General features: G+C 32.0%; 4 protein-coding genes across 4 annotated transcripts in view; 1 reads left to right on the forward strand and 3 right to left on the reverse strand.

Moving 5' to 3' along the window:
* Window positions 1-5,531, reverse strand: part of LOC114741257 (isopentenyl phosphate kinase) — a 6,131-nt gene extending 600 nt beyond the window's left edge. The window contains exons 1-12 of the mRNA XM_028929510.1: window positions 5,432-5,531; window positions 4,839-5,063; window positions 4,091-4,188; window positions 3,612-3,654; window positions 3,113-3,174; window positions 2,924-2,980; window positions 1,641-1,676; window positions 1,494-1,571; window positions 1,105-1,171; window positions 960-1,013; window positions 158-261; window positions 1-70 (exon numbers count right to left, since the gene is read on the reverse strand). The exon at window positions 1-70 is cut by the window's left edge and continues 91 nt beyond it. Of these exons, the coding sequence (XP_028785343.1) occupies window positions 1-70; window positions 158-261; window positions 960-1,013; window positions 1,105-1,171; window positions 1,494-1,571; window positions 1,641-1,676; window positions 2,924-2,980; window positions 3,113-3,174; window positions 3,612-3,654; window positions 4,091-4,188; window positions 4,839-5,063; window positions 5,432-5,531 (994 nt within the window). The remainder of the gene's footprint in view (window positions 71-157; window positions 262-959; window positions 1,014-1,104; window positions 1,172-1,493; window positions 1,572-1,640; window positions 1,677-2,923; window positions 2,981-3,112; window positions 3,175-3,611; window positions 3,655-4,090; window positions 4,189-4,838; window positions 5,064-5,431) is intronic.
* A 6,987-nt stretch (window positions 5,532-12,518) lies between these two features.
* LOC114741262 (uncharacterized) lies at window positions 12,519-17,599 on the reverse strand. The gene is made up of 11 exons (XM_028929515.1): window positions 17,526-17,599; window positions 16,768-17,150; window positions 16,424-16,507; window positions 16,158-16,341; window positions 16,006-16,073; window positions 15,741-15,876; window positions 15,451-15,613; window positions 15,173-15,298; window positions 14,814-15,008; window positions 14,108-14,230; window positions 12,519-13,042 (listed from the first exon to the last, which is right to left on the reverse strand). The coding sequence occupies exons 2-11, from the start codon at window positions 17,084-17,086 to the stop codon at window positions 12,941-12,943; spliced, it is 1,500 nt and encodes a 499-aa protein (XP_028785348.1). The 5' UTR covers window positions 17,087-17,150; window positions 17,526-17,599; the 3' UTR covers window positions 12,519-12,940.
* A 24,033-nt stretch (window positions 17,600-41,632) lies between these two features.
* On the forward strand, window positions 41,633-48,007 carry LOC114741255 (probable protein S-acyltransferase 22). The gene is made up of 9 exons (XM_028929508.1): window positions 41,633-42,028; window positions 42,117-42,230; window positions 44,025-44,426; window positions 44,645-44,713; window positions 44,795-44,866; window positions 45,392-45,520; window positions 45,697-45,777; window positions 46,088-46,276; window positions 46,890-48,007. Exons 1-9 carry the CDS (start codon window positions 41,987-41,989, stop codon window positions 47,664-47,666), a joined length of 1,875 nt encoding a protein of 624 aa, XP_028785341.1. The 5' UTR covers window positions 41,633-41,986; the 3' UTR covers window positions 47,667-48,007.
* A 3,755-nt stretch (window positions 48,008-51,762) lies between these two features.
* LOC114741263 (uncharacterized) lies at window positions 51,763-53,210 on the reverse strand. Its single transcript, XM_028929516.1, has one exon. It carries the CDS (start codon window positions 53,127-53,129, stop codon window positions 52,146-52,148), a length of 984 nt encoding a protein of 327 aa, XP_028785349.1. The 5' UTR covers window positions 53,130-53,210; the 3' UTR covers window positions 51,763-52,145.
* Window positions 53,211-72,089: the final 18,879 nt, after the last annotated feature.

Consider the following 72,089-nt stretch of genomic DNA (forward strand, 5'->3'; position numbering starts at 1 on the left):
CGAGCCAGTCGTCTGGAATATTGCTTCTAAGATCTCCATTTAAGGCCCGCAATGAGTGGCTTGTTGCTGCCTGAGAAGAAGATAGAGATTTCAAAGATTAGGAGCCCCAGGAAAATCAGATGAACTAAAAGCAAAATATAATGTTGAACTTTATTACCTTGACTATGTAGACATCAATTCCAAGTTTTGCTATCATTGCAGCTTCTGATATCTTTGCCGCCATCCCACCGGTCGTGTCATGAGCTGCGACTGTTAGCTCAACTGCAGGCAACACGATAAAGCCCATAGAAGAAAATGTCTTACTAGCCAAATGTAAAAAACAAAAAAACTAAAGAGGATATTTTGCTGTGTAAAGTATTTGAGTTTTCCTTCTTATATTGTGTTACGAGTGAAATAAAATTATCTTGCATCTTAATGTGGAACTTCAGCTAGAAAATCATGCTACTGAGTCGTATAAAGGGCTCTGTTAATTCAGCATATGATGTAAAACATAAGCAAAGATTTGGATTTAAATTCTTAAGTTTCTGCTAGTTGGTTCTTTTCGTAAAATGATAGAAGGCAGATGAACTTGTTTGAAAAGGTCGACAATGCGCTCCTGAGGTCAGGAAAAAGGTTACACGTTTTCTTTTCCAGGAAGAATCTGATAGCAAAAGCCAAAGTAACTGCTCTAAATCTTGTCCTAAGACATGTCTTGCAGCTTTTCTAGGCCCCTCCCCCTTTTGAATGTGATGAAAATAGGGAGTATCAGAGTAGAACATCTAAAGTTTAAGAAATATCTTGGAAGTGCTCGTGCTTAAAAACAAATGTTGAAGTAATGATAATTTTAGTATATGCTATGCCCAGCCAAAAAATAAGACACCTGGTAACTGCCAGGCATATTTGACCTTCATTAGTCAAGAAGCTGCAAAGCACAGAGAAAAAAAAAGATAATAGAATCACAAAATACTAAATCCGCTTACTTGAGTTCTGTAGCTTTGGTTTCACAACAGACCAGCTTCCGTCTTCATCAACAGCTGCCATAGTTGGAAAAGCTTTTACTAATACACTTTTCACTTTACACCAACCATGAAGGAGACAAGGCCATTCAGAAGATCTAGTGCTCACCTATCTCCTTTAGGAGTACTGCATCAGGTTCTGTTGGTGGACGGTCATACACCCCATAGACATCAGTCTTTCATCATTGCTTAATGGAAAACATTTATGGAATGTCCTCTCAAATTAAAGATGTGAAATATCGAGATAGGCTTTAAATTGTTAGTGTCTCACTATACTTAAATATTTTGGGAAACCAATCTTTCCTTATCAGATGATAAATTAGCCATAGGGCTGGACAACTCAGAGTATTGAAAATGTGACGAGAGTAAAAGAGAAGGGGAAAAAAATCAGGATATGTCCTAGACCATTAGGAGTATCATCATAAAACCATTTGGTTTGGCATGCGGAGAAAGAGTATTATATCAAGAGCCATTCATAAATGTATATAAGATGGATACAAGAAAAACAACAAATTCTGGCTTTGCATGTGCTGCCAGATGACTTATGATGACATCTCCACTCAAAATAGTGCACCCCTGAAACATACTATGAAAACTTCAAATTGCATTGTTGGTTTACGGTTGCACTGAAATTTAAGTCTGTACCTGAATCTCATCAAGCACTGCATCTCCATGCAAAACCTGAACAAATCAGCAAGTGCCCCAAATCATTACCGAAAATACTGAGACAAATGAGAAAACCATTACAGAAACCGGAACCCTTAAAGAGGTGAAACGAAGAAACCAGATGTGTGTGATCTATTTTATCTCATTAACTTCAGGAAACTTTATTTTGAAAGGATGACAAGTTTTCTTCTTATCCATTGACAGTCATGTCTGACATTTCATGCTCTTCAAACATTGAAGAAGCATTTTAATGTTGCTGCTAATGTCTAAAATGGCTTTCTCCTAGAATAGAATGACAAAGAGCAGCAAGAAGCAAGAAGTGTGTTCTTTGTCATTCTTGGGTGTGTTTTTAGGGTCAGCCTCTCCAATATTTCCGATGGGTTCCGAAGACAAAAAAGGATCATCTATTCAATTATAAGTGTCTTCGTTCCACTCTTTCTTGGATAATTAAATCCTCTCTCTTTTCTCCTAGGACAACATAACTAAAACTCTTGGTGTCAATTAAACAATTGGCTCAAGTGGCTAATCAAAGGATAGCCACAGGAAATGTTGTCTTGGAGGATATTTTGGCCTTTCTCTCTTCATTTACTAGTTTTGACGTGGTAGTTAATTCTTCCTCATTTGAAACTGCTGACTTTTTTTTTTTTCTTTGTTTCCTACTTTCCTTTGACATTACCTTTATGATGAACTTTATCTTTTGTTATTAATGTCATTTGGCCTTTTATTACCAAAAAAAAAAAAAACAAGAAGAAGAAGAATGACAAAGAGAAGATAAAAAAACCAAAAATTAAAAAAAAAGAAAAATTGTCAAGTAGAAAGAGGGAGAGTTACAGGTGTAACATCCTAATCTTTATTCTTAGGATTTAAGTAACATTAGGATGAAAATCTGAATAAACAGTATACTTTTAATCTAATTTATGAAATTTCTACTAGCTCATAACCCATATCTTGGTCTTAAGAGTATTTAAATCATCTTTGATAATATTTAAATAATAAAAATCTTTTAAGTGAGAAATTATTTTACTTATCTTTATTTATCCCTACTAAACCACATTATTTTCCCTTTTAAATATGGCTTGGGATTAAGTCCTTAAAATTTAATCCCATTTTAGGTAAATTCTCCTTACTCAAATAATTTACATGGTAAATCCCAATTACCATAAAATGATCTCATCTTAATCTTACTTATAAAACTTCAGATGTTACAACAAATGCATTCAAAAGCTTTCAATTACAGTACAGATTAAAGAATCCAATCTTACTGGTACAAAACCAGAGTCTACTGTTTTAGCTACCATGGAAAAATCTGTTGAGGTCATCTGCAAGTGTTGAATTGAAACATAGACAGGAGTTAGACACTAACTGAAAAGATGGTAAAAATAGGTGACAATTTCCAATATATGTAATTGATCTAACAAGACAAGGTATACTGTTTATTCAGATTTTCTAACATGTCTCTCACTGGTGAGCCATCCACATGAAAATGGAGACATTCCAATTGAAGGAATACCCTCTGCACAAAATGATTAAAAGCACGAAATGGATTAGAATTCTTCTCAAAAGCAAATACAGCAAAAAGAAAAAGGAAAATGGGAAATAAAATAGATAAGAGCAAACATTGCATGGAGAGATTATAATGAACAATCTAGTATGCTCCTATGTATACATCCCTAAAACTCAAGAATGAGGCAGGGCTTATGATGTGTTGCAATATCCTCTGTGTCAATAACTTATTATCATTCTATTTATTGATGGCATTATCATCAAAGAGTTTGAAAGACAAAAATGGCTTTTAATAACCATTTGCCTACTCAGACAAAAAGAATTATGTTGGACAAAAATGACAACTCTCTGCAGAAAAGCTTGAATAAAAGAACAAGTACACAGCATCATATTAATATAGCAAGAGTAATTGTGCAGTTTTTACTACAAGAGCCAACATATTATTACCTCTGGCCAGTGCTCTAACAATTTCAATATTTAGGGTGGTTACCTGAAAATGTGAACAAATAAAGAGATAAGCACAGAGAAAAAAGATTTAATTCATGTGTCAATGCAGAATTTGTATTGAGATCATTTGTTTATCCAAAACAAATAATCCCTACAAATTATTTCACACATTACATTTTTGTAGCATACTATTTAACAAAATATAAAGAGAACTGGGGAATTCAATAGAATCTTAGCTCGAATGATGTTAAAGGTCAATAGATTTCAATTATTTTTAGAGCTTAAAACAGGAATTTCTGTCTATGCTTCATCAGAATTTGAGTTTGTGAAAACAATGAGCTATAAGGTTGTAGCTGTATCAGGCTGCCAGTATAACATTCAAACCATCACATTTGTTACCACAAACTCCGGCCATAAAACTTTAGACATGACCTATAAATTTGCAAAATGAAGTTTGAAAAAATAAAGTGATATCTCACAGAAATCCGTGTAGCAACAAAACCACCCTTGACAAGTGGTTTATGCAATTGTCCTTTCTGGACTCCAGATTTGCTAGCTTGAAAATGCCCAAAAGAACCTGGAAGGACCAGAGCATATAATTAAGTCTCAACATCAATAAAAGGTCTACCTCACAATATCACGTACAATCTATTGCATACTTTTTGCCACTAGTTCACCTTATAGCAGCTCAGGAAGATAGAACTGCTATAACATGTATTGCAGCTCTTCATAATATTAATCATAACATTACCACTATTCTATGCAGCAATGGAGGATGCCATTCTGCAGTTGTTAAAAGTTAATGTGCTCCAAGAAGTATGAGTACTATCTACCAACCTACTTGCAAATGCACGATATTTGGTTATCATTTAAATCCATTGTCTTCACCACTACTGCGCCCCTCAAATAGCTGAATTGAACTCACTGAATTAGAGCATTCTCACTCATTACATCATAAATTTCCGTGCTTTCTAATATCCTCAATTAATTGGAGTTCATAAAGGTCAATAAATACATCAAATAGAAGTTTATGCAGTTAAGTGAAGGCCATGGAATAGTCTTATTATAGTATCTAACAAGAAAACATGAGCCTTGGTTCTAATTATGCATCTCCAACACTTAAATCCCTCGGATATGCAATATCAAATTGCGTAAAAATACAATTTCACTTTTGTTATTAATCTGCATAAAATTTTTTACTTCGTGACAAAAAGCAAGACAAGGAACCTGCTCCATGAACAACAATGAAGCGCCTACAGTCAAGAAGTGAATGGTCGCCGAACTCTTCAGGGTTACAAGAAATGTCTGGTTTTCCAGTTCTCTTGCTCCAATCCATGCCAGGAGGCTTTGCCGAAGATGCAATCATCACTTGCCTAAGCTGTTCTGATACCGTCTGAAGAGTTTCCTCATTTATCATCTCTAATTCAGTTTTGCGAGTGATAGCAGCTCCACCTTAATGACATAAATTAAAAATCACATTACTAAAAGAAAGCTTTCCAAGACCTATATGTTAAGCTCAAAGTCGAATATTTTACATTATTGACTTTCATCCCATAAAGAGCCCATCTTATACAACTATCACAAACTTGAAACTTTGCCACTATGAATTATTGATGATAGTCTTACGAGTCTTTTGAGCCAAAGAAAACAAGTACGCACGATGCATATTCTGAAATAGGAAATGCAAGTAGCATCAACATGAAGTATGGAAATCAAAGTAATAATAGCCGACGAGAGAGCGAATTCGGAAATAGATCGAATTAAGAATGATTAGAACTTTACAATGAGGAAAGAGAGGAAGAAAAAAAAATCAGACCCACCAAGTTTTACTATACAACGGATTGGTTGAGTGAAGTGAAGATTGGCTTTGCTTGCGGCATCGTGCTGCTCAGTTTGCTTCTCACTCTCATATCCCTCCATTCTGTTGAAGGCTTGTCCACGACACAATCTACTCCGAAGTTGACCAAACAGGCAGATTGTGCTGACGAGGGCGGTTCAAAAAAAGTCAGAAGAACGGAATCAAAAAAGCTTCTTTTTTTTTTTTGGCTCGACCGGAATCAAAAATCAGTGCCATTAATTTTTGGGAAAATTGCACCAGGACCCAAAAAAGGAAAATACAGCAAAAAAAAATCCTTGAAAACTTAATTGTTTAGAGTCCCAATGGGACCTGATTACAATAATGAAAAAGGTGAATAGACCCTTGTACCACTAGTAAGGCAGACAAAAAAAATGAAGAGAAAAAAGAAAAACTGATTTCCTATATCTTTGAGCTCCTAAGCATAAGAAAGAAGAGATTGACAACAAAAGAATCAAAATCCAAGCGCTTTCTGTCTTTATTGTCTCGGTCGATTTCGAAGTTCAAAACTTTCTCCTCTCCTCTCAAAGAAGATTTTGGTTAACATATTGGATTTGGGTATGGGTATGTAGCAAATCATTCTACCATTTAACTAACATATTGGATTTGGGTATGGGTATGTAGCAAATCGTTCTACCATTTAACTAGCGCATTTAAGTAATGCAAAGCTTGTCATTTTTGATTTGGTGTGGTTTAGTGATTGAAGTTGGAATTTTATTATGGGTGGGTACGATGATGATGGGTACTCTGTTTTTGAGTATATTATGAGTGGGTTGATAGTGGATTTGCTCTATCTGGGTATGGTTCAGTAGGAATGGATGAAAAAGATAAATGTTGGTATGAGTAGAAACATTTGTTATGAAATAGAAGGATGTATTGTCAATGTAACCAGCGATAGTTGTGAATATTGCTGCTTGACTTGTTAATAATAACTATCATGCAAGTTTTCAATTACCAACAAGAGAGAATATTGGATTCAAAATAAGAAGGTTTATTATTGTGGGAGATGCAGTGAGGTTGGACATACTTCCAAGACATGCAAGAATCCAAATTCTAATTGAGAACATGTTATGGAAACCTATTTCTATAATTAAATGTGAAGAGAATTTTCTGTAAACAAATGGTACATGTAATATCATAGTTTTGTTCCTAATATTTAAATAACATTAGAAGGAGTTTAATACTTAATAAATAAATTTTATTCTCTAATTATTTAAGAAAAGAGAATTTCTGAAAATAAGATTTATAAAGTACACATATAAGAAAATGGGAAAACTAATATGTAGGTCCTTATAATTATACTCAATTTTGAATCAAGTCCCTAAACTTTCTTTCTTTTTTATTGGATCCTTTAAGTTTCCACCGTTAGATCCATTACTCCCTAAAACCTAAAACTGTTAATTAAAACTAGTACTGTTAAAAGTTTCGTTAAAAGTCTAAATCATCTTCTTCTTCAATCTCCTTTCACCGTAATTCTGTAACCCCCAAGCTCTCTCTCTCCTTTTTTCCTTCCCTAATATCATCTCCTTCCCCTACCATTAAATCTGGTGGATGCTATCTAGAAATTATCCACAAGGCCTTTTAATCAAATATCCCAGAAAATATACCTAATTCACACCCAAGTCATTTTGGATGACACTGATTGAATCAATAAGATATCTTGAGAAACCAGTGCATGAACCAAATTATTCCTGTGTTTCGGCGTAGAGTGCTACTTTGAGATCATATCCATATAAGAACTTTTAATCACTATAGCAACCCAAGTCAAATTTTGTTTAGTTATTGACATCGTCCTCAACAAATGAGAAAGAAATGCATATAACTCATCCATTTCTCCTTCCCCAAAATGTCTCATCGGAGTGGAGCCTGCATTATTATATCTCTTCTTGCATTGGTGAAACGAGAAGTGAGCGTGATAGGCGGTAAGGTGGGCGAACTTTATGTGCTATTACATTTTCCAAACCAATGTCATCATAATACGATCTTGGCGGCTATTGACTCTGGTGAGATCCTCCATTGTCGCCGTCAGGAGGATCACCAGTCTAAGTCTCCAGAAATCCTCCAAACCGTCGTTCACTTCATTATCGATCATGGTTACCTCCATCTTAGAAGTAGAGTTGCTGCACCAGTCATGGAATCCGACATGGCCAGGCCCATATGTGAAGGCTTCCTGGTTGCGATGGGTATAATGGTTCAAATAATAATAGCAGCTGTGTTAATTTTAACTTTCAACGGTGGAAATTTTAACTTGACAGTTTCAAGTTTAGGGAGTAACACATATAACAGTGGAAATTTAAAGGATCTAATAAAAAAGGAAAAAAAACTCAAGGACTTGATTCAAAACTGAGTATAATTACAAGGACCTCCGAATTAGTTTTCTCTAAGAAAATTTACTAAATAATAATAGTAAAACGGGTAAAAAAAGAAAGAAAATGCAAGAAAATAGAAAAAATGGGTTCAAACTGTAATATCGTCTCATTTTAATTTAGGGTCTTTAACTAGAATTTATCCCAAAATTTTATTTTAACCGTTGAGGTGGGGTGGAGAGGCGTCCTCTTTCCTTTTCACCTTCTAGAGCGCCGCTCTCTCCTTTTGTTCCGGTAGAGTTTTAATATTTACAGATTATTTTGGTAAGTCAAATGACTTTTTTAGTAGATTATTTCTATTCATTTAGTTTTTTTTATTGATTGACCTAATATTTTTAAATGAATTATTTTAGTTAAAAATATATATATTTGTGGAAAGTATGATATTTCTGCTATGGAACTTTTCATTTAAATTATTTACTTAAGTGTATTTGATATATATTGAATTTCTAATAGTTTATTTTTTAAATTTAAACTTGAAATAGGATTTTTGAATTTTAAATATGATAATTTCAGGTTTTAAAAATTTGAGAAAAAATCTGCATTAAAGTAAATATTTTGAAAGGGATAAATAAAAATTTTATATTGTTAGGATATATTAATTTTGTGCTAAAAGATTTAATTATGGGTTATGAGAGGTTTAGGGTTTTAGTATAGAATTAGAAACTTTAACTTATATATACATATATATATATATATATATTCTCAAGTAATTTTTTTTTACCAGCCAAGTAATTAATTAAATAGCTTGTGTATTAATATGTAAATGTATTGACTATGTAGATTAAATTATTGGATTGTTTGTTTGAGCACGAAGTTAACCTCATGGTAGTCTTTGTTATATTAGACGAGAGATAATCACTTTTCATTTATTATTCATACTCGTAGGTTGTTTGTGATTTATTTTTAATTATATGGGATTTATAAAATATTATTAAATTATGATATGAGCTATGAAATTATGTTATTATTGAAACTATCTTGTGAGACTTTTTTAACAAAATATATATGTGTTTACGATTATGATGATATCATGTGTTATGAATTAATTGAGAATTGAAAATTCAAATTGACTTTGACGTATTAATGATTTATTATAAATATAACATTTTCAATATTGATATGTGAAGGGTGGTGGATATTGATGATAGGAACTATACCAAAGAGGATATAAGAGGGTGAATTATATACATTTGAGGATATTAGGTAATACGGCCATCAGGTGTACACTGTTGGTTCTTTGGCCCAAGTACTCATTATAGGGCCTTGACACCCCACTAGTAGACTACAAGGGGAACCTATGATCCGGTCTTGTGCTCTGTGGATTTTGGCCGGTCCATATCACTTGATCGGTTCAATCAAAGGATATAAGGTGGGTAGATATAAGGGAGATGAGAGGATTATTGATTGTACTTTATTATATGCTTTGACAATATGAAATTTATTTGAATATTATGAATTTGCAATGGTCTCACTTAATACATCACAAGCACTTACTTGTATACTTGATAAGTAGAATTGTTGGTTACTAAGACTTTTGTCTCGCCCTATTGATTTAACAATTTTCCAGGTGATAGTTCCTATTCAGGTCAGACAAGGAAGACTCCAGAAGTTTGAGCTACTACTACAAAATTGCAGCACTTCCACTTTTTTTGATTGTGTTGGATAGATGTATATTGTCATAATAGGGCCCATTCCACATATTCTGATATTTTTGAGATTGATTATTTTAACAGTGTACTTTTGATAACTGTTACTAGATTGCATGCTCATAGAAGGCCGGAGGCCTCTAAGTATTTGCATGTGATTTCTTTTGTTTGATATGAGAGGTGAATCCATAATGATTTTTGACATCAAATGACTTTTGATTTTAGAAAGTTATAAAAGGTATTATTCGGTAAAATCATGTTATAGGCTGATGGTTGAAAATGATATTCAGGGTTCATAATATCCAAAACCCTATTCATTGTGAATTTCATTTCGCAGACAATTAATTTAGAAAAGCTCTTTTAACCATGATAGACATATTTATAGATTGGTTTAACTCTTTTCAGTTATGGTTAATTTCATGTGACTTAGGATGCTTACATAACCATGATAGTATTTTTAAATAATTTATAAAGTTTCTTTTCTATCATAGTTAACTTTTCAATATTAATTAATTTAAAAAAAGGTAGTAGTTCCGTTGTTACAGTACACATCAATAGTTAGTTCGGTATTAGATGCATATAACCATGTGTTATTTTCGGATGGGTTATGAAATTAGTGTAATCACATGTATGTCAGGCTATGGAGTGATAGTTGGCTATGAAATAGCATGTTGTACTTTGATGTGTAATTAGTTGTAATCATAAGATCTTTTATCACTTGTCGATCGTGACAATATCACTTATCAATTTATCTGTTAATATAAGTTTTAAAAAAAAGTGATTTGGAATTACATAATGTCATATAATGTGCACAGTCTTGTGGACTAATAATTTATTTTTTTGGTAAATGGATTAATACTTTTTTTTTATGATACTATGTAAGTCCAAATCTTCTTTTTTCCAAAATTATATTAGTAGATAAATTGACAATTGATATTGCGACGAGTAACAAGTGATTTTTTTTTTTTGGTCAAGACGAGTAACAAGTGATTAAGTGTCTATTAACAATAAAAAGTTTAGATAATTACAACTAATTATACATTAGAATATAATATATCATTTCATAGCCAATGGTCATTCCATAGCTTGACATACATATAATTACACTAATTTCACAACCCACCTAAAAAAACATATGGGTTACAGGCATCTAATATTGAACTAATTGTTGGTATGTACTGTCTTATCTACAAAAAAATTCTTTTCACATTCATTTACAAAAAATAGGATTTCACATGTTCTCAATTGGAATTTGGGTTCTTGTACGTCTTAGCAGTATGTCAAACCTCATTGCATCTTCCATAATGATAAACCTTCTTGTTTTGGAGCCGTGATTCTCTCCTGTTGGTCCTCAAAAACATGCACGACAATTGTCATTAACAAGTCAAGTAGTAATATTGACAACTATCACTGTCTATATTGATAACTATCGCGGCCTATATTGACAATATACTTTTCTATTCTGCAGTAAGGATTTCTACCCACACCAACATTCATCTTTTTCATCTATTCCTACTGAATCATGCTCAAACAGAGTAAACCCGCTATCAAACCACCCATAATATATCCAAAAATAGAGTATCTATCATCATCTTACTCACCCATAATAAAACCTCAACTTAAATCACCAATACATATCAAATCAAAAATGCAAACTCTGCATTGCTAATTTGTTCACAGTGGACCAAAAACAAGAGCTTTACAATTACATAGCAAAACAATTTTCTACATATCCATACCCAAACTCACTCTATCGGCCAAAATCTTTTTGGAGAGGAGATGAAAGAAAGTTTTAAACCTTGAAATCGACCGAGATAATGAAGATGGAAAGCGCTTGGACTTTGGTTCTTTTGTTGTCAATCTCTTTTTTTTTTTTTTATACTTATGAGCTCCAAGATATAGGAAATCAGTTCTTTTTCTTTCTCTTTATCATTTTTTTGTTGCATTACTATGGGTACACGGGTCTATTAACGTTTTTTATTATTGCAATCAGGTCCCATTGAGACTCCTAAGCAATTACTAAGTTTTCTGGGACTCTTTCTGCATTCTCTCTTCCATAGAACTCCATTGCAATTTTCCCTTTTGTTTTCAAGCGTAGATTACACGCAGACTAGCAAATAGTGATAAGTTTAAAATTTCTATTCATTTTTATTTTTTTACAGAAAATTGGAATTTTTAAATTTTTTTAGGAAAAAGCAAAATGATATTAAAAGTATAAAAATTATTATATAGAGATTTATATTACTATTTATAAAATGTTTATTAAATATTCGTGCACTTATTATTAAAAACTCTTAAATTAAATACATAAGAAATTGCATATAAATTTTTCACTACATGGTTATATTCAAAAGAGACACACTTCTATATGTCTTACACAAAAACTAAATCCAATCACATTAGTCATTGTTTATGAGTAATATATTCTTATGGATCTTTTTTATTTGGTTTATACTTCGCACAATGTCTAAGATAAGGTGTTCTGTTCATAGTTCATAAATAGTATAACTTATAATAAAATTTATATTATATATAAACATATGGATATTTAGACATGGATATATTAATTATAATATTGATTATATGTTCATTTTTACTTGTAAAATATACATAAAATTTGTTTAGTATATATAGCCTACATATTATTTTAATTGATAATGGAGGCATTAAGATATATACACACACACATAAATATCTGCCTTGATTAACTCTTGGCTTGTCCTTGAATCTTAGAGATACTCGTTCTTGTTATATTACACCACATATGAGCAAACCTTTTCAAGTGTCCTAGAATATAATCACAATCCATATTTTGCATGAGTTGTTCTAACTTAAACATAGAAGACAAAAGTATTTAAAAAAAGTATTTTATGCAAAACAAGACAAACTCCTCAATATTTGAAAATGAAATATTATGAATCCAAGAAGAAACAAATAAGCTTTAATTTAGTAAGTAATATCATTTTCCCTCAAGAGAAGCGGCAACTTCAACTTTAAAAAGAAAAAAGAACCACAATAATAAATCAATTTATCAATAAAAGTGTGTGGTGTGTGTGTGTGTGTGTATAAAGTTCACAGCAGGGTACATTGTTCAAAAGCGTTGGATAGTGAGGCTCATTTCTCAAACTCTGTATAATACATTATGTTCACTTTCTGTAACTAAAAAAACCAAAAAGAATCATCCCTTTTCAATTAATGCTCCTTGAAATGTAGTAAAGAAATTCAATATTGCATTTCACAGAATGCTTATTATGTTTCTTCTTGTCACCTTTTTTCCCCTCCCAAATTTGCATCTCTTCTACCTCTTTCCCAAAGTGATCAGAGTCATCACACAGATTGAGCAGCCATTCTTTTTTTGACTGAACCGAGCAGCCATTCTTCACAGAGGGTGTTCCTCTCAATGCATTTTTCATTGGTTTTTTCTGCATCAACTGGCTGTTGTTCCAATCAAATTTCAAATTAAGTTACAATGGTGGGAATTTGACCTCTGTTAACAAAGTCGATCTTATTCAACCGCAAGCAGCACAAGACTTGTTCTGGTAGTTCCTCTAGCTTTTGTGCCTATCAGAGCATATGAATTCAAAGGCCATAGAAATCAATATTTACATATTTACTCCTCTAATCCTTGATATAAAAGTTATTTAACTAATTTGGTTACATTAAAGAAGCTAAATAGATTACTTAATTCTAACAAATGGACACAATCTTCCTAAAATACCTAATATAACATTAGATTATACATCAATTTATGAGTTAAATAAATTAGTTTGGGAGAAAATGATAAACACGAAAGATAAAAATGAAATAAGGTCTCACATTTAAGACCACAACTAAATTTCTAACCAACTCCTACATTTAGGACCGAAGAAGTATTATACTATCATTATCATAACATGGCAGTTTTTCCTTCAGTTCATCACGGCCAAGAGTATCCTATACCAACAAGAAAGATGAATCTCCCTTAGGGTATTGCAAAGGACTGCATTTTCATAACTAGATATGCTCTATACACAAGGGATGGGAATCAAATTTACAACTTTTTATTTAAGGGATATGAGCCTCTACTACGTCAAACTAAGTTGGTATAGTGGTGCTTTTTATTACCTTTTTATTTGGGGAGAATGACAGTAACTCCCAGTGATTTGCACCGACAATTCTTATTTGCAGCTATCTGAATGAATATTTCCAACTCATCTTCTTTCAAAATGTTTCGAGATCGAAGTCATTCTCCCTTTTATCTACTAGCATTACTAGTGTCTCTAACCCTCTGATATTATATACATAGAATCAGCTTGACCGGTCAACTTTTCATAGATTGGTTTTCCCTAAGAATTTACATTCTCAGTTAGCTTTCCAGTTGATTCAATTTGGTATTGATAGAAAAGATTGAAAAATGATTTCCAGGTAATATTCCATTGATTCATTTAGTTTAATTTTATAAATATGAGATACTAGATAACATGCTGAGGGAACAGGGAAGGATGACTAATCCTGTCTTTCTGATTATGATATATGCTAGCATTTGTATTAAATAGCATTGATTTCATCAGTATAATTGAAGGCAAAATTGCTTGATCAACTTGATATCAGAAGCGTTAAGCTTAAAGTGGTCAAAGTATGCCTTACCTGGATAGTTAAGCCCACATTAAGTATTCCATTATGTACACGATCTCGCAGTGAATCAAGCCCTTTCCTGGATATGTAGCTAAACCGATGAATGTCCAGGTCAATTTCAAAATAGTTAGGTCCCTGCAATTAATATGGATAGAATCTTACTGTATTAAATTTAAAACTAGTTGAGGTGGAATGTGAAAGAATTGTGCCGTATTAATATGAGCATGATACTATTATAGGAGAAAAGCATATATAAACAACACTTTGCTCTCCAAAAAAGGTGTTTTGTTAAACAACCCAACAGAAATGTTTTTTGGCATGCTTTCACACAAATATATTCACAACAACGAAATTATATAATGCATTTAAAGAGAGAAAGAGAAGAGATTGTGAATGTAGAAATGGAATGTGGACCCCATATAAAATTATGTTCTATTATAACACACTCTGAATATATGAACGTAGAGGATCTAATTTGAAATATATTCCAGGCGTTCAATAACTAAACCAATGAAGGGCAGGGATAGATTCGAAGGTCACCTTATTATAGCAAAACATTTGAAATGATAACCAAGTTGTATACAAAAACATCAAAATCATGATGAGTTAAAAAGTTAAATTCAAGTGAGTAGAATATGCTAAGTTTAAAAATTTCCCAATTCCAACAGTCTTTAATCTGATGATTAGTCAAGAATTTTATAACATGATGTTTATATACCTTAAAGAAAATGTGTTGAGGGCGTGAAAGCACTGGCTTGCCATTGTAGGCATTTATAAGCTTCTTCTCTGTTGAGCTCAATTGAAGGTCCTCTGGATTAACCACCTCAGCCAAAATTTTCAGTCTTTCCCTATAGGAAACCTCAGTTTCTCTCGTAAACCCCTTCACCTTCTCCATCTCACCATCCACTAGCCTCTGATACAACCAATACAGTTATCTAATTAAACAGATGCTCAAGAAGAAGCCAAATTGATATTTCAGTTTCCAAAAGCCAAGGAGCATGTGCACATCACATTTGGAAGTGTCATCTTAAAGATTTTTAAAAGTTCTATAGAGTAGCCATGGATGAGGGGACATACCTTGATACTATCCTGAAAGTGAGAAGAGATATCTTTGCTGAAATTATCAGATACTTTGAAATATAATACAAGACTCATGCCTTCACCATCTCCATCACTGAACATAGAGGCAGGGTATGTTGGCAACTGATACAAAGATAAAATAATTATAGACATTCCTTCAGGATTTTTTTTAACAGAAAAATAACATTCATAGGCGGATAGGCTTCATCAAAGGACAAGGTACAGTTTACTAGCATAAAGGTGAAAGCATATAATTTTGAGTTTGAAAATCAAACCTGTATATTAACAATAAGAAGTGACGGAACTTTCTCATGCCCTTTGATAGATGGAAGTTCAAGATGCTGAGCAATGTGATTGATCTTCTTTGGGCAAACAAACAAATCCACACCTATTGGTATATAAGCGCTACAAGTTGGAGCTGGACACTTTTGCTTATCACTGCATAATTAATTGAATATATAAACCCTAGCTTCTAAGGAAACAAAATAGTGTCAATTATACTTACTACTAGATATTGTGGTCGTAAACAATTGAGTAAAATTTGACAGAAAATTTTCTGACATGCCTAAAAAAATTCTTCCCCCGGAGCCTAAATACTGAGGGCGAGATTGTGGACCAGGATCCAGGCAATGGCTTCTCTAGAGCTGAACACTGAATTCGAAACCCTGCTCTGGGATGGTAAAGTAATCTCTCAGATGCACCTGCTCATCCACTCATTTAATATCATAACACTGACTGATCTAGATATCTATTTGGAAAATTTATCTAAAATCAGTAACTGGAAACCAAGAAACCTTTTCTTCTTCCCAAAAAATAATTTCTGTACTCACGTGATCCAGTCTTTGCATTCCCATCAACGGATTTTCTTGTGACCGAAACCATGATAACTGTTGATTGCGTTATGTGTGATGTTTGAGGACTCGCTGGGGAATGATTCATGTCATTAAAATTGACTGAAGGAATTAGAACAGGCAAGCAAGGCTTTGAGTTCTTTTCTTGGATCTTCTCTTCATTCTTATAGTTGCCCCCATCTATTTTGAGATAACTTTCATAGAACCCTTCATATGTATTACAGCCTGAGTTTCCAAAGCATGATGCACTTTCATATTGGAGTAGCTGAGTATTAGGGGTACTCCCCAAAGTATTACCCACAAAAGGAAAGCAATCTGTCGGTCACAGAATTTGAATCAGAAAGATTGTCACAAATCTTAAATCATGGACAGATAAAATAATACATAAGTGCATTACCTCCATGCACACTGATGAAGTCATCATCTGAATCAGATTCAATCATGCTGACTGAGTCAAACCATGCTTCCTCTTGGCACGATCCTGAAAGACATACAGTGCTCAGCATGATCATACAAGGTAACTCTCTCAGCCCAAGGAAATCAAAAGCCCCAATGCCATAACAAAAGGACTATAAAAAATATGTAACCAAAGGATATGACAAGATGCACGACAGATTGCTCACTACAAACTCTCTTTCTGTCCGATAGCATTTATCCCCAGATCATTGGCATCCAAGAACTCTGTGTGTGTGTGTGTGTGTGTGTGTGTGAGAGAGAGAGAGAGAGAGAGAGAGAGGATACCATTTCCATCGGATTGGTTATGACCGTGATATTGTAGTTGGGTGAGATGAAATGTCATGTTGGAAACCTCAGACCTCCGGCCCTTGTCAAAGTCCAAGTGAACAAAATCACCGAGAGAAAAATCGCCAACATGATTTCCAGCATTGCTGAGTCTTTTCAAGGACATATCAGCAACGCCAGCGGGTATTTTTCCTCGGACATTGGCATGTTTGTGCCTGTTTCTCCCATGAGTTTTGCCCTTCCTTTTTGATTGTGAGGCACAACCCCCCATTGAAACTACTTTTTTCACAACTGCTAACATCAAATTACTTTTGTTCATGTATGGTTTCAATTCAATTGAAATAGCAGGCACTGTGTCTGTAACCTCCCAAAGAAGCAAGGACCTACCAACCATGTCAGGTTGCCAACAATGGAATTTTCATCAAGAAAAGGAAATGCAGAAGAATTGACCAAAACGAAGTTAAATGGCTGAATTCCAAATCTTTTGTTCTTTATAATTATTTCCCCATACAATTAGGTAATGATTCAAAATGTAGATTAATATACATTATCTAATATCTGTTGCCCTTAAACTTGCTGATTCTAAATGAACATACCAGTGGAAGAAACTAACAGGTAAAGGATATTCTGGTTTTTCCTAGGCTACTGGAAACAACTTTGGTGAGCTTTCTTTCCCCAGATTTCATGTGCAAACGTTACACACGAACCCTCTCTCTCTTTTTTTCTCCTATATCCTATTTCTCAAATTGAGCACGTACCTGTAACTCGAAGAAGCACATTCCAGAGAGAAGCATCGTCCCTTGATCCAAGATCCATAGCCGATGGTGTTCAATACCTTCCTGTTCATCTAATCAAGGCCATTTATGTACACCACCAACTACGAAGAAACCCTGAAGGCAATAATTAAGTTATTAAAAAAATCACAAGTTCTTTAAAAGGTTTAAAATATTGACGCATTTTAATAAAAGCCAGTTTGAAAATTCTGGGTTGAACGGCGTCAACAGGTAGGCCCAACTTCAATGATCAATCATATCAGCAATGGGAAAAGCAGTAATAATAATAATAATAATACATGAAAACTATCCATTTCATACATGTATTCGGCTGGCAGAGAATCCTTGTTTTGAACAGTGAAAAATCAAACACATGGGGTCAAAAGTGGAGAAGATGATGCTGTTCCAGATTCCTTAACACAGAAATACTTAACAGAAGAAGTGGGCCATTCTGGGCTTTAATGTTTGATCAATGGGAACACCATACAAGCATTATGAGCATCTCATGAGATACTAAAATCAACTGAAAGTATAAAATAATGAGACAGCTTCAAAGACATATCATCGAGTACAACACATGCATGAAGAAAAATTGGACCACAAGAAACAAGGAGATGGCAAAAGCGTCTTTCTGATTCATGATGAACAGAGGAAGGGGAGAGACAGAAGAGAAAGAAGGACCTGAGGGAAAGTTTCAGCATGAATGAGGAACCTCGTTCCCAGAAAGGAACTCCGATTCCTCGTGTATGAGTTGCTCTTTTTCGACCTGTGTGGTTTGGTTTGGAGGGGGAAAATTGAGAAAAAATATAGAAGAAGAACGAAAAGTTTTTGCTCAAATCGGATAGCGATAGAGACAAAAAAAGATTGCACAAGTTCACCAAACTCCGTTGTCTTCGGATCCTACATGGTTGTCACTCTTCTTCATTCTCTCATATTCAATGCCTCTGTGGCTCAATCTATCTATTCTCAAGTCTCTTCCTCTGTTTTTGGATTCTTACCAGGAATTACACTCTGTTTTTTCCTTTCTTCTTCCTTCAATGGGAAAAAAGGAAGATTTTGTTAATGCGTCGTAGGTAGAATATTCACTTTTGTTTTCTTTTCTTCCTCTCATTTCGCCGGCAAAATGATGTTACCATGAGCTGGTTGTCCACGTGGCGCCGTGTTAGAGCCTCGAATCTTGTCTCATGAAACACGTGGGAATTGGATGCCACGGGGGACCAAGATTTTAAATGCAAAGCCTCATGAATCACTTTGTTTACCCCAATGAACCAAACGGAAGTTTATTAGTGTCATCAAAAGGCACTAAAATTCGGACTGTCCATTGATTCACGAGGGGCCCGTATTTCAACTTAATTATACTTTCTCTGCTCTTTGTTATGCCAAGAATTAAGAAATGAAACAAAGAATGAAAATTAAATCATTAAATTTGTCCCAAATTAATACTCCCTCCTCCGTTCTTTTTTATAAGTAATCTTAGATTTCATTACTTAGACTAAAAAGTTAGTTAAAAATAATAAATAATTAAAAATTAAAAGTTCTTTCTTCAAAATACCCTTATTATAAAGGAGAGAGACTATAAGAAAGAATAAGAAAATTATAAAAGAGAGAAAATGTGAATGGAGAGATATGGTGATTTGAAAAATGAGATAATAAATATATTGAGTATTAAAATAATTAATTAATGAGGTAAAATAGGAAAGTTGCTGCAAAAAATTTAAGACAACTTGTAAATATTGTTTATATTTAGGAACAAGAGAAAAATAATAGTTGTTACTTATAAAAAAAGATAAAATGAGTAATTTTTCAAAATGGCCCCCACCTTAAATAATGGAGATAGAGAAACACGAAATTTGATGAGCATATAAAGTACTTATTTGCTCATATTTATAATGTAGAGAGAGAAAATATTGTTTGGTCTTATTTATAGGGCATTGAAAGAAATTTTTTATATTGATATACAATTTTATTCTCCATTTATGATTGTGTTGACTTTATTGACATGAAAAATAATATATATTAAATAAGTATAAAGTTAGAAAATTGTTAAATTTTAAATAAGAGTTAATGAAATATAAAATTTTTCTTAATCTGTGTAAAACATATTGAAAGTGATTTATAAATAGAATTAGACGAATATAGAGTAAACACTCAACTTAATAATAAGGGTAAAATTGAAAAATAGCAATTAATGAGTTAGATGACGACTTATGTTTAGGACTAAAAATTCTTTTCAAGCTATTCTTTATAATAGAGACAAGAGGGAGTATTGATTATAATTAAATTAAGGGAAAATATGCAATTTTATTTCTAATTTTATTTTTCAGATGCACTTAGCACCTCAATTTTTTAGTGATGCAATTTTACGTATAATGCTTTTTTTGTACAATTTTATCCTTGATCTATATCGTGGCAAAAAAATTATGGGTAAAATTAAACCATTAAAAAGATCGGGATGCAGGGTGCACTCGAAAAATAAAATCAGAGGCAAAATTACATCTTTACTCTTAAATTAATGGAAGCAGATCCTTTCATGACCCTTTTTCTTCTTTTCTTCTTAGGATCTCATATCCACTATTGAATTGAAAAATAAATGGTTCAGATTTAATATTTCATAAAACTATTATTATGATATTGCATAAAAAAAATAAAAGAGGATGGATATCTTGTCTTAAAATATTAAATCTAAACTATTTATTTTCTGATCCAATAATAGAGATGAGATTCTAGGAGGAAAACAACTTAATACTCCTCTGATCCTAGACGTTGAGCATAAAATGATTATTGTAATTTGGATTATCCTAATTGATTTTGGATTGTCCAAATTTAATTCAAACTTTTATTATATTTTAAATAATTTTTATTCTAATAAATATAGAATTCAAAATAAAGATAATTTTATAATTCACAATTCTCAAAAGATCAATTTATTATAAAAAATTTACATATTAAAATTTTAAATTTGGATCGTTCAAATCAAATTTTATATGGTTGAAATTTTATCATAATAATGAGCACACATTATTTATAGCTATGATGATTAATGAGCACTCAATGGGTACCCATTAAGGAGTTGGTTCTAATCTTAAATGTAAAATCTTAATCTATTTTGTATCTTATAGTTATTATTTTTTCAAACTAATTTAACGAACATATATACTAATATATAATCTAATATCACATAGAGATATTTAAAAGAAATCATTTCACATTTGTTACTTATAATTAACTAATTTATTTAGTTTTCTTAATTTACTTAAATTAGTTAAATAACTTTTATATTATAGATAAGAAGAGTACTAATATTTTTAGTTGTATACTGACTAACATACCTCATTCTTTTATAATTTTGCAGTAAAATTTTAAAATCTTATGTGATCTTAAGTATATATATAGTAAAAACGTGGGAATTAAAATCGACCCCTCTTTTATTGTGAGCTGTTGTCATATTTTTAATTGCTAGACAATACTTCCTCTAGTGTTTATAAACTTTAAATAACTAATTCACAAATAACGAATGATTAGCTGAAATTACTTAAAAATAATAAACATGTTAGAAATATATTTTTATTTTCAAATATACCCTTATAATAAATGAGAAAAAAGATACAAAAGAATGGGTGAAAATGTGATAAGAGAAAATATAACAAATGAAAGACAATAAATAATTAAGAAAAAAACTTTAAAATTTATTAAATATTAAGACAAATCCAAATTAATACTTATAAAATGGATTACGCACCTCTCCAAAATTAAAGCATATAAATAGGATGAAAAAGAGTATTTTATTATGGTCTTTAGTGAAAGACGAAATTGAAAACTCACATTTTGTAAAAAAGTTAAAAATATCAATCATCATTTCTTACAAATCATGAAGTTATTTAATTTTACTTTATAATTATCACGGAAGGGAATACCTTATATAGACTCCTGTTTTCCCTTGATTCAACTTGTGGTTCAATCCCACTTGCAAATTTTGGATAGACGGGAAGGAGTTGAAAAACTTGCACAAAATTTGCTAAAATAGATTATATATTTTACTCTACATGATATATTAATTAAAACAAATTTTTTTTAAGAAATTAATATTAACGTATAATAATATTTTAAAATCAAATTTGTTAGATGCCGAATGCCAAGAGATACCAATCTCGGTTGATGTGACTGGTGGAGGTCTTTTTCGGTCACTTTAATAGTTGGAATTTCAACGCTTGTGCATATAGTAACAGGTAACCCGGTTAAAAGAGATATAATCCTCCAGTCTTAAATATAAAATGTTTATATATCCTAGTATAAGGGTTTTGTATTTAGGATGGAAGGAGTACCAATTATTCTCAGCACTAGTATTTGTTTGGAGTCATAGTCTTTTTAATTATAATTTATAAGATACAAAGTGCGGTATGCCGAAAGATTTTATCTCAGTTTACATAAACATGCTTGGGAGTATTTGAATAAAAATCAAACTATTGTTTTAAAAGTATTTTTACAGTTTACGAAATAAATATGTAAGGAAGTTTATCTTGTTTTACGGAAAAGTATTTTTTAAAAAGCACTTTTGAGAGTTACCAAACATCCCCTTAAATAGTACTCCCTCCATTCCTTATTATAAGAGACGAATAACCGAATTATGTTAATAAAAAAATAGTTAAAATTAGTTAAGAACAATTAATATGTAAAAAGTATAATTTTTTTCCAAAAATACCCTCATTAATAAGGAGAGAGAACATGAGAGAGAACAATGATAAATTATTAAAAGAAAGAGAAATGGAAAGGAGAAAGAGTGTGAGTTGGAGACAATAAATATAGGTAAAATAGGAAATCAACATAAAAAAAATAGAGACAACTTTTAAATGTCTCTTATAAATAGAAACATACCATAAGTATCAAATGTCTCTTATAATAAGGAACGGAGGGAGTATGAAATATACACCTTACAAATGAAAAAAGGACCATGGAGTGTAGCTATCTGCATACTTAGAGGTTAACAATACTAGTAGCAAAATTACAGAGGTTAAAGATAATCACAGAGTAAAATTATATGTTTAATTAAAAAAAACACACAGTATCAAATTTAAAGTTAAAAAAAAAAACTATAGGCAACTGAAAAATGATTTTTCCTATATCATTCCTTGTGGGTATTAGTATTTGTTATCTATGAAATATACTCCCCACATGCGGAAAAAAAAGGGAACGTGGAGTATGGTCTACAAAGTTTAAATATTTTTTTAAATTTAAAAAACTTAGCACAGCTTCAATTAATTGGATTCAATTTTGGTGGCACGCATATTATTTGGGAAAAGGAACAAGAAGAACAAGATGATTGAGAAATTAGAGGCAATAAAAAAATAAAGGGCAGGTCGCGATCGGGGCAGATTGGCTTCCCAATGCGCGTCCCGTGGGCGAGCGCCTGATCGCTTCTTGATTACGACTTCCCAAAATTCCCTTCAGGGTTCTATCGGCTTCTTTCGTTTTGTTTTTGCGTATCTACTTAATTCTATTTTCTATTCAAGTAAATTAAAATCATTTCTCCTACATTTTTTTAGTTAAAAGGTGATCATATTCAAAATAATGTTGAATCCTAAACGTGACGTATTTTTTTACTAAAATTCGAATCTTAATTTGTCATATTATGAGAAATTAACTAAATCCTATTAGATCTAACTCCCGATTTGTATTTTTCCTGATAAATCATAAATATTAGTCCTTTCGGTTTAAAACACTATACGATAAATTTTGTTGAGAGGACTTTTTTTTCTTCTAAGATAACATTAATTTTTATCTGAGCATTTAATGTATTTTTTTTTACTCCTAATATATATTCTCTTTCCTCTTTGATTTATTTATTGTATCTTTTTACTTATTCTCTTCATTGACAAAGGTGTATTTGAGAAAAAATACACGCATTGCATGTTTATTATTTTAAACTGATTTTAACTAATTTCTTGATAGATGTAAATAGATAAAGTTTATCTTATATTTTAAACTAGAGAGCATATTTTAAAATTAGATCAAGAGTAAGCACTAATAACTTGAAGTTACAAACCAGATCAAACACCTGAACTCCCACTTATCAACAAGTCTGTTATAAGCCTATTAGCATAAATACTATTACCACAATTTATCTCAAGTCTGCGAAACATTGCCTTGTTAACATTTTATTAGATTAGCTTACCGGTCAAAATTGACTCTTTTAACCCAAAAAGGTGGTCCATTGAAGCTCAAAATAATGTCTGGTATGATTGTGAGAATAAGTAATTTTTTCCGAAAATCATTTCAAAGTTGAAGCAACCTTTTTTTTACTTTTTTTTTTTCAATTTGAACTTTCTTAAATCAACTTTGCAATATATAATCCAAACAATTTTTTATCAAAGTAATAATCTATTTAAATATAAATCTTATTATACTATTTGACTCTTATTTAATCTTATTCTACAAAAGTCAGTTAAAAGAAATGTTTTTTTTACAAAGGTTAATACAAACAAGTCCTTACAAAGGTTCAGCTATAATTGTATCAAATATCATTAGAAATTAATTAATAATATTTTTTGAATACTTTTTATATATAAAAAGCAAAACACCTAATTAATTCACATTACTAAAATCTACAGCTTTTATTTAGTTATAATAAAATAATGTTTTGTTATATACAGACTTGACGTGCAAATATAACATTCTTTTAATTAAAATGGTTTACACAAGACTGATAAATTAGAATAACATCAAATTGTGTTATTAAAAAGAAGAAGAAGAAGAAGAATATCAAAGTGATTAAAATATTGTGTGCCAATGCAAGACGCAGCAACAACTACAGACAACTAATCAATTGAAGAATTCTATTTATTTAGCAAAGATCAAAGAACTTGAATTCAATTCTTAATTTTTGTGCTAATTAGGTGAGTGGGGAATAATCATCTGAAAGATACTCTTAAACTTAAAAATGAATTGTTTAAATATTATGCAGAGATATTCCCTTTTTATTTTTATTTTTATTTCTTACACACACACACTGTTAGTTCTAACCAAAACTTAAAACTAGTTGGTGTATCGAATTGTTGTATACACCAACCTAATAGACATAATTAATTCAAGTCAAACTAAATCGGATTTCACATATATAGGGTTCTTTCATAAGTTTTCTTTTATTTACAAAGGGGATTACTTAAAAGAATAAATACCAAATCATCTAAATTCATTGTAATTGCTTATTTCCTTAAATTTGTTCCTTTTATTCATGTGAAGTTGCATGGAAAGTCAGCTTCGGCATCTTTAATTAAATGAATGATTAATTAATTAACCGATGAACTAATTAATTATTGAAAGAAAATTTAAAAAAGAAGCCAAAATAAGGTTCATGTTCAAGATATTTTAATTTCAAAGGGACAATTCAATCATTGTGTTTAGGCACTAAGCTGCTTTCATGACAATATTGTCTCCCATAAAGCTCTCTTTTCCTTTGATTTGTTAGTTTACATACCAAATCAACTCCATTGTTGATTTTATAAAATATTATGTAAGTATGCCTACTAAATCAACTAATTTAGGACCCCCTTTTTCTTTATGATAATCTAAATCTACTTTTTTTTTAATCCTTATTTAAGCAATCATTCTTAGTGCACTGCTATTTTAAATTGTCAATAATATATTATGTTGAATTCATCGTGAATCTCGCCCCCAGAAAATTATAAGAAAATATAATAATTAATTGAAAAGGGTTTAACAAACTATCTATGAACAATCATGGCATCAAAAACTTGACCAGTTTAGGTTTAGAACAGATTTTGTATTTGATTTCTTCTGTAAATATTGCACAGTGATGTTTTAATTGATTTTCCGATATTTTAACAAGAGAAGATGATGACAAATACTTAGGAGAATTTTCTCCATAACCTGGGCATATTGCATTTATATGATGAAATCACTTTGAATAACCAATAGTAATGTATTAATATGTTTAAAGAAGTTACATAATTTGGATAAAAAAACAAAGAATGATATAATTTGTTGGACATAATGATTTATGACATCATTTTTAATATAGGTTTTGATTATGAAGGGTATTAAAAACATTAACTATTACTCCTTCGGTCCTTAATATAGGACCTAATTGTTAAATTAATTTTGGTATTAAATATAAGATTTATTTATCATATTTACTAATTTTTTCTAAATTATCTCTATGGATACTTCCTCGACTATAATTAAATAAGTGAGGAAGGAAGAATATTAAAAAAGATGATTATGGTATTATAGGAAAAATATGTCATATTTGTTATAATTAACTAACTTACCTAACTTACTTAATCTAATCAAATTAGTTAAATAAGTCTTATATTAATGATCGGAGGAGTATTAATCTTTAAAATTTTCATATACATGATGGCTAATTAACACATAATATGGAACAAAATGTTTCAAAGTGTTTGCTTGTGCTAAAAAAATTTTTATGCATCATCAAATCATATTTCTCCTTACTCTATTGATCTTAGAATGTTTAATATAGGACCTCCTCTAGAAGGTATTTTTTTGTCCTTTTTATAAAAGTCCATAATAGTTTTGATTATTACTAAATATTTTTTCCATATATGTCCATATTTAATAAGGGTGCTGAGAAAATATAAATTATGCTATATTTAAATCTAATATAGTTAATGAGAATAATATTAAAAATCACCTGAAATGTATGACAAATTTAATGCTTTTAGATGTTTTCATTGACATGTATAAATTAGTTAGAAGGTCAGGTCCTTGTAATAAGAACCGTAAAGAGTATAAGACTTTTCACATGCACGACATATATAATAACTTCTATACAACAAAAAATCAGATTGGATACTAAACTAGTCAAGGTAATGATTTAAGGGTTAGTGGGTCAGATCGAGGTTAACTCAAAATCAAACCGGTCATATTAAAATAATATTATCTAATTAAAAATAGCAAAATATAACAACATTAATAATTACTAACAAAATACAAAGAAATACAATAATAGTTTAATTGTCACAATAATAAAGTATAATAATATTAAAAAAATTTGATCTTTATGATTCCTCAATAACTAAAATTAGTAATCATTGGTATCAAAATCATTATTAAAATTCATTTAAATTTATAGTGATCGAGATATTAGGAGCCTAATAAGAAAAAATAGGACAACTAGCAACATAATCATCCAACCCAATTTCACCCGTTCACCTCTATTTGACTGGGTTGATACAAATTTAGCTCTCAAACTAGATCAGATTACTAGCCAATTTTCTGGTTCGATCCCGTTTTATTTTTATTTTTCACTGTTTTTATACGTGTTTTTATGCATACTGATATTGATATCGGAATTAACCACCTGATTTACATGTAAAATACATTATCGAGAGTATGCTATGTAATAAATAAATAAAAAAGATTGAGTGGTATATTTGGCTTCCTTAAACTTTATATATAAATACACACACACACGGGTACGGGTGTGTTGGCACCCATGCATTCCTATATAATGTATGGGTGTCATTCCTCTGAAATAGAATTCCTCTGTGTGTGTGTGTGTGTGTGTGAGTGCTATTTTTCATGAACATGTATGGGTGTCTTGGCAACTTCATTAATGGTCCTTCTTTATAAGCACTAAGATAGCTGTCTCCCTTTTCTTATGACTCTTTTTTTATTTGCCTAACGTTTCTTGTATGATTTGAAGAACCCATATTAGCTCATTATTATTAATTATTTTTGTTGGCTTTTGCAAGTTGATGTGTCCTTTTTCAGTCATTTTATTTGCCATGTATTGCCCAATATTTTGTATGCAACTTGACTAAAAAAAAATATTTTAAACAACGTATTATAAGTTTTAAGAAAAAAATAATCGTTTCATCTATAAGTAGGTTGCCCTACCAACAACATTTTTTATCTGTTTTTTTTTTCACATCTTCGATTTTTTTAAATTTTCAAATTAAATTAAGAGATAAACTCAAGTTATTTCAATATTTTCATAAAATTATATAATTAAATTAATCTCAAAACTTGTAAACATAAGCATATAATCTATTTTGCATAACTATTCTATCAAAGCAAAAATAACAAATCAATGAGAAAAGAAAAAGCAGGCCGATGTATAAATGAGCAAGCTCCAAAAAGCCCACCACAAAATTTGCAGCCATTTTACTAATAAGTGAATTTTTATTAATAACAGTTGAATCTAACAGAACAGGTTAATATTTCACAATATAGGGGGTGTTTTGTAAACTTACCAAAAGTACTTTTGAGACTCAAATCATGGTTTGACCTGAAAAATACCCAAACACCCAATTGTTTTTTGAAACCATGATTTACCTTAAAACCATGGTTAGCCTATCAAAACCATGGTGTCATCCAAAGCAAAAAAATTTTGCTTCTGGACTGTGAAAATACTGCTACTGCATAATTATAGTAGGTGTCAGAGGAGAGAGAAAGCCAAAACGGATGAATTGAAGTCTCTGAGGCGATGATGAAAATTCCTCACATCAACAGGCTCCTGGACGGCGAAAATTCCTCATATCCATTGTTATATAATGAATTTCAAATTCAATTTTGCCAAAAAAAAAAAACAAAATCATGAGATTTTATGTTTAAAATCTTCAAAATAAAATAATATTTTTCAGTTGGCATAAAAAATCAATTTTTAAAAACATATTTAATCTTATATCTTATAAATATATATACACATATTAATTATTTACTAATTATATTATCTTATGTATTATTAATTATGTTGGTAAAAAATATATTATTAACAATTTTATGCCTTCAAATTAAAATATATCATAAAATCCATCTTTTATGTAATTATCATATGAACTTATGTCTTTTTTAGTAATTTGTATATATAAAAAATGTTTCTGATAACAATTATCCAAACACTCTAACTTCTCAGAATCACTTTTTACAAAATTTATTCTTCATAAGTTATTCTCCAAACTATGATTTGATTTCATCCAAACACCCCATAGTAAATCAAAGTTTGAATCCTTGCTTATCAGAAAGCCATAAGCTTTCATGCTCCTGGTAATCTATAGGTTCTTGCATTCACCATTGCTCATGAATGAACGCAAAACCTGGTCAGATTTGTGAGGCAGGAGTCACTTCCCATAGAGGTGGACCACCTTGGTGCTTCTGACTATTCGGAATCTTCAATGTAATTTCATTATCCTCAGTCCTCACTTTTTTTTTTTTTTCTTCCCCGTGTGGTTGTCAGGGAATCAGATTTTTTTATTTATTTTATTTGTTATTGGACAAACCAAGTTAATATTAAAATAAATATGATATTATTTGACGGTTCATACGGAATCTCAACTGATGAGTCCAGAGGATTCATTCATTCTCCTAAGACGTAGCATAGATATGTGCAATGCATTAATTATCTCATATGATATTTTTTTATCAACTATTATTATTTTAATTTTAAATATTTTATTATCATTTTAAAATTTTAATATTAATACCGTTTGTTTAAAAAAAAAACTAGCTATGTTAAGATAAAATTAAAGTAATAAATAAATAAGAAATTAAAATTAATTTTTATGTGAAACTTAAGGATTAAAAAAATGAACTTTTACCTAATACGTTCTATGATTAACTGCACCTTTGACCTATTTAATTTTGTTAATTGGATTTACCATATTTTATCCCAAAAGAAAAAAAAGCACACAAGTTGAAATTGTCAAGATTAAGGAAGGAATATCAAGATTTGGGCCGGCTGGTGGCTCCGGACGGCCCATAGATAATGTCAGCAATGATTACATAGATAATGTCAGCCATGATTAATCTTAATTTGCGAAGTAGGTTTAGGACCCATTTTCATTTTGGGCTCACATTTTGCTAACACACATGTTTAAGTATTCTAAATTAATCAGAATTTAAGAAAAATCATATTTAGTATAATTTTGAGAAGTTATTTGGGATGACTATTGAAAATGATAAAAAATTAAATTTAAAAAATTACTAATAAATAATCATTTTCAGAGTTTCTAAATTATTAAAATTTATGTACTTTTTAAGGCTTAATTGAACAAACAAGTCCCAAATCTCGAGCCAATCCACAAACAACAATAAGAGATGTACTTTTTCTTTACCAGCCAATAATAAAAGATGTATTACATGATCAAGAACGACATTATTAAAGCAGTATTTTGGTTTGCCTATTTCCAAAACAATTTTTTTGTTTTTTAAAAAATTGTTTGCTAATTAATTTTCAATTAAGCATTTTGTGGGAAAAAAAGAATATTTTGTTTTAAAAAAGAAAAAAAGTTTTATATGTTTTTTTATATAACATCGTTTTGTTTCTACAAAATTGGATAATAAGCAGAGAGTCCTTTTTTCTTTCAATACTTGATAGTTGAAACTCTTACTCCTCTGGTCCTTAATACAATACTCATTTAACTAATTTGATTAGATTAAGAAAGTTAGGTAAGTTAGTTAATTATAAGAAATGTGACACGTTTTTTCTAAAATACCATAATCATCTTTCTTAATACCCCATCTTTCTCTTCTACTTGATTATAATTGAGAGAGCATTCATAGGGGTAATTTAGAGAAAACTGATAAATATGAAAAATAGATCTTATATTTAGGATCAAAACCAACTCAACAATTGGGTTCTATATTAAGGACTGGAGGAGTACTTCTCAAGTTGGAACTCATCGCCCTCTGGTCCCAGTCTCCTTGTCTCTACTTTACAATTTTCTCAGTGCTCACCAAAGTAGATTTTAAGAACAATTATTTTAGACAAGCTTTTTTTTTTTTTTTTTGAAACTAGATGGGAAAAAATATCAGTAAATTGGTCAACAGAGTGAACAATGAGTAGATGAATCATTTTAGCTTGTAATTTTTCACAAGCTAAGTAGCGACCCAATTCAATGTGCTCAATCCTCTCGTGAAAATTTGGATTGGTAGCAATGTGAAGAACTGGCTGATTATCAGAATAAAGCAGAGCATCATCAATGTGAAAAAGCTTAAAATCATTAAGTAGATAAATGAGCCATTGTAGCTCACAGGTTGTAGAAGCCAAAACTCCTCAGAAGATGATCTCGAAAGTTGCTTGCATTTTAGTTTTTTGAAAAATTAGTGAAGAACCCAAAAATACAGCAAATTAAAACCACTGATAGAGTAACGAGTATCAGCACAACTGGCCCAATACGAACCACTGAAAGCATTGATCTTTAAATATGAATCAAATGATATGAAGATTCCTACCCCAGGAAATGATTTAATGGAGTGCAACACACAATGGGCAGCTTGAAGATGTATGTCTCAAGGATTAGACACAAATTGGCTTAATTGTTAGGTAGCAAAACTCATACTTGGGACTATTAGTTGTGAGATATTGTAACCTGCCAATCAACCTTTAGTAAAAGCTGAGGATTGTCCAATAGTTCACCTTTATTCTTAAAAAATAAAGAATGATCTGATGTAGACTGAGTGTAACCTTAGGATATCAGAGTAGAAGACAATTTAGAATACCATTGCCTACTAGCTTGTTCAAGGCCATAGAGAGATTTTTGAGGTTTGTATAACATATTTGGGTATGGAGAATTAAAACTTTTAAGAAGCCCCACCATGCAAAAACCAATTCTTTGCTGTAGCTACGGAAAGTAATATCCTTAAACTTGTCCTCTTAACAATAGGAGAAAGAATGTCAAACTAATCCACTCCTCTGATTTTTGTATAGCTCCTAGCTCCAAGTTTGGCTTTATGCCTTTCAATATCAACATTACCCTTGGATAACCCGAAAAGCACTTATCAGAAGCACTTTTTTATAAATCGAGATAAATTCCTCTATATATTTACTTCATATACCATAAAAACACTTTTAAAATCATGATTTTTGTTTATACCTAAACACCCTTTTAAATTTGGTTTTATAAACCCATTTGTAACCTATGGTTTTCTTTCCCGACGGCAAAGGAGTAAGTACTCAACTCTAATTATGCTCAAGAACTTTTATTTCTGCACTAATATCATCCCTCCATATAGAATGTTTAACAACTTGATCATATAATTTAGGATCAGGATTAGAAGCGATAGTAAACACAAAATTTTCATATGAAGATGAAAGAGAAGAATAAAATAAGATAGAAGAAATTAAGAGGATACCTTCTATACAAGGATATCGTATTTAACCATTGTTGATGACTATTCTTGTTATACTTGATTGGTTTTAATGAAATATAAATTTGATACTAGAACTCAATTGAAAATTTTATTAGTTCTTATCAAAAGTTTATTTTCTACTTCTATCAAAATTATAAGATATGAGAAAATTTGACTCGTCTTCTCTTTAATAAAACTGAATACACACAAGAATTTGATAAAGTTTGAGAATACTTCAACTTAATGATAAAATTATTTTAACAGTTAGCATTCACTTGTGGGCATACACAAACACACACACTTCAAATCCTAAATAAAGGAGTTTGTAGGAGCATTTATTTTAATTTTAAACATAATATTTTAATTCATTTTGTCTTCAACATTTATAATTATTTTTTTCCCAAACCATTCATATTGTTGCACATATGAAAAAAGGGTTTCCATGAACAAATAATGACCAAAGGGAGTATTTCAACAAATAATTAACTTAAATAATTTTCTAATATTCTTAAATTAGTTATCTAGTTCTTATATTTAAGATCAAAGGAGGATAATACATACTACTCCTCCGGTCCTTAATATAGGACCCATTTAACTAATTTGATTAGATTAAGGAAGTTAGATAAGTTAGTTAATTATAAAAATTGTGACACGTTTTTCCTAAAATACCATAATCATCTTTCTTAATACCCATCTCTATCTTCTACTTGATTATGGTTGATAGAGTATCCATAGGGGTAATTTAGAGAAAATTAATAAATATAAGAAATGTGTCTTATATTTAGAACCAAAACCAACTCAGCAATTGGATCCTATATTAAGGACCAGAGGAGTAGTATAATTAAGGTTCTACTGATCCTGTTTCAATTTTTGTTTTATTATACGCTTTTCTATGGAAAAAGAATAGAAATCATATCTTCCTTTTTCTGCCACTCATTTCCCTAATAACATTCAATTATTCAAATCGAGGAGATGCCCAGATATTGGGCTTGTCAGCCCAATAAGAAACAGAGAAGGAAAGAAAATAATTATGGGCGTCAAGCCCATTATGACGAACACAGTCGTAGGCTTGTTCAATGAAACACCTCAGGGTTGAAGAGATGGCCGCATAAAAATATTATGCAGCACTGGTTTTTGTCTTATAGCCAGAAACAATGATCCCCATTCCCATTTGGAGTATATTATAAATAATACTCCTCTAATTTTTAATATAAGACCCATTTAATTAATTTGATTAGATTAAGAAAGTTAGATAAGTTAGTTAATTATAAGAAATGTGACACATTTTTCCTAAAATACCATAATCACCTTTCTTAATACCCCATCTTCCTCTTCTACTTGATTATGGTTGATAAAGTATTTATAAGGGTAATTTAGAGAAAATTGATAAATATGAGAAATGGTTCTTATATTTAAGATCAAAACCAACTCAACAATTGAGTCCTATATTAAGAATCGGAGGAGTATTTAATTAGATAAGAGAACATATAAGATGTTGTAAATAATTGTCACAAAAATAATATTCCTTCCATTAGAATTACAATTCATATATTTAAAAGTTTTGTGCTCCAATTTTAAGATATTTTATGTCATTTGACTTAACTAACACTGAGCATTTTATTTTATTAATTATAATTTAAGTCTGAGGTTGCGTGTTTCACTCATGAATTTATAATTATTTGAATTGATATTTATAACTTGTTTTTTAAAAAAAAATTAAGGACATAATTATGTTAATTTTCTCTTCAAAACTCAACTGTTAGTATTATTTTAAATAAGAGTTGGATTTAAAAAAAAAAAGAAATTAATTTTTCTCGCATTGAATGCATGTGAGTTTCAGAGAACAGAATTAGTGCATGTGATGTGAAGAGCTGGGAGGGAGCGGAGGTGGGGCCCGTGGGATTTGAGGGATTTGGGTCATAATTAAATGCATCACATGTTTCTCCAATCCTTTATAATGAGGCACACCTACCATCCCCTCGCAACTCCCTTCCTATTAATTATCATCACTTCAAAACCAAGCGCCCCACCTTTTCTTTTCTTTTTCTTTTTCTTTTTTTAAATTTTTTGCCAGCAAACCCCTTTTTATTTTAAAACCATATGGTAAATATTTTAGACCCTGATTTTTTTTTGAAAAAGCTGTTCAATTATTTTTTACATTTAACCATGCCAATCAACATTTAACTATTTTTCTTTATCGAAAAAAAAAAGCGTTAATGTCATTTTTTTCCCATCGTTGATATGACTTTATTTAAAGAATGATGGGGAGTATTTTTATCCATTGCATTCCCTAAAGTTTTTTTTTATGCATAATTTTATACTCGACAATTTAAGTTACTAAATGCACTAAAAATAAATTTTAGAATGCTAAATATACATGAAAAATACTTTAAAATGCTGAATACATTATAAAATACTATAAGATACTACATATACATAAGAAATACTTCAAAGTATTGATGCATCATTACTTTTTTTATATATATAAATTAGACATCTTTTTTATAATGCAGAAAATTTGTGTTCAAAAATAAGGCAAATATCGAATATCCCAAGGCGCAAATATTCAAGTTTTGAAATGCCTATCACTGGTACTCATACTTTCCGAAGGAACAAGAACAAAACAAACACAACACTCCATCCCAAAGATATCTCACAACAACTTTAACCATCCAAATGGGTGGCCACTAAATTCTGTTCTTTTTTGTTTTTTTTGTGAACCACTTTTTCTTTTTAGTCCTCAATTCCCTTTTTATCTTCTTTTTGGCTTAAACCTTATCTCTCTTTTCCATATCCCACCACTTCTGTTGCGTTGCTTGAACCAAATAATTGCATCTATCTTATGTCAATACAAACAAATCACTCATTTGTATAAGTTATTTCTTGAATGTTTTACTGGAATTAATAAAAATCTTAAATCTTAAATCTTATTAACTCTGCTTTAAAAATTTAATTTTTTAACTTTATTCTAATTTAATATATACATTTTTCAAGAAACTAACAAGTTATGTAATAATAAATTGAGGATAAAATAGTATATTTATATTAAAGTTGACAACAAAATTCATCTCAAAAATTCAATGATGTGATTTATAAATCTTCTATCTTTATCCTATAAATAAGATTGAGGGAGTATTGTCTTCTTTCCTTTATTGCTTGTAGAGGGGTCAGAATGAAATAGATAGATTAAATTTGTTGACTTAAAAATCAAATATTGATTTATTGAATTTTAAATAGAATGTTTTAGATAAATCAGTATATATGTTTTTTTTTTGGTGAAAATAAGCAACACCCACACAGTCATTGTACCAGCTTGTAGCAATTCCTTTGGTGGCCTATCAAAGAATCTAACTCCCATATCCTGTGTTAGACTCAACTTAGCAAGCCTATCTACACAAGTATTCCCTTTTCTATAAACATGTTGCACTTTAAAACTATCAAAATACTACTTCCGTTCCTAATTATAAGAGCTAGTTGACTAATTTGAGGAGATTAAGAAAGTAAGTTGAGTTAGTTATTTGTCCTAAATAGATGTTGTCTTTCCTAAAATATCCTTACTAATCAAGTGTATTAATTAGAATTATAATTATTAGAAGGACTATCTTGGAAAAAATTGAGTAAGTATGAGAGACAAAGTGGATTGGGGTCTTATATTTAGGACCAAAATAAAAGTCAAATAGAGTCTTATATTAAGGATCGGAGGTAGTAACTCAGTTTGCTCTTTAAAATCTGGTACAAGCTAGAGTTTTTCAAATCACCCTCCCTAACTTTCTTTAAAAGATTAACTATAGCAGCAGAATGACATTCTATGATAAGCTTGTTAGAACAAACTTCCCTAGCCATTTGAAGCCCCATAATATATTTATTATAAATAACTAATTTAATTTAATAATTATAAATTAATTGTCTAATTCATATGTTGAAAATTTAAAATTGAAGAGAGTGCCTATTCCCACTTTCAAATAAGATGCCTAGATAAAGTCCTAGGTGTCACTTGAAAGTTGAATCGTTGATCTAATTGAGGCATGTGATGGTGAGATCCCAAGTTGAGGTCCGAAACAGTGACCCGAATTAGGCAAATGACAATGAGATATATAGTCACGTGAAGGGATTCCCCCACTAATCAGCCAGAACTGAGGTCAAACGCCTTCTTGTCTTTTTATATTTGGACCCCCCGCTTTTCTTTTCATTCTTACTGTCACTGCAAACGTTTTAATTAATATAATTTAATTTAATCTTCTTGTTGTTAGAAAATTGTTAGTCCAAATATAATAATTTATGGGTTTCAAGACAAAAAAAAGAAATAATAATTTATGAGTTTGTGATTTGTGATTGAACCATAGTCAACCCAATAAATTTTTTTGATTAAATTAGCCGGAAGATTTGTCTACCAATTCACTAATTTGGCCAGCTAGTTAACCAGATTTTATTATCATTGTCATGATGATCATCATATTATTATTTCTGCAGTTGTTATTATTGCCCCAAATATTCAATTTCTAAACGAAGGTTTGGAAAAAAAGAAAATAGAAAATGAAGGGCATGAAAAGAGGCGTTGAAGCCCCTAGCCCCAAGAAATTTATATATATAAATATATATAATTATTAGGGGTTAATTTTTAAATTTGTTCAGCAAGTTTTTACTCATTTGAGTGTTGGATGCCTGAAATTTTTTCAGATACAAATTTATCTTGAAAATTTAAAATTATAACAATGTTGGTGCCTATAAAAAAATAACATTGCTGTTTTAATGTTTAATGTTAGTTTTTAAATTGTAGGGGATAATATTGTTATAATTTTAAATTTTCAGAACAAATTTGCATCTAAAAAAATTTCAAATGCTTAGTGTTTATAAGTAAAAATTTTCGAAACAAATTTTGACTTTAACCCAATTGTTAAATTTGTTGACACAATAATTTTAATCTTGTAGCGTAATTAAATCAAAAAATTCAGTTATAATTAAAATATATTAATATATTAACAAGGTTGAGAAAATAATATAAATAGTTGGCAAAAATAATATAAATAAAACACATTAATCTACAAATATTAAAACACAATAAATATGGCGGATTATTATTATTTTTTCATTTTAATGCAAAATAATATTGTTTTGCACTTAATGAAAAGAAAATAATATAAAATCTTTTAATTAGATTGATTACTGCTGACAACATGGGACAGTCAACTCATTTCATTGTTCGAAGTCTGCTCTCTCATTAATTTCCAGTTGGAACTATCCTCTTGTTTTGATTCTTCACAAATATATTCTTTTTTTAAAAAAATTATAATTATATATTCATCACCCTACAATCTAGGTTCTCGTGACTTGTGTTTATGTGATATCGGGTCATTTAGAACAATTTATAAATAGTTTTTTAATAATGATTTACAAAATACGAGATAAGTACGTGAAAAAAATTTTGTTTAGGCTTACGTGAAACAAGTTTACGAGGGATTTTCACCGTTCTGCCAAACGGGGTCATTTTAAATTAGCCTGATTAAGAATTATCTTGTATTTTTTTTTGTAAATTACAATCAACTTTTTCAACAAAAGTTTACATTTGCTCCTCTAATCCTATTTATAGGGTAGAAGGTAGAGAGAAAAATATTTTTTAGTCCTATTTATTGAAATTTTTTTATATAAATGTATAATTTTATCATTCATTTATTATTGTATTGACTTTATTTGTAAGGGATACAATGTATATTAAATAGAGATAAAATTGAAAAGTTATTAAATTTTATACGAGAGTTAATAAATTTTAAAATTTTTTTCTATATAAAATATGTTAAAAATGACTTATAAATGAGACCAAATGAGTATGTCTTAGAATTTTTTATAATAAATAATTACACAGGTATTCTCGATTAAAAAAATTAAATTTAAATAAAAAGGTACTCCTACGTGGCAAAAGAGCTGGATGATTGAAAATGTACAGTAACTTGATGGCGGCCTTTGGATGAGGAGGGGTGAGAGACCACGGGACCCACTAGAAGGGAGGGAGCAGGGAATCTCTGGAGTCAACGAGGACGTGAGGGTGTTTGGGAGTCGAGATACGACGAAACCGATGAGGAATAAGAAAAAAGGGCATATATTCCGAGCACGGGACACAGCGCTTCAAGTTTTCCGATAAACGACAGAGACAGATCCAACGAATTTAAATATTCTTGGACTCCGCGTTCCGCCGTTCACCCCTCTGACCTCAAAGCCCCAGATGCGTTTCGACTTAAAAAGGCCCCCATTTTTAACCAAACAAAATATAAAAAATTTTTTAAAGAGAAAATCTCAAAATAATATTCTAAAAATTTAAAAAATAAAAGATTGGGGCGATGAATTTCAATAACCTCGTATCAATATATTATACCAAAACAAAAGTTTAATATATTTATGATTTTCTAATATTGTTCTCACCTTTAAAAAAAGAAGCCAACATTCTCTGTTTATAGGCATAGGGAAAAATTTCTGCTCCTCCAATATTAAATATAAGATCTTTTTTGTAGTGTAATATTTAGGACTGGAGGAATATTAATTGTTTAAAGAAGCTCGCCCAAAATATGGAGAATAATTTTTGCATTCTTAATCAACCATTACATGTTGTTTCACCAGTGAAGTTAGACTCTAAGCTGCTTTGTATTTAACTTTTGAATTAATGGATTTCATTATCATTAGTATTATTAAAAAAAGTATTTAGGAAAACTAATAGAAAAAAGAACCTGAAAATCATTAAATTTTAAATTTAAATTAGGCTTGTTTCCTACATTTTAAGAGTTAATTTGAAATGGTTTATAAACAGTTTCTTAATTAATTTGCAGAATATGATGTAAGTATATGAGAGGAGTTTTGTCTCGACTTACATGAAATGTGTTTCTAAACACATAAATAAGCCAACTTTTAATTACAATTGACTACGAATAACTGTATTTTTATAAGAATTCCTGGCTTGAAATTATGCAGTTTTCAAGTTCTCCCAAAATTTACTGATGAGATGTTTTAAAATAATCAAATATAGATGATAATTTTGTGGCCAAAAGTGATTCATTCCAATTGATATCATTATTGGTCACTTCATGAGTTCAACCTCTGCGTTTAATAATAACTACTTTGACAAGAAAAAGCTCAAAGTTGCCAGCCCAACTGTAATCGTAATTATTAAAATTTGATTATGTGCAGCTATGATTTAAGAAAACTCTTTCAAAATCATATAATTTTGTCAAGGTGCTTTTGTCAATAAGTACTAACTATAAATATGGCGTTTTCCATTCAAACTGATTAAAACTATTTATGAAAATTTTCAATCTTCATATTGCAGTTTTTTAAGGAAAAGCTTGATGATATGCTTACAATTATTCAGAATGTGCTTACAAAAAAAAATTATTCAGAATGTAATTTTATGATAATTAGTTAAATAGTTACATTTTTTTTTGAAAAACAACAGAAATAAAAAAAAATCTGTTTGAAAATATGCTTTTATCATGAGTTTAGAAAAATCAAAGAGTTCATCTATTTTTTTAATATTTTGTCCTATAACATCATCTTTTCACTGACGACAATTATGTTAATAGTAAATCAAACATTTTTTTGCCCTTCATTTAAACACATTATTTTATACTCCTTCGATTTTTAATATAGAACCCAATTCTTAAATTGGTTTTGGTTTTAAATATAAGACTTATTTCTCATATTTATTATGGTGTTTTAGGAAAAATGTGTCACTTTTTTTTATAATTAACCAACTTACATAACTTTCTTAATTTAATCAAATGAGTTAAATTGGTCTTATATTAAGAATCGGAGGAGTATATGCTTTTCAAAATAATAATTCAAATAATTTTTTTAAAAAACTTGTTCATAAAAATTACTCTACATAATTATTTTGAGAACAAAAATATAGAATAAAATTAAAAAAACTCTCAAAGGGCATTTTGTTCAAACACTTTTTTTAAAATTTTTTTTCCTTGAAAATGACCAAGCTCCTTTAAAATAATTTTAAAAATTCAAAATTAGTTCAAATAACTCATTCCCGAATTCAATCTTTAAACATAATTTTCCTTAAAAACTTTTTTCTACTTTTGCTCTGCATTAGACACAATTTTTTGAAAATAGAAGGCACATATTTTTTTAAATTTACAAATATGGTTTATACTAATAACATGAACATGATATATATGTTGGAAAAAAGAACATGATAGAGTTTTAAGAAATAGATCAATAATCAACAGTAAATACTGAATAAAATTAATAATCACAAACTATCATTCATTTTGGCCCCAGCACTGCAGGAACCCAGGAGGGTAGCTGTGTATAATAAATAACACACTAAAAGAAAAAAAATCATTATAAGGTCTAAAAATATACCAGACTGATCTTTATTATAAATCATTGGTAAGAAAATTAGGCAAAAAAAAAAAAAAAAAGTCACTTGGAGCACATTTAATGATTGTTTGTTAATTTTACTCTTATTCAGCTCTTGTTAGAAAGAATAGAAAAAGATAGAGGTGAGAATAATTTGTAAATGCATGGAAAGAAAAAAACTGTAATACGGTAAATACAAATTTCAATTTTTTTTATCAATTTAATGTAAAAATACGTTGCAAAGTGATTTTTATTGAGGAGCATAATAATATATTAATCATAAAAAAAAAGTCTCCTAACAAATGTTTAAATCTGCAATGACGTTTCGATTTTGTTCCAGAAAATAATAACAGGTTCAGATGTTACTTACTTCTTAGAAATTTTTTTTATAATTATTTTTTTAATTCTCACAGTAATTTTTTCAAAATAAAAAATACGTATCCATCATTATCCAAATTTGAAATTTCTTGAAAGTCTGTCGCTTTTGTAGATGTCATGTGGAGGGGCGGCCCGGGGAAAATGGCCACGCTACCAAGCAGGCTCCCCAGCTTTTCGCTTTCACGGTTTCACCAACCAACTGAAATAAAATTCTTCTCATGTATTATTAAATTATGATTAAAAATTTAGTTATAAACCATTTTAAACTGGTCTAAAAAATAATTATTTAACTGATAAGTATTGATTTTATTTAAGAAAAAAGAAATATATAGCCTTTACCTTTTAATGTTTATCCAAATTAGTAATGTAAGTTAGTTCTTAAATTTTAACTTAATATAACTCAATCTTCATAATTCATTGAGAGAGCATTTGAATTAGCTTTTTAAAAATGATTTTATATATATATATATATACACGTGAAAGGAATTTTATTTTGAGTTATATTAAAATTAAAAAATTATAATTACTCAGTTGTTAGAGTTAAAAAAAATTATAAAGACTATTTTGAGTAAAATTCACCAACTAAATCGATAATTGAAAAGCGTACGAGGATCTACAGTTGTTTTTCCCAAAAAAAAAAAAATTCCATATAAATATGATAAATTGGGATTATGAGTCTTTTAATATTACCATAAACTATGCTTTTTTTTTTTTTTTTGGTAAAACCATAAACTATGCTTTTGCAAAAGTCATCCCTTATTTGGCCCTTTGCTCTCTATTTAAATTAATTGGAGTTGAGTATTGGTTTGTTTGATATTCATAAAAATCATTAATAAATTTTTAAATATTTTTATATAATAAAATATTCATACTCTATATGTTTATAAGACTCATCCTTATGTTCTTTAATCTTTATCATTACCTTGGAAAAAAAATCTTTATGGTTACAAAATGTAGGAAAATATTTACGACTCATTTTAGGAGATGGGGGAGTAAATTAAAGTTAATTAATTTGGCAAAAAAGTTAATTAATAATTAATAGTTCTATTAACTTATCCAATCTTTAATTTTATGAAATTTCCCAAAAGTAAAGGGTAAATTTTGGCGTCGAAAGGGGGGGAAAAACAACAGTTCGTCTCTTCCTCACTCACACTTTCCCTCTCGTCCTCACACAGATCTCTGCCAAAATGACAGGGTGAAAAAGCTTGCAAAGAGCAACAAGCCAAAACCCAAATTCCATAGGGTTCCTTTCTCTCTTTCTCTTCTTTCTTTACCTTCTTCCATGTCCTACTGTGCTTGAGTTGTCCCTGACTGAATAAGACAAAAGCTTCCTCACTGCACACTCCTCTTCGTCCACCACCCCCATACCCTCTGTTCTATCTCTATCCGCCAGCTCTCTTGCTTTGGTTCCTCCCAATGTGTCACTACAAGCTTCTTTTGGCTGTTCTTCCCCTACCGTAAATCGGTGAATTTTCGTTTCTTATGAAAATGGGGCGAAAGTGTTGGAAAATAGTCACCGGGTCGTATAATTTGGTTTAGTTCTCTCTGCGTTCTGTGCTTTGTTTACTCCTTTACCCTGTGGAGAATCAAAACCTGTGAAGAAAATGAGGAAGCATGGATGGCAACTTCCGTACCATCCTCTCCAGGTGGGTGGGATAATTTTTGCACGATTCGTTTATTTTCTTTCATGGGGTGTTTGTGATATCATTTGACGTGATCACTGTCTTCGTTCAGGTGGTGGCGGTTGCTGTGTTCTTGGCTTTGGGTTTTGCCTTCTATGTGTTCTTTGCTCCTTTTGTTGGAAAGAAGATGTTTCAGTACGTTGCAATGGGCCTGTACACGCCTCTGGTAAGCCGACTTTTTTTATCTTTTTGGCGCTGTTCTGTACTCATTTTGTTTCATTATTATGTTGGTGAGTGGAAGGGATGAGATCTGCAATTGTTGCTTTTGATTCTTGTTTGATTCTATGTATGTGTGATCTTTATCGCGGTTTGAGTTCCTTCATATGGCTAGCTAACTCAGTCTGCTGTGGAGTGCTTTAGCGGTTCTTGATGAGGGCCATGTATTTGCTTGTTACTTGTTATCACTTCACTCCTGAATTCTCTTTCTATAACCCGCCCTGTTTTAATCCAGTTTCAATGTATGCATACTAGAGTCGTATTCGTTGTAATTTCATGGCATTATCGTGATTTCTAATTCCTGTACCCTCCTCCTTTTCTCAGTATAATATTAGACTTAATGGTCATTGCTTTTCAGGCACAGACATGTAATAAATTCTTAAACACAGAAATTGCAAACTGACTTGTACAATTCCAATGTGGACTGAATTATCAATGTTATATTCTTTCCAGAGTGTGCTAACACTGCTGGCAATCAAATCTTTATGTATATAGAAGGAACCCTTAGTAAAAGGATAAACCTGAGTGAAAGTTCCTGTTGATCTAATGACAATATAATTGTGGATGATGTCAAGTTCTGTTTTTCACTGTGGATATGAACAACCAATTGGTTTCTGATCCCCAGCAACATATGCTGCTGGATTGACTTCCTGATGTCAACACTCTCTGGAGTTATTGAACGAGACATCCATGGATTGCAGAGAAAATTTTCTTTGTAGGTGGCAGTTCAAAACTCAGACTAAATCATTTACGTCATGCTGAAGTGTTATGGAACCAGACGGAAAGTAATAACAGTTCAGCGTGTATTCTTACTGAACTTGGATGATTTGAGCAATATAACATTTGAATTTCTGTCATGTTAGCCGAACTGGCCCAAATTGTATTTAAAAATATTCAAGTGGAGGTTGAAACTTGCAGATTTGTTGCTTAGAAGAGGTAGCACAGATATTTTGCTTCCAATTTATTAGCCTGGCTATGTGGGTTTTGATATCAAATAAGCAAAACTTCTGGGGTTCAGTAAGATTTTGTGGAAGCCTATGCTATAACTGTTGTTGAGCTGCTTACTAATATGAATTGTCGGCATGGATCCCTGATCATGAAATACAATCAAATGGTTGATTTGGACTGGATAATCACTAACTCGAAGTGGGAATGATTCAGCCAATTTGTTGGTAAATTTCAGGCTTTCTGTGAACCGAGATGCAGAAACAGGAAACCAATCAGCAATCAAAGATGGGATTATAAATGTCTTTGGGAAGGATTTGGCTTAGATTGGCTAGCCTTTGTTGTCTTTTCGAGTCTTTTAGAGCCTTTCTACCCAAAGGCTACATTTTTCAGCTGAACAAAGCTGCATACTCATGGTGGAAGAACGAAGTTTTTTTTTTTTTTTTTTTTGGGGGGGGGGGTTACAAATAAATGAACACTTTTTTGATCCGTGAGCTGTCAAACATTACCTAAGCTCGGACATTAGAAGTTTACTTTCATTGCAAGAACACATAAATTTGTGGCGTTGATATTGCTCCACATCATTCAGTTATAACTGACCACGATCTTGTATGTTAAGTGCTTGAAGCAATTAATTTGATAAGCATTTTTATTCAGTAATGTAATAAGTGTGCTTTTTATTGTTTGAAGGGAATTGTAACAGAATGGAAGTTGCTTTGCCTTTATTTTAAACTGCATGGAGGACATGACCCGTTTATCATTTTTCCAGTAATATTTCATCTCTTTTTTTCCCCTCCAGATTGCTTGCGTGTTTGGGCTGTACATTTGGTGTGCGGCAGCTGATCCTGCAGATCCAGGGGTCTTTAAGTCCAAAAAATATCTGAAAATCTTAGACAGTAAAAAGCTTGTGGTACAGAAAGATTCTAAACTTGGTGGGCAATCAAGTTCATCAATCAATGATGCAAATACTTCAATTGTTGAAGAAAAATCTGTTGATAAGGAAGCATTGGGCACAGAAGCAAATTTGAAAGATACAGCTGTATCAATAGAGCAGAATGCATCAACACCTCATTCATCCTGTTTAATGTTGGTGTGCTCTCCATGTGCTTTTATTTGTGGGTGCTCTAGTTCAAGTGAGGAGTCCTCTGACCTGCAAAAAAGTGAAGATGGCATGTTTTATTGCAGTTTGTGTGAAGTTGAGGTCTGTGAAATCAATTTAACTTTAGATTTCGTTCATCCAAGGAAAGTTTTAGAGTTCACTTTATGAAATACAATGTGGCTTACTTAAGTAGCTAGATCTATATTACTTCTCTCATGATTAGCCTGAAATGCGTGTACAGGACTTTAAATTATTGAAAGCTTCATCCTGACAATTTTGATTAAGGGAGTTGGCTTCATTGAAGAATGTTATTGTTTCAGGTCTTCAAATTCAGCAAACATTGCAGAGTTTGTGACAAATGTGTTGATAGCTTTGATCATCATTGCAGAGTATGAGAATCTGATTTCTCATTTCTTTCCTTATCATCTGCTATATGATTTTAAGGCCTGTTGTTTCTTGGGTTTTTGCAGTGGCTTAACAATTGTGTAGGGAGGAAAAACTACAGACAATTTTTCACCCTTATGGTTGCTGCTCTCCTCTTGGTAAGCAAGATCGTCCCCCCATGTCTTGCTTATCATTCCTACTGTCATACCCGGCCTTTCCTGTATGACCTGGCTCAGATCCTCTGTGTACAAATCTTATGTTCTTAATAAAATTTTCAATCCTCTGAGATGCTTCTTTAGTCCCCTCATTAAAGTGAAGCTCGTGACATGGTTTGAGTCTATATTCTTATTTGTGCTCTGGATAATAAAGAATGTTCCTTTTGATATATGATTTTAGGTTTTCCCATCGATTACTAGAGTGTGTAATGTGCCTTGGAACATATAGAATTTGCCTATTCTTCTATTGCTTTTGTGTGCCCCTATCTAGAGTCAGATTCTTGTCTTGCTCATAAAATAGTTATGCCATCCTATATCCGTCTCAATTGTTCTTGAAAGCAACAGTCCACAACCTGAAGGCCATCTAAGAAGCCCAGAGTAAGCTTTTAGTTTTCCTGGTCATTTTCATTTTGATTAATTATTGACAGGTATATACATGGTTTGTGCACATTGGGCTTGAGATTGCAGCTTATTCTTCAATGGTCGACTGGAGTGCTTGTGCTTATCCGATGTTCTCTTGAGAGGAAGCAATGTTCTGTGGATATCAGCTCCAAGTTGGGAAGCAGTTTCTCTCTGGTTCCTTATATTATTGTGGTGGTTAGTGTTCTGCACATTTTGTTTTTGGATGTATATTATGTAACTACTGCTATAAAAATGGGTTATCTACTTCTGCATGCTGTTATTTTGGTAGTCGTCTGTGTCATCTTTATGTGTGTTTCTTTTTGAAATACCCATGGCTGCCATTTTTAATAACAGCATAATTTTTTTCACAGGTTGTCTGCGTCATCTTGGCTATGATTGCTACATTGCCTCTTGCCCAGCTTTTCTTCTTTCATATCCTTCTTATTAAAAAGGTAAGCTTCGGTAGTTTCTTGTTACTTTTATCTGATTTTACATTTCAATTCACTTGTGAAGCATTGTTGTTATTCATGTATGGAGCTGCTTTACTGTCTGGGTGAAATGGAGAATGCAATTTCGTGGTGGATGGAATTGTGTGATGTGGCTATAAAGTTCAAGCAGTTGCTTAAGCTTTTAATGTGTTATGCCAGAGTCAACATATAAGAATATCATTATTCCAGTCTTTTTTCTTGCGAAGTTTGCTATTATATTTACACAATGATGTTTTAATGAGCTAATTATTGAATTTGTTGTTGAACAACTCAGGGAATCAGCACATATGATTACATTATTGCTCTAAGGGAGCAGGAACAGGAGCAGCAAGGAGTTGGAGGTCAGCAGAGCCCTCAAATGTCACCTGTCAGTTCACTTACTGGATTAAGCAGTGCAAGCTCCTTTACTACCTTTAACCGTGCTGCATGGTGCACACCCCCACGCCTCTTTGTTGAAGATCAGGTAATTTTATGATCAATGCCAGCTTACTTTCATATGCTTGAACTGCTGAGAGGAAAGTAAAATCTATTATCTATATATTAAGTCTGGAGGTAGCTGCCTTGTTGTGGATGCATGAACTGTATGGCTTAGTTCTTGGGCTACTTGCTGAGCATTTTAAATTTAAATATTCTTTTGCCTCTAGTTTTTAAATTTTGAATCTGCAGGTATGGGTCCTCATGCTGCCAGCACAGGGTCCACTTTTGGTTTCTTTAGATATTGCATTGCATGCAAAAGTATGAGAATAGCCTTCTATGTCTGCTTCATACGTACTTGACTTTCTTGCATGGCGCTTGGCTCTTGATGGGGTGCATTATGAATGTGTAATTCTTTTCTTGGCGGAGTAGTGTGGCACATAATTAAGTGCTGTGTGATGATTTATTACGCACTGCGTTGTTTAACACACCCATGAGCCCAGCGCATTAACAGAGAAATTGCATGGTTTAGCAGTTGGTATAAATATTTTAATGAAAATGACCCATGATTCTGCTTATCTTTTCTTTCCCTTGCTATTAGAATGGTGCCTCACCCTCCTCTAATTTCTTTTTGTTTTTTTTTTTCCGGGGGTGGGTGATAGTTTGATGTAGTACCCCCAGAAACAGGTTCAGTAAGTTCATATGGGAAGAAGGCAATGAGAGAAGAGCCGGTTAAGAAAAAGAACCCTGGAGCAGTCAAAATTAGTCCATGGACATTGGCACGATTAAATGCAGAAGAGGTTTCCAAGGCTGCCGCAGAAGCAAGAAAGAAATCCAAAATCCTGCAGCCTGTGATGAGACAGAATGACGCTTTCAGGCCCGAAACAGACGGCACCTTTGATGGCAGTGGTCGAAGAGTACTCCCCAGAATTGAGAATAATAGAAAGCGGGCAAGCAAGCGGGTTCGTCTACCAGTTGAACTACCTATGGAGTCACTGGCAAAAGCTTCTGCTAGTAATTTTGGCAAAGGCTTCAGTGGAATGTCTAGTTTAGCTCCTCTTCAGCTTGAAGCACGTAATGCATTTCAAACAAGTCAAACGATATCCAGCTCTGCAGGTGGCGTTGTTTCCTCACCTGAAAGCAGCTTAGACTCACCAGATATACATCCTTTCCGAGCATCTTCATCGGGAGCTGAGGAAACAAGAAGGCTAGCAGGTCTTCCAGCTGCTAGTGCAGCGGCTTTGAAGGGAATCCCACTGTCACATTCAACTAGTGATGGGTATGAAGCCTCCGGTGGGGAAGATAGTGACCAGGTACAAACTAGAGTTGTTCAGAGATCTACTACCAGTTGGACTAACGTTCTCTTTGGTGCTGATCAGGATGAGAGGGCTTATAATCCCAAACCATCTTCTAGCCTGGGTCATAACAGAAAGTTGTGACTGATGTTAATTAAAACAAAGCAAACAACCCTTTTGATTACATTGATGGGAAATGCCATTCTTTTGATTTGTGAAGCTAAGGTTTTAACCTCACCATCCTTAACCAACAGCTTTTGGAAATCAAAGCTCGGCCCTGAGAAATTTTGGAGTAACGAATGTACAAAGTTTTAGGTCAGACTTGAGAGGAGTCACAAGGGTATGATTTATGGCAGCAATCACCCCTTGTAGTTAAAATGCATGAAGCATTTTCTTATGGATGATTCTGCTGACTGTTCTGATTTTTGCAATTTGTGAGAAAGACAGGTGACTGTATTAACTATTTACTTCTCTTTTCCCCCCAATCTTTATAACTTTGTTAAAATTATTGGCAAAAAAAAAAAAGGAAAAAAAACTCAGAATTATCTCAGTGATTAAGTACCGAGGTGGCAGGTCTATTCCAATTCCACTAGTTTGTCATTGGGAATGAGAATGGGAAATGAATGAGAAAGGGGTATTTGGTATGTCCATGGAATACTAGTATAATTTTTATTTGATATACTCCTTTCTTTATTTTTACGAGAGACAATTTAGTACTCCTTGGATTCTTAATATAAGATTTATTTAACTAATTTGATTAGATTAAGAAAGTTAGGTAAATTAGTTAATTGTAAAAAATGATATATTTTTTCTAAAACACTATAATCATCTTTCTTAATATCATCTTTCTCTCTTCTACTTGATTATGGTTGAAGGAGTATTCATAGGGGTAGTTTAGAAAAAAAATGATAAATATGAAAAATAAGTTTTATATTTAAGACTAAAATCAACTTAACGATTAGGTCCTATATTAAGGACCAAAAGAGTATAATTTTTATTTGATATACTCCTTTATTTTTATGAGAGACAATTTATTCTTGGCTATAGTTTATTCTTATTTATAAGAGGCATTTAGAGGCTGTGTTCAAATTTTTTTGGGTTGATTTTTCATTTTGTCCCATTTAATTACTTATATTGATACCATTGTATTTATTATCAACTTAAATTGTTTATATGGTAAATTGTCATGTTCTATGTCCCTATAAATAAAGTTTTTTTTTATAAAAAGAATATTACATTTTTTTTTGGCATATATTGCCTCTAATTAATTTTAATCAATTTTTTGGTTAATGTGATTCAATTAATTGTTTTTATAAAAAGAAATAGAGGGAATGTGTAATTACAATAAAAAAACTCCATAGTACTCTTGCCCATGTTGGGGGAAAATAAGTAGAAACAAGAAGTTTGTAGTGGCTGTGGTGATCTAGTCCATGTATCACCGTTGGTGAAGAGGCTGCTTGAAAGGCAAATGAAGATGTGACGGTGGCCAGTGGTAAGTTTTTAGTTTAAGAATCAATTAACTTGATCAGTGTGAGGGAGGAGACTGGATTTCTTAGATTTATTGTAAATTTCTTATCAAGTTTGAGAGAAAGAGAAAAAGAAAAAGAGAAAAAAGAAAGAGAGAAGAAGGATTGAGATTCACTTGCACTCTCCTCTTCTCTCCCCCTCTTTTTATTTCGCTAACTTTATGAAAGAAAAATTACTATGAAAATTTGAAGCATCTAATCTCATGAAAAACATGGCTCGTCTGGATCAATCAGGCCAAATAATTTTTTTTCTTGCAACACCTATAAATTTACTAGTCTGTAACTATTGTATGAGATAAATATAATCTAGGGAAGTACCCAAATTATCTCATACTACTGTATTAATCTAAGCAGGCTCAAAGTATGATCATATAAATCATAAAACCTAAGTGAAAATTGGGTAAAAGCTCTTGACAGGTAATTTTATTGGTGAAAAGGGCTCCATAAATTTTTATACTTTTGGAAATTTTATACCATAGAGTACTATTACTCTAATTTAAGTTATTTCCACCAATAAAATTTTTAATGGGGGACTTTTCGCCAATTTTCTAAGAACTATCATTTGTCTAATGTGAATGAACGAATGGTGTGTGTATATATTTAATATGTATTTCCTCCAATCCTTATTATAAGAATTTTCAATATATTTCATAATATACTATATGTTTTGCTTTAAATATTAATTTTTTTCACTTAATATCTCTAACTAATTATAAAACTTCCTAACTAATTAACCAGACTCCTCTAAGTAATGCTTTTTGAGGGGATAATTTTCATATTTTATAAGAAATAATTAATTTTAACAAACTTCATTATTTTTGTGCAACATTGGTATTAGATTCTTATAATAATAACTGGATACAGTATTGGCAATTTGTAGCTGGGAGTTCAAATCTAGTTTAGTAAACTTTACTAGTAACATGCTTCTGTTCCACTCTTTCTTTTTTTTTTCTCCCCTAGTTTAACAATCTTGTGTTAGTGTTCATGATTTATGTTCTGAAAGTAATCCTAGTTGAAAACAATGATGCTCAAAATATAAACCATCCATGACTTCTGTATATTTAATTTTTCAATTAATATAATTTTTAATCTCTTAAATTTGTATTTGTTTTGGTTTTGATTTCTTCAGTTTCAAACCATAAGTTTTGGCCCTTCAAGTTTTTTTCTTTATTTAAAACATTGGTTTCTATAATTCAATAAAAATATGGATCATTTTGTCTTTTGAGGGACTAAAACCTGTGATTTGAAACTTGAAAAACCAAAATTAAAATGAAGACAAATTTGAGTGACAAAAATTATATTGGCCCTTGAGCAGTAAGATTGCATTAGATGAAAAGTTAAAAATAGGAAATCTTTTATGAGGCATTGGGTCAGTCTAACTTAAGCACAAGCCAGTTCTTCTCAGAAAACCAAAAAAGGGAAAACAGAAGCATGCGAGAAACACATTTCCAAAAACCGAAGAAGAAACCTTTTTACTCATCCAAAAGAAGTACACACAAAAGATTTACCAAGGGGACAACACCCTCTTTATGCCTCTCTCTTTAGAAGCTTGCCTCATTAACACACTTCTTTTACATTAGCACTACAATAATAATAATGATGATAATAAGGCCTAACAGGGATTAGTTTCAAATCTAAAATGATTTGATGTGATTCTGGATTCACACCAAAAATAATAATAATAAGCTTTATCCAATTAAAGAGAAACTGGTAATATGAATAATGTGACATCATTATACTCTATTAGCAATTAATTGTTCAGATAATTCAGACATATAATGAAGGACAGTTTGCTTTTTAAAGTTGAGAATGGATGAAGACAGAAAAAGAACCATCCCCAACTAATCCATACAAGTCACGAGGGGAAAAAGTTGAAATTTTCTCATCACATTTCATCCCATTGAGTTGCTTTATAGTACAGATTGTATGCTATAAGCAGAGTCCAGCCAGCCAGTGTTGTTTTTTTCCTGGAACTGAAAGTGCAGGTTAACTAGCACACAAGCAACATCTTTTTCGTCTTCTTGTTTGATTTGATGAGGGAATATCCCAATGACAGATTCCGTAAAACACAATTAACACATCTATCACTCTTGACTCTTCAATATTATTTCCCAAAAAGAGGATTTATAACAGAATGCTTCCTTGATATCCAATTAGCTATTCAATTAGGCATGTTCTGGCAAAGTGACCAACCTATGGACAGTTTAGATAGTACCAAAACAAAAACAAATGAAATTAGCCCTGAGATGTGTAAATGTTATGTGAACTACGAATCCAACTGGGATTTGCACGACCAGATTCAGGAATGAAAAAACCGTGTTGTCTAAGTTTTCAGTCCCTGTACATTCCTTCATTATGTGGTTAACAATGCAGAAGGTGTTGTTCACAAAGACTAGAATGCTTGATCTTCAGATCCCAGTTGACGATTTGAAATGTATTCTCTATGGTAGTGATAATGAATCAGTAGAGCATTTGTTTTTCCAATGTCTTCGGGTAAAAGACTAATTAATGGGCATTTGTAATTGGATGGGGATCAACAATGTCCCAATGGAGCTTAGCGTGCGGAGAGTATGGTTATCAATAAGATTCTTCTGTGTTTTTTTTTTTTTTTTAAATGCTTCAGACAAATTTTATATGTAGGTATTATTGCAGCAGTGCTCGTATACAAAATGGGAATTCCTCTACTACTCAAATGGTACTCAGTGATAAAGCAATAATTACAATAGGTACTAAAACTTTTAGAGTGTGAATATTATTGTGATAAGGATGCAAGAATCCTTATAATTACAATAATTGGGGTCTGAAAATGAAAACAGAGGCTTCTATTCCTTCAAGAATATGAATTTTGGAAATCCTCCAAACTCTTCAAATTTAAGATAAAAGTGGGGAGCAAAAGAAAAGGGACAGAAAGTATAACATTGCCTTCAGATGACAATCATAATATACACTAATTCACAAGTCTCATATCTTCTCTTTTCAGCTTAAGCCTCTCGTTCTTTGGTGTGATTGTCTTTCATTCTGTATACAAATCATATTCAAGTATAGTAATTATGAAGTCAGAGGTGTTATAAAAAGACCACTAACCTCATTCTCATGGTCACTCATGGATTATTGACACAACATGAGGAACTTTCCCGTCATCAAAGGGCAAGCTGATATAAGTGAATTCCTCAGCAATCTCCTGAGCAAGCTTACCATTAATAACCTTACAGTACACATATAACACAGCATTGGACGCAGTTTTGTGAAGCAGAAGCAGCATGAGGAGAGTGGAGGCTACAACAATTTGAACCACTAAACCCCAGTTCTTCCCTTCATTATTGGAACCTATTGATGAGACAGAATTGGTCCAGACTGAAATCCCAGTAAAAATCACAAGAAACAACAACGAAGAAAGAGCTACTTCTTTCATTCCCTTGATCAAATCCACACTTCGTTTCAACGCCGTCAATCCCCAATTGAATTCCACGACCACAATCACAGACAGTAAGGTCCAGTTAACTTGCAAATTCACCAACACAAACAAGAAAGCTAGCAGAAAAACAGCAGAGAAGCCAATGAAGTAAGGGGAAGAGTACTCGATTTCAACACCAAGGAGCTCAACTCCACGGAGAACCAGAAACGAGAAACCCCCAAATACAAGTGAGATTAAGCAGACTATAACTTGTGAAACGACGACGGTTCCCAATAAGGGTAGGAACGAAGTGAGTATCGACCTAATAGTGCTTAGGAACTTGATGGGTTGACCGTAGAAGCCGTGGAAGACGCTATACGTGATGGTTGCGATAGCGCAGAGTGAGAAGAGGAAAACGAAGAATGAGTAAACAAGAGAAAAGAAGAGTAAATTAGTGTTGATATTGTTGGATTGGAAGGATTGCCAGAGGAGAATGTCGGTGGTGGTGACGAGAGAGCGGAGTAGGCCGCGGTGAAGGGCGTGGTAGCCGATGAGAGAGAAAGAGAGTGAGAGGATGAGGAAGGTGGAGAGAGCAAGGAAGTGACGAGGGTGGGCATTGATGATGCGTTTGGCTTCTGTGAGGACACCCCAGAAGCCGAGTGGTGGTCCTTGAAGTGGCGCCGACATGGCCGACGGCGGCTTTCTCTGCCGGCGATGAGAGAAGGAGAGAATTGGTGAGTAGCAGAGTGGAAGCAGAAGGAAGAAAAATGAGACATGAAAGAGAGTCTCAATGACGGGGTTAGTTATTTAACGATATTTAACTGTCTTGTGGTGTTGCGGATCAAGATCAGGAAAGCGGATGCCGCTCAAGTGGGCAGGAAAAATGATATATATATTTTTTAATGTTTTCGCCAAACTAAAATTTCATTTATAGTAAAAAGAGAAAATTAATATTTAATTATGGTCTGTTTTAGAAATTAAATTTTTGTGTTTCATAAAATTTAAAGATCTAGAGCTTTATGTGGTTAAAATCATAGGAACTGAGTTGTAAAGAGTTAACATTCAGAAACTCAGTTTCATCTGAATCAAAATCTTGGGATTGTGTCACACATTAGAAAATCTTACAATTGTTATGGGGTTTATGAGTTCAAAGGACTCTTCCTCCTAATATGTTAGTCTTTTGGGATGGGTTTTCCCGTTGGGCTTATGCTCATCACATTAGTGTTTTTATTGAGAGTCGGCCACCCAGAAATAGAGTTGTTGAAAGGAGAAATCAAACACTCTTAGACATGGTTATATCAATGATGGCTCAAGCGAACGTTCCAATTTCATTTTGGGGTGATGCTTTGTTGATAGTTGCTTTTATACTTAATCATGTGCCCTCAGAATTAGTTAGTTTCATGCCCTATGAGTTGTAGACAAAATGCAAACCAGGTCTTAGTATCCTGAGAACATGGGGGTTAGCTGCGTATATCTACAACGATTCTCACAAGTATGGGAAATTGGGTTTGAGAGGAAAAAAAAATTATCTTCATAAGATACTCAGAACAATCAAAAGGATATGTTTTCATTGGTGAAAATGAAGATGAAACTATTACTAAAGTTGAATCGAAAGATACAATATTTCTTGAAAATGAGTTTCCCAGCAGGAGAGAAGTGGATCGTATTATATCTCTTTATTAGACATGAGAGTAAAGTGGTGTAGAACAAAATAATGATCCTCAATCATCTCAATATATTAATATGAGTGGGAGTATAAAAGGGTCAACATAAAGACCAAAACAGAAGAAAAAGACAAAAAAACAGCTCTTGTAAGAAGAAGTGAAAGGGAAAGTGTCCCTAAGAGATGCTTCCCAATTGAAGGTGAAGTGCTCATGGTTACTCCAGAGGGAGACAATGAACCACGTTCTATGCAATAGGCCTTATCAGGTCCTAACTGGTGATAAGTAGAAGAAAGCAATAAAAGAAGAAATGGACTCAATAAAAAAGAACAAGGTTTGGAAATTGGTTGATCTACCATAAGGACAAAAAGCTATTAGAAACAAATGGGTTCTCAAGGTAAAAAGAAAAGTGGATGGATCAATTGATAAGTATAAGGTTCGGTCAGTAGCAAAGGGATACACACAATAGAAAGGTATAAATTATGAGGATACCTTCTCACCTGTTGTTTGTTTCAATTCAATAAGACTTATTTTGACAATAATAAATAGTTTGGACTTAGAATTACACCAAATGGATGTAAAAACAGCTTTCCTAAATAGTGATTTGGATGAAGAAATCTATATGTAACAGCTTGTGGTTTCATTAAGAAAAGAATGGAAAGGAAATTTTGTAAACTGAAAAGATCCATTTATAGACTAAAGCAGTCATCTAGACAATGGTATTTAAGGTTTCACAAACCCATAACCTCATATGACTTTAAAATGATTAAAGAAGACCACTGTGTCAACAGAAAGCGATCTGATGGTAATTTCGTGATGTTATGTCTATATGTAGATGATATACTAATGGCTGTAAATAATCTAAATTTGGTAATAGCTATTAAGAAATGGCTATCGTCGAACTTTGAAATGAAGGATATGGGAGAAGCAAAGTACATTCTTGAAGTTAAAATCCACAGAAATCCTTGAAAGAGAATCCTCTCTCTTTCTTTTGACCATCAGAATCCTCTCTCTTTCACATGGGAATTATATTAAGAAAATTCTTGAGCTATTCAATATGAAAGATTGCAATCCCTTAGACACCCTAATGGTTACAGGAGTAACATTGAGTCTTAATATGTGTCTTAAAATAAAGTCAAACAAGAAGAAAATGCAAAGAGTTCCTTACACTAGCGCTGTTGGTAGTTTAATGCATGCGATGATGTGTATAAGAGCAAATATCTATTTCGCAGTTGGATTATTAAGTAGATTTCAAGCTAACCCCAGTGAAAGACATTAGAAAGCAGTGAAGAGAATTTTAAGATACTTGAATGATACATCAAATTATGCTTTGTGTTACCAAGAAAGCAATTTACGTCTAATTGGATACTCCGATACTGATTTAGGCAAAGATGGTGATGAGAGAAGATCCACTTCTAGTTATGCCTTCTTGCTGAATAATGGCGCCATATGTTGGAGTAGCAAGAAGCAGATGTATATTGCCTTACATCCAATGGAAGTTGAGTTCGTGGCATGTACTGTAGTAGTTCAAGAGGCTATATGGTTGAAACGGTTTATTGAACACCTTAGATTTGGAAATGAAAGTACAAATCCAATAATAGTGCACTGTGATAATACCACAGCCATAGCCTACACTAAAGACTCTAAGTATTATATCAAGACGAAGCACATAGATATTAAGTACAATTTTGTGAGAGACTTTTTAGCACAATAGATTATCATTGTACAACACATATCAACAAAATGTATGGTTGTTGATCCTTTGACCAAGCCAATATCAAGAGAATTGTATGAGAAACATGTGAACACGTTTGGCATGCAGAGAATGTAAAATCACAAAACTTATGTAACATGATAATATTTTGAATGCAATTATTATTTTATTACCATTTTATACTTGTATAATAGTATACAATGTATAGTATGTCATACAGGTTGATAAAATTGGCTCTCTCACATGAGCAATTGCCTTTGACACTTAAAAAAAGTGTGCAAGGATGAGACTTGTGCTCACCAGTAAAACAGTAACAAATGCTCATATGGTAAAGAAAAAACATAGAAGTCACCTTGACTAAAATATAAGTGTAACTGGTCGAAATGAGATCTAACAAAAGAACATGTACATGGAATGAATCATGGATGCCCACATTCATGGTGCCTGTAGTCGGACATTAAATTCTTCACAAATTGATATCATATGTGATGAGTAGAGGAAGAATTTAGGTTTGGATGCTAGAAGGATCCAAACTTAGGTTTGTACGGTGCTACTAATAAATTCTAAATCGACATAAGCTCTTATGGTATAAGAGTAACATCGTAGCATGCAATTCATACCGCATGTGCTTAACAAATCTGCAAATGGGAAGTAAATGATAAGATCCCTTTGTCATTGCTGTGTGAGTCCTTGGAAGGTTTAATACTTCCATTGATGTCCTTTGACTTTGACATTAGCATGTAAATATATTTCAGCGTTTGCTACTTTAGCATACAACCCATGATCATGATAGGTGCGATCTAAGGTATTATGCTACGAAAGCGATTGGTATATACTGAAATGATATATGGGCGAAAGGAAGATTTCTTGAAATATACATACCTATGTTGGTATCTAAGACATGTCCCTTATGATTTTGTTAGTTTCATAAGTGTGGACACGATACATACGAGGAAGGCAATTTGAGTCTTATGTTGGCTTGAGAAGGATTAGATTAGCTATCAGAAAGTGTATATAAGTAAATCTAAGATATCCGAGGCATAACAAAATTTAACAGAAATCTATGAGAACAAGCTATACAAAAGAAGGTTGTCTTGTGTTGATCTTACAAAAGAGATTTCTAGTATGAACACCTAAAATAAAGACGTTTTGCCTATACTGTTATGACAAAGCACTTAGTGTGAAAGAAGGAAGCGAAGGTGATCCATAACCATTAATCCACCATGTGTGAGTGGGAGATGTTGGAATAAAACTTAATCCACCCTTGGTGGGTTAGGCCTAAGCCCAAGAAGGCTTGGGGTTCAATTGTAATTTATTAAAAGATTAGGGTCGATATTAGAAGAATACACAATCTTTATTTTGAATTTTGATGGGAACAGTTATTTGTGAGTGGGAGTACGTGCATATCAAGATATATGAATGATGAGAAAAAAATGCAAAGTAACAACTTTTTCTCCTCTCTGATCTCTCTAAAACTCTTACTCTTGTGCATTTACTATAAACCATTAGTCTGTATCCATACCTGTGAACATACTTTGTATAGACAAAAAGCATACCGAATACCATCTCCAGATAGATCCAAAAAAACCTAATAGATATGAAAAAACATAAACGACAACTAGCATGCCCCTATCACCCAAAAAAAAAAAAAACTAGCACACCCAAAACAAACGGCACGTAAATAAGACGAGATGATGATGATGATCATAAACAACATAAACATTATCTAAAGCTAATATTTTAATAAATAATCTTTTTTTTTGTTTGGCACAGTTATCATTTTATTGAAAACAATCATATTTGACACATTATTGGACACTGGATCTATGCACCTCTCCTAAACAGAGATTCAAATATTAGTTCAACATGTTGTAAGAGACTAGTCTATTCTACTAGATATAAATCAGCCTTATTCAAAAGCAAAACAATACAAAACAACTAGGCTTTATTTTTTTTTTTTGGAATTTGAAGAATGGGAATCGAATCCTAAACTTGGTGCCATCAAGAGCACACCTGGTAGATTACTTAGTTTCATTTGTATGAAGTCTTCATTCTAACATATGAAAATCTCCTACGAGGTAAGTCTAATATGTTATATAGTTATAATTCTCTAAAGGCTTTTTCCACGTTGATTAACCTGTCTATCCAGAGGATGATAACAAATTCCCACTATACACTATGTAATTTGAAATCATGTTTGACAGACTAGTTTTAATTTGTTAGCATAATACTAATGACTAATGTTTAGATGCACTCTTTTTGTACTAATATACTCCTATAGTTCTATTTACATAAGGTAAAGAGTAGTTTTTACTTGAGCCTATTTATAAATCACTTTACTAAATTTTTAACATACATATACTATTTTATCTTTCATTTATTATTTTTTTGGCATCATACTCTTCATTTATTATTGTGTAGATCATTATTGTCTTGAAAAGTGCATATATTAAATAAGGATAAAATTAAAAGTTATTAAAATTTAAAATAAAATTAATGAGATTTAAAATTTTTGTTAACTTATAGGAAATATGTTAAAAATGATTTATAAATAAAATGAGAGAAGTATATTCTAATTTTGTCTAAAGCGAAAAGCTACAATCCCCTGACCTAGATCATTAGCAATCCTTTATTACTCGAGTCGCCGAAGTCATGTCCTTCATTTGTCACTTTATCAACTCTTTAACTTCAGACTCAAAATCATAAATGTCTCCTTCAATATCCTTGGTCAATTGTTCATTATTATGGTTGTTCATCCATAGAACAACTATGAAACTCGGGTCTCGTTTGGTATTGTAATCATGATAGAATTGAAAAAAAAGAAGTGCCATGTTTCCATCTTAAAAAGCTATTTTTAGCCTATTTTTTGTTTTTTTACACATGTGTGGATGTGCTTTTGATTCATTTGACTTTTGAAGCAAAAGCAAGTATTCAATAGGGATCTATCTCGATTTGTGAAAAAAAATACTTTTTAAAGGGGAAACTAATCTGTCAGTCCTTATAATTTTATTGAATTTTGAATCAGGTCTCTACATTTTTTTTGTTCGTTTTTATTCACTCCTTATTGTATGCCCTGCTATCTATTCAAGTCCTTCCATTTATGAAACATTAATTTGCTGTTATTGGAGGCGATGTGGCCATCTTACTCAACACAAGCATTAACATAACAAAAAAATTGACATCAACTTTTTTTCTTCGATTATTCTCCTCTGTCTCCCTCACACCACTTTCTTCTCTCTCTCCCCCCCTCTCAAGGATTTTCCAATGACGATTTGTAACAGCTTTTACTCCTCCAAGCTCATACTTTCTCCCTCTTCTTACTCCTCCTTCTCCTCCTTTCTCTCTAAACTTCCCCAAACTCACATCCCCCACATCCTATCTCTCCCCTTCCTTCATTAACCCCTCCACAATCCTCTAACATCCTAAATAGTTTATTACACATACCAAATAAAATGGGTCAAGTAAAAAAAAGATTGTAAACTTATTCTCTTTTTTATTGTCTGATTAAAATTTCATTTCAACTATAGCTTTGCTTTTGAAGGTTGGGGGCCGATTGGTATAGATTGGTTGGAGAAGACAAAATAATATTTAACGTGGTCGATATGGCCAATGGTGCTAATATTGAGGTGAAGTTTCATTCATCTAGAACTTGCCATGAGTAGCTCAGATTGTGAAGGAACGGTGGTGGTGAAAGGGGTGAAGAAGCCATAGAGGAGAAGAACTAAAAGTGGAGACGGCTGAAGTCTGAAACACAAGACAATGTTTGTGCCTTTTTATTTTCCAATGACTCTCTCCTATTGCATACCCAATTCCTTTCTAGTGTTTGTGCTTAGTAAGACAACCACGTCACCCTGTTAATAGCAAATTCATATTTCAAGACGGAAGGACTTGCACAGGTAACAAAGCATACAATAAGGAGTGAATAAAAAGAAAAAAATATAGGGACCTGATTCAAAATTTGATGAAACTATAAGGACTGTCAAATTAATTTTTCCTTTTTTAAAAGCACTTTCTTAATTACCCAAACACCTAAGCAAAAGGAAAAGTGCTTTTGTGATAAGGGCTTTTGCTTAATTTGAAAGGATCTACAAGTAGAGCTGTCAAAACGGTCTGAGCCTTTGGGTTCATAATTGTTTAGTAAAAGTCATATACTTTTCAATCATTTTGCATCTAAATTTGTTTTTTTAATTAATATTTTAAATAAGTTTCAGTTTGTCAAACTAATTTTTTACAAAATTCAATTTAAACATAAATCAAATTATATAAGCTGACTTTTATTCTATCTTAAATTTGTAAAAGTTAGATCAAATTTAAGGGTTAATGTGCAAAAATACCCATAAATTTATACTAAAGTACACACACCATTATAACTTTTTTTGAAGCATAAAAGTACTCATAAACTTGTAAAATCAGAGTAAAAATGATATCACTGTTAAATTGGACTAATGACCACTACTTTTTATAGTGCGACCCACGCTAATGTTATGAAAGTACCATAATACCCTTAAATAAAAGAAACAAAAAAGGGTAAGGTGCAAGTGTCACACTTCCTTTAAATACCATATTATATCGCAATTAGGACCATTTGGAATCATTATTCCACACTTGAAGGTAAGAAAATCTCATATTTTAAAAATTGGTCCCGAGTTGCTTTTCACTATTTACTAAAATTTTTACAAAATTTAGAAATTCATAACTAATTATAAAAAAATCAAAATGGGATGATTCCAAGTTCTATTTAAAGCTTGTAATACAATCTTTAAGGAAAAAAATACTCACTGGTATCATAACCTTATGAAACAAAGTCAGAAAATTCACAAAGTTGCACTATTCATTTGGTCATGTTTTAATTTTTTCAGTATTTTAGCTCAAATTTGGAAGGGCATAACTCTTAGCAAAAAACTCTAAATTTGATGATCTACCACTTGATTTAAAGTTAAAAATGAGATCTATAAGCCTGCTAAATCTTAGGTCCAAACCTGTCTATTTGCTTATTATTTTATATGTCCCAAATTCATCCAGTTTTAGGGTACTTTTATCCCTTCCATCAAATTTTCTTGAATTTTTTTCCCTCTCTCCCATACCACATCAATCTAGCCATAACCATATTTATGAATAGAAATACAACATTATAAGTACATGATTATAAGTTTACAATATCCAAGATTTGATACAAAATTATAATAAAGTTCTCCAAAAAGCAACATAATAACAATACATTGTCATGGAAGTCATATAACTTCATTGTCCCAAGATTATCTCCTTGCCCTTGTCTTTGCTTGTTCCACTTCCTACTTGGTGCATAATTTAACATAGGAAGGAATGAGATTTCATGAAAATCTCAATAGCAATGAACTATAATTGTCATATTAATCATGCTTCACATAATGTGACATGTTACAATGTTTAATAACAATTTCTACACTCATGAACAACACATTATTCCATCAAGAAAATTAGCATATATTCATATTTCATGTCACTATGCATTTGGCTAAAGCATATCAAGCATTAAAGAGCATTCAACACCATAGTATAACTCAATCATTTCATGGCAAAACAAAGCAAGCAACACATACACATTAAGTAAGAAAGAAAACAATCAAGTTATAGATTCAATGCTACCTCTTATCCTTGATTTAATTCAGCCTCCTCAAGGGTTTAGTGTTCTCCTTGGTTCTTCTCCATAAAACCTATCAATCCAATTACAATTACAAGCCATATTATCAACCACTTAAGCTTGATCATAAGTACTTAACCTTAAACCTAATTAAATCTATTTTTCCTTCATTTTTGACATAATTGTTCCTTCTTTAATTCCATCAATATCTTGGTTCATTCCTACACAATTTTTCATATAGAATCCAAATATCAATTCAAATTTAACAAAATCACACTCCTTCCCCTTCAACTAGTGTTGGCAGAATAGGAGTAGTATAACTTTCAAAAATTCTATTTTTGATTCTAATGATTTTAAACACTTTTTCTTGGTGTTTCCCTACACAAAAACACCTTTTAAACTCATTGGAATTATCAAATCACATTGAAACAAATTTCTACCCTAAGAACACGTCATGACTGAATTGAACCCTTAAGGACCTTAACTTGGTTTTTTCCAAAAATCAATCCAAACACCACTTAAACATGATAATTCCAACTCACTTTTAAGGCTTTCATCCTTCCCTAATTCATACTTATTCCAACCAAAAATATGGCGGCATTTTCACCTTGGATTATAATTCAAATTTCCAACCAAAACAAGCTTTAAACTTAACCAAAATAAAGCTTAAACTTACCTTGATGAATCCTTGACCAAAGCTAGGTAATTCCTCCTTCAAATGCACTAATCTAAGACTCACTTTTAGGTTCAAAAAATCAGTTTGGCAGCATCTCCCCTCTTTTGTCAATTTTTGACTATTTTAGTGTAATTAGGGGGTATTTATAGAGCACAAAATCTGATCCCTCTCCCTCCATTTTAGCATGATATTTGTCCACCTAAGAGGCCAAGTGGCTGTCATCACATGCATCAAAATTTTTTGATCTTGCCAAGTATCTAAATTCCAAGAATATTCTATTGATATTTTAGGATTAATTCAACTTAAATCCTTTTAATTATTGGGCCACCATTTTGCACAAATTTTATGAGATTTTATTGGCCCAATTGAAGCCCAATATGATATGAAAAGATTCAAGAAAATGGCCCAATCATAAAATATCAATTCCAAGTAATATTGAAGTTTATCTATTACTATTCACTTGTAACTTTTCATAATTATTCTAAGCTACCAAAATTATATTTTTTTTTCATGAAAAATCCTATTTTAATATAAGAAGGCATTCTAAAAAATTTTAGAATTTTTGTCCACCTCTAACTATTTATTTTGAATTTCCTCTGAATAGAGCTGTATCGGTAAGACTTTTCGGAATAAATTTATTAAAATTAATTTCTATAATTTTAGGGCCTAAAATCAATTTTATAAATTCAATAAGATATTAAGATAATTATTCCACTTTTTTTTTTTTAGAATTATTGAGGCCTCTAAATAATTGTAATAATTATTTCCACTCAAATTTTGCTACTCCTCCGGTCCTAAATATAAGACCTTTATACTAGTGTGTATAAGGGTCTTACATTTAGAACCAAAGGAGTATTTTTTTTTCTTGAAAAACCTTTGTTTTCAGAAAATTCTATAAATGGTTATTTTCAAACCATTTTCACCTTTAGGGCCTCCATTGAGGTTCCAAAACCTTTAATTTACCTTTTTATCATTTTCTGGGAATTGTTTAGAATTTTTCTCAAATTTTTCCATTTTGTTCTTTTTAGACCGATAATTCTAAAAATATCAATCCAGACCCTATCAGAGTTTCATATCAAAAGTTGTTTCGTCCTTTGGTCTACTTTCTATATTGGTCCTTAACTCAATTTTTAAAGTTCCAATATTACGATAAATTTTTCAAGATATGACAGAAATAAATATCTATAAAATTTTAGCCAAAGTGCGCCAAATACTATATATTTTTTCGTAAGTGCAAAAATATCAATGAGCGTGCAAATAAATTAATTCTTTCAATTTTAGTAAAGAAAACTCTATCAAATTTTATAATACTATTATAATATTAATAATTTTATGGTTAATGTGTACGTTTGGTCCTTTAAGTTCAATTTTTAATTTAATTTTTTAAATATATAAAATATATTTTTAGTCACTAAACATTAACACTATTAGTCTCATTAACAAAAATACTAACTCGATAAATTTAAATAGGTGACTATGCAAAAGTACCCATGAACTTGTAAATAAATTGATTATTTTTTTTTTAAAATCATTATGCTATTATACTTTTAGACCTCTAAATTAGCATTAAGTTTTAATTTAACCTCTTAAAATTATAAATTTTTTAGTCCATTAATGTTTTTATATATTGACAAATGGGTTGTTGATGTTAAAAATCAAACTACATCTTTATTAGATTTTATTTTAAATATTTTTTAATTTAAAAATTTTAAATTAAAGATTAATATTTGAATAGTTAATTACAAAGTTACTATTTAAATTTGATACATCAACTTTTATTATTAATGAAACTTACGGTGTTAACACTAAGAGAATTAAAAATACACTTTATAAATTTAAGGGGCTAAATTAAAAATTGATGTAAATTTAGAAGACCAAACATATATATTAGCCATAAAATTATTAGTATTATAATAGTATAATAAAATTTAATAGTGTTTTTTTCCTGAAAGAATTAATTTACTTGCATTGTCATTGATACTTTTGCCCCTAGAAAAAAAATGGAAAAATTCTAGATAAAGCCCTTCGAATATACACAATTTTAGATTGGGTCCTGGAATTGTGGAAATGATAGAGAAGGTTAATGACCCAATCTATCATTCGCAAAATGAAGGGGAATGGACAAATTTGACCTTATTTCAATTTTAAACAAAAGGAAGGCAGCAACTGGTGAGTGGGCATAGAGGGAAATTGAGCAAGAAGCGGGAAGCAATGAGAGAGGAAAACAGTGTGGAGGAAGCCATTTTTGTCTGTGAAGAAGGTAGATTTCGGCAAGAGAGAAGAGGACGGGCAGTTGTATGTGGTAAAAGAAGCGAATCCAGTGGTAGAAGAAGAGCGGAAATTAGGGCATTGGCACTCATTTCTTTCCTTCATTCAGTCGCTGTGAAAGAATTTATTTAGGTTCTCTCTCTTCCTTTCTTTCTCAGAGTGATTAACATTTTTTTCATTTCGTTTGTAGTTGATCTCTTTTTCTGCATATACTGTTATCTCAAGCGTTTGTTGATTCTGTAGCAAAATATTTTGTTCCTGAAAAAATATGAGAAAATCACACCACGTTCTTTTAGCGGCAAGGTGGCGAGGTTGTTACAGAGGAAGTAATTTGAATATACAGCTTGCAGAATTGACCTTGTGGGGATTCCCAACTTCTTTTGGCTATTGTTGATGAACTCACTCTTAAAGTGTTTTGATCATTACGAATGAGTTCTAATTCGCATTCTCTTCTGGGTATCATTTTTCTGTGTTAAAGGCTGAACTGTTTCCTTTGATATGAATATATAATTGTTCTATTGCGTCATTTTGCTTGGGCATCACTATTTTGGAAGCAGAAAGACTAATATAATAGAGTTTCTAAGGTTGTTCTTCCTAAGTTAAGTATGGCTGCTGAGTGAGGGTGGAGGGAAATAATGTATCCTTGATTATTAGAGTCCACTATTTCTATGCACCTTCTAAAAACAATTTTTCAGTTCAACCAAAAAGATTCCTAATTGGGTCTGCTTCTTATTAAGTCATGGTATATCATGTATTTGAATTGTTGAGGATTTATTTTTGTATTCTGGAGCTAACTTCATTTAAATTAAACTGGTTTCCTGCAAGTCTACAACTGGACACGTCCAGTTTTCCTCTTGTTATAGAAATGTTTGAATGGATTAGGTGATGATGGTTGTTGATGAAAATTGATGGTTGTTGCAGGATAACAAATATGTCAGCTGATGAACAAGGTCCATCTAAACCTGTGAGGAGTGGGTTGCTTTTGTTTAGAACCGACTTCATGAAGAAGTGTAAGAAGAAGTTAAAGAATGTGACCTAATGTACTAAAGCAATGATGAAGGCATGGAAAGAACTGCCTGAATCAGAGAGACAAAGATATTAAAAAATGAGGCAAAGAAAACAAGGCCATCGAAGGCAACAACGAGCAACTACCAACTTCCTTTTCATTGCTGTAGTGCACTAGGACAGTTTATTTCCTTAGCAACATATGTTAAGGACAACAAGGATCTGAAGGACAAGGTTCAAGTAATGGGGTTGTCAAGGTTGCTAGAGTTAAGACTTCGTAGACTCCCTTGAGACATTTATGTTGCTATGATGCGTTCGTATGATCCACCAACACAACAATTTCTCATTAGGGGGATCTCTAGAAAACTGGAAGCAGTAGATGTGCAAATGCTCCTGGGCATACCCCATGCTGGGGGAAGAGAGGTGACATATGAAGTTAGTGAGCACGACCCTGCATTTATAAGCCTTAGGCTTAATTATTACTAGAAGTCTTATATGGATATTTTAAAGGTGATAACATCTAGACAGAAGTAGGGTGATGAATTTAAAATGTTGTTTATGCTCCACACACTCAGAACTTTGTTATGCCCTACTTCTAGTGGAAGAGTAAGTGAGCGATTGATAAAGGTGGTGACTGCAACAAAAGATTCATTTGTGGAATATGATTGGGCTACGTTCGTGATGCAAGAGCTGTCTAAGGAGATGGAAGATTATTTGAGGGTTGTGAGGAAGCAGGATGGCAACTGCAATGTTAGTGGATGCATATACCTGTTACTGGTATGCATTTTTTTTTATTGGTTATTGTTTTGCCACTGTAACAGTTTTAATGTCATTTAATTGGTGATACAGCTATACTTGCTTGAGTATTTTTCCATAACTGAAAGTGTAAAGCATGACCACACTGAGGCCATATCATTCTGGACGGATAAGAGGGTCAACGAAATGAGTAATAAAGAAAGAAAAAGATGTATTGGACTTCTCTATTCAGAATGGTGTTTTGGAGTGCCTGATAATAAGGGAGGAAGCGAATCTGTACCTTATCCAGACCCGGTAAAGGCAACCTTACTAAATAATGATTTTGTTTATATTATTTAGTAATATGTCATGTTTACAAACTTCTGTAACCTTCTCAAATATTTTTCAAATGACAATACATACTGAATATTTGTTTGGTTTCCTATAGGAGTTAAAGGATTTGCGTGATAGGTTGGTGGGGATGATTAGAGAAAGCCGCAACAAACTTGTGGGTATTGTTGATAAGGAGCTGAGGAAGGTACAGTTGAGAAGGGAGTACAAGCCTAAATATGACAATATAAGCCATATATAGTCCCATGAGGAAGAACAACTTGAAGGTGAAACTGATGGAGAAGATGATGGCGAGAAGGACAAGGATGGTGATGGAGATGGAGAAAATGAAGATTTTGAACATGATATTGAGGAAGAAGAAGGTGAAGAGGAAGATATTGAACAACTATCATTGCAATTATCTCTCATCACCATGATTCACCTAGATGCTGAAGAAGGAGCATCGAATCAAGAGGAACTACTAGACAAGGCAGAACAAGTAAGGAGATCGAAAAGGCCTATGAAGCCTACCCCAAAACTACAGTCTCCCTAGGTTGTGCCTAAGGTTGTGAAGAGAACAAATCTGAAGATGGATGATAAGGAAAAATTTTTCATCACTGTCTCTAAAATGTGTAGTTCAGCTGATGGTGATAAGTAAGCCTTTTATTGCTATAAATAAATGTGAATACAATTTTTTCTGGCCTGTCTAAGCAAAATGAGTACTTGATTTGCAAGAGGTTGGTTGAGTTGTATGACTTCCATATAAGTCGTGATGATCGAAGGTCATTGGGTGGAATGCATAGAGTTAGTAACCATGTAATGAAATCTCCACCTAATTAGCTATTGTTTATAACAGATGCCGTGTAAGCTGAAACTTACTAATTTTCTCATGTGTGAAACAGGTCATGTCAATGGTGTGTCGTATATTGATGGGAGAAATAAAAGAGGGGGGTGGACAAGTTAGATGACACATATTTGATGCCTACTTTATGGTAAGGTTGTTGTAATATTACTTTATTTCAGTGATAGTTTATGTCAATATGCTTATAGTGTCATGTTTTGTAGTCCAAACTTTGTAGTCCAGGGTGGAGTGTTGTAGTAAGCAAGAAGGAACTATAGGAGCAAGATATTGGTTACAACATTGGGGATTGTGACATGATCTTAGGACCAGCACTTGTAGACCAACACTGGTTCTGCTTTATGCTAGAGCCTAAGGTCATGAACTTCTACTTGCTAGATTCATTGAACCTATATGTTAGCGGGCAGCCAAAGAAAAAGAACGAGCAGAAGGGAACGATTGTTGATGATATGGAAAAGTTCCAGAACATTTGTGTATGTACTAATTATTGTTTATAATTAATATAGGAAATTTTTATTTCATTGATTGCTATTGTTTTATCTAGCGGGACCGGTTTCATGATATTATAAAATTGGTTCAGCCAAAGTTGATTGGGAAGAAGCCAAAGGCTGATATCATTTATCCTGTTGTTGCAAAACAAAACATGTGAGTGTGATTAACTTTTTTCTTCTTTAAATGCATTGGCTGGTTGGATGTTGTTAAGGAAAATTGTTAACGCTTTTATGACATGTTGTGTGCAGCAAAGACTGTGGAGTATATGTTATGCTATGGTTAAAATCATGGCATCCACAGGCAGCGCTTAATTATACTCCTGTACGTTTTATGTAATTAATGATTGCTCATTGTGATTGATTATTGTCCTGTGTGACGAGGAATTCAATGTCTGTGTAGGATCAGATGGTTAATCATCCTAACAATACATGTCGTGATGCTGCCTTAAAGCTATTAGAGGAATAAGAGCATATTAGAAAAAGCAAACGACAATGATCAAATCACTAGGAGTGTCAAGAATTAGTATTTACATGTGTATAGGACAAGTTAGAAAGGTTTCATGAATAGTAACCATGTAATTTCATGGGGGATGATGTTGTACTGGTAATATACATGTTCAAATTCCGGGTGATTATCAAGTTATGACTTGTTATTAAGTTAAGTATCTGTATCTATTAGAGGATCACTATAACATTTTAAATGTTACCTACATTTGTTTAGGCAAATAACTAGTCACTGATTCATAGTTAGTGGTGGGCAATGAATAATAATATTCATTCATTATATCGATTTAAGGAATCACTATAAGGGTTTAGGTGTTACCTAGATTCGTATAGAGAATAACTACTCATTATATCTAAGTAGTCAGAAATGCCCCATGAGAAGTTTCATTGTGAATCAGTACAAGTAATCAGGTTATTAACTACAACTAATCAACAGTTCACTAGAACAGTGTAAGTATTACCTAGATCCATATAGAGAATAACTACTCATTATATCAACATAGTTAGAAATGCCCCATGAGAAGTTTCATTGTGAATCAGTACAAGTAATCAGGTTATTAACTACAACTAATCAACAGTTCACTAGAACACTGTAAGCATTACCTAGATCCGTGTAGAGAATAACTACTCACTATATCAACATAGTTAGAAATGCCCCATGAGAAGTTTCATTGTGAATCAGTACAAGCAATCATGTTATTAACTACAACTAATCAACAGTTCACTAGAACAGTATAAGCATTACGTAGATCCGTATAGAGAATAACTACTCACTATATCAACATAGTCAGAAATGCCCCATGAGAAGTTTCATTGTGAATCAGTACAAGTAATCAGGTTATTAACTACAACTAATCAATAGTTCATTAGAACAGTGTAAGCATTACCTAGATCCGTATAGAGAATAACTACTCATTATATCTAAGTAGTCAGAAATGCCCTATGAGAAGTTTTATTGTGAATCAGTACAAGTGATCAGGTTATTAATTACAACTAATCACCAGGTCACTAGAATTGTGTAAGCGTTATCTAGGTTCATTTAGAGAATGACTATTCACTTATTGTTAGGTAAGCATGAGAAGCTACCTTGTCATTTACTACAACTATTGTTGTAATCACTAAAAAGGTTTTGGTGTTACCCAGATTTGTGTATAGAATAACTATTTGTGACAGTACAACTGTTGAAGGAATCAAAATAAGCATTTAAGCGTTTCACATGCACGTCTGTCATGCACCACTAACTAGTCACAATAACATAATTGCATATAGAAAAAATAACATGACAGCAAATGCATCGCAACTACAATAATAGAATAGAGAATAACAACATCACTTTAGTCATTAACCAATAATCACAAAATACATCATAATAACTTATTTACATATGTTCAATGACAAGTGGACATTAAGATGATGCTTCTACTTAATGTTTCATTGTCAATGACATCACCCACCCAACTGTCTACAATATTTACAACAATATAACAATAACAGTGTAGGTATTAACTAACAAAAAACATGCCCAACAACATAACACTAACATGGCCATTAACCAAAAACCAACATGGCCAATACACTAAACTATTTACATATCTTCAATCAAAAGTGCATATAATCCAATATCTATTATCAATCACCATACAATGCTAACAAAAAATGATGCATCACATGGTGTACATCCCAAATCAACTTGGATTTGGATTTTTACTGTCCTTCTTGTATGTCTAACTTGATGACATTGAGTATAGTGATATATCTTTTTGTCTTGGTATTGTGACTCGTGCTTTGTAATCTTAGGCCTTCTAGAAGCCTAACTTCTGATTGGGGGTTGTAACAAAATTTGATTAGATAAATTCTCCATCCTATAGCCATTTACATTTGGCATGTCAATTGTGACCACCGAAATCATGCACCTACAATAAATCTTCTGCTGACATGAAAATTTGTACCATCCTTCAATATAATCATAATATCACCATGGACAACTTTCACTGCTGCACAAGCATGCCTACATGGAATCCGTGTCATTTGCCACTCTGTACAACTACAATTGTGCAAGTTGAGACTCACTCGGTGGTGTCCACGTGAGGTTTGGACATTGACATTTCTCATAACATAATCTGTTGCAATGAACTGCTTACTAACCTCCACATTTTCCTTTAGTTTGGTCTCTATCTTTGGCCCTATGCAACTCTTCCATTTTGTCATTGCCACACTTGATGCTTGCATCTTTTTCGCAACTTTCTCACGATGCTCATGAATCATTTGGGCTACATTGTGCTTTCTCTCCTTGACCATCCAAGCATTGAATGATTCAGCAATATTTGTGGTTATACTGTCCCATCGTTTATATGGGAACTTGCTCACAACCCACTTATCTACATCCCCATGATTGTTAAGCCAGTCAAATAACTCTAGAGAGAACTCCCTCATTTCTGCCATTGCCTTGTCAAATTCATCATTAGTGCATTCTCTTTTGAGCGTGTTTTGCTCCTTTTACCTCTGTTCAATTTGAGCCACTCTACACTAAAGTTCTCCTTAACGTGCCTATAACAATATGCATGCCTGTCAAAATCAAACACTAATTGGAAAGCTCCTATTATGGCATTATGACAGTCTAACACAATAGTTAATGGCTTTGAGCCAACTATCTTTTTAGTCATAAACACAAACCAAGTCTAGTCATCAATTGTCTCTCCCTTTACAATAGCTATTGTAAAAGGCAACAGCTCATTATTTGCATCGTATGCCGAAGCTACGAGGAGTGTTCCCTTATATGGTCTAAATAAATGAGTTCCGTCAACATATAGAACGGGTCTAGCACCAGCCAAGAAACCCTCTATACAACACCCGTATGCGATGAACACGCACTCAAATCTATAGTTAGGACCAGTTACCCATTCAGCTACTGTTTTGTCATCAGTTTCTTTCAGCCTTTGGCATATCCATGGTATTAACATATATGATTGTTCAGGTCTACCATGTATGTCTTCCATTGCCTTCTCCTTCGCCCTATATGCCTGTTTATATGTAACATTCAAACCATATTCTGTTTGCAATTTTGTCCTTATTTCACTTGGCCGCTTGTTAGCATGGTTCCTCAATTCATCGATAATTATACAGTATGTCATATTAGATTTTGCATACTGTCTAACTTGCAAATTATCTTGGGTACTATGCACATGCTTATTAATGAATGTGGTGACACGAAGATATGGACCATTCATCCCCAATGCACTTGCACATATTTTCTATGGACAACCTTCTACTTTGCAAATGACAACATCCTCTCTTTGCTGTTCCTCAAAAACTTATGCTCTACTTGGATGAGAAGAAACGTTGGGAGGAAAGAAAATGGGAGGAGAGAAAATAGAGAGAAGGAAAAACTAGAGGGAAAATGTTATCATCCCTCTTGCTTGGATAGATGAGAGAAAATAGAGAGGAAAGAAAATTAATAAATATCCAAATGACTAAAATGTCCTTATCAAATATATCATATTTAAAATTAAATTAAATTAAATTAAATTAAATATTGTGATAGAAAGATTATACTAACATTGGCATCATCAAATGATTAAAATCAAGTTATTTGGTTGACATAAATTTTCAGATTATTATATTTTAAAGCCAAATTATTTAATAAAAATATTGTTTTAAGATTAAAAAATAAAAAATGAATAAATTTTTAAATATAATAAAAGAAAATAAATATGGAAAGTAAGAGATAGTAGGGGTAGTTATGAAAATCTTGTTTTCCTTCCCAAATCTCTTCATATATAGAGAG

The sequence above is a fragment of the Neltuma alba genome, unplaced genomic scaffold (assembly GCF_004799145.2).
Source record: "Neltuma alba isolate B1F8T4 unplaced genomic scaffold, ASM479914v2 tig00003340_pilon, whole genome shotgun sequence".
NCBI classification, from domain to species: Eukaryota; Viridiplantae; Streptophyta; class Magnoliopsida; order Fabales; family Fabaceae; genus Neltuma; species Neltuma alba.

Bases quoted from the DNA above. Each gene is read 5' to 3' on its own strand.
- LOC114741262 (XM_028929515.1), bottom strand. From the start codon at position 17,086: ATGAACAAAAGTAATTTGATGTTAGCAGTTGTGAAAAAAGTAGTTTCA. The intron at 15,299-15,450 runs GTTTGATTTTCA...TCTTTGTATCAG, and splicing joins TTCTTATTGTTAATATACAG to TTGCCAACATACCCTGCCTC. The intron at 15,009-15,172 runs GTATGTCCCCTC...TGGTTGTATCAG, and splicing joins ACTTTCAGGATAGTATCAAG to AGGCTAGTGGATGGTGAGAT.
- LOC114741255 (XM_028929508.1), top strand. From the start codon at position 41,987: ATGAGGAAGCATGGATGGCAACTTCCGTACCATCCTCTCCAG. The intron at 42,231-44,024 runs GTAAGCCGACTT...TTTCCCCTCCAG, and splicing joins TGGGCCTGTACACGCCTCTG to ATTGCTTGCGTGTTTGGGCT. The intron at 44,867-45,391 runs GTAAGCAAGATC...TTGAGATTGCAG, and splicing joins TGGTTGCTGCTCTCCTCTTG to CTTATTCTTCAATGGTCGAC.
- LOC114741263 (XM_028929516.1), bottom strand. From the start codon at position 53,129: ATGTCGGCGCCACTTCAAGGACCACCACTCGGCTTCTGGGGTGTCCTC.